This window comes from Bufo gargarizans, chromosome 3 (genome assembly GCF_014858855.1).
Source record: "Bufo gargarizans isolate SCDJY-AF-19 chromosome 3, ASM1485885v1, whole genome shotgun sequence".
Taxonomy (NCBI): domain Eukaryota; kingdom Metazoa; phylum Chordata; class Amphibia; order Anura; family Bufonidae; genus Bufo; species Bufo gargarizans.
Window position 1 is genome coordinate 594,326,714 of NC_058082.1, and position 72,089 is coordinate 594,398,802.

Consider the following 72,089-nt stretch of genomic DNA (forward strand, 5'->3'; position numbering starts at 1 on the left):
AAACAGCGTAACACAGCACACATGTCCCGCATGGAGGCCCACTCGTTGGTGGTGAAGTGGTGCTGTTCCTCAGAATGACTCACCCGTGCGTGCTGCAGCTGAAACTCCACTATCGCCTGCTGCTGCTCGCACAGTCTCTCCAGCATGTGCAAGGGGGAGTTCCACCTTGTGGGTACGTCGCATATGAGGCGGTGAGTGGGAAGTTCGAAGTTACGCTGCAGCGCAGACAGGCGAGCAGCAGCAGGGTAAGAACGCTGAAAGCGCGCACATATGGCCAACACTTTCTGCAGCAGCTCTGACATATCGGGATAATTTTTTAGGAACCTCTTTACGACCAAATTCAGCACATGCGCCGGGCAAGGGATGTGCGTCAAACCGGCTAGGCCCAGAGCTGCTATGAGATTTCGCCCGTTATCGCACCCCACCAGACCGGGCTTGAGGCTCAGTGGCACCTACCACTCATCGGTCTGTTGTTCCATGCCCACCAACAGCTCCTGCACAGTGTGGGATTTTTCCGCCAAACAGATGAGTTATATAACAGCCTGCTGTTGTTTCCCCCTGACTGTGCTGAAGTTAGTGTTGCAGGTGTTACACTGACCAAAAGAAGGCAACGAGAAGCATCCTGCAATCCTCGGTGGCGGAAGCACATGCACCAAATTGCTATCTGCTTCAGGCCCAGCCGACACTGCAGTTACCCAGTGTGCAGTTAGGGAGATATAACGTCCCTGCCCATGCTTACTGGTCCACGTATCGGTGGTTATGTAGTTCAGTGCACACCTGATTTTGTCCGCAACTTGGTTGTGAAGGGCAGGGATGGCTCGCCTGGAAAAGTAGTGGTGGCTGTGAACCACGTACTGTGGGACAGCCACCGCCATAAGGTTTTTAAAAGTCTCTGTCTCCACCAGACGGAATGACAGCATTTCAAAGGCCAAGAATTTTGAAATGCTGGCATTCAGGGCCAGGGATCGCTGGTGAGTAGGGGAGTACTTCCTCTTTCTCTTCAGTGTTGGGGGGATGGATAGCTGAACGCTTCCATGGGACAGTGTGGAGATGCTTATTGACGTGGTGGAGGTGGTGGTGTTGCTGCCACATCCTCTGCAGGGTGGCAGGTGCCACTGTCACTCCAGAGAGGGAGGAAGAAGCCGAGACTTTAGCAGAAGAGGGAGCAAGAGGAGCCTGAGATCTTTCGTGTTTTTGAGGTGTGTACTCTACTGCAGCTTGTGCTTTGCATTTAGATGCCTGGTCATGCAGGTTGTGCTCAGGTTTAGAACATTTATGCCTCGCTTCAGGCTCCGATTCCACAGCGTGCAAACCACTCGTGTCTTGTCGTCAGCACATTGTCTGAAGAACTGCCATGCCAGGGAACTCCTTTGAGTTGGCTTTGGTGGGCTCAGTCCCTGGGTGCAGTGGGCAGTAGCAGGCATACTGGGCTAGGGGACGGCCACTCTGCTTTTGCACCCTGCTCCCTCTTTTGCTGTGCGGCTGGCGCTGTGTGACCACCACCTCTTCCTCCGAACTGCACATGTCACTCGCATGACCTTGATTCCATGTGGGGTCATGCAGCAAAGGGCAAGGTTTATGTGTGCTTTGAGGGGCCGCTGGGGGCCCATTTGAAGCTTGAGTTAAAAGAGAAGATTTAGAAAGGGGAGTACGTGGATATATTCTCGTTACTTCCACGGGAAAGATTCAATTTGGATAGGGACCGGAGGGAGGATAAAAAGGAAGAGGAGGGAAAACGGCGGTACCGGCTGATTCCGCTGACGTTTTCTAACTGATTGCAGGCATTTGTGATCCTGGCTAGCCTGATTGGGGAGAAAGCACCTGAGAACTGTTCTGCGCTGTTTTGTTAACTAGATGCGGTGGGGGAGGCGTATCGGGTATACGGGGGCCAAGGATGGCAGTTTCGGCAACGGAAGGCGGTACGTATGAGCATCCGTTGGGACCACAAGCACATTGGCTTGTGGATGCGGGTAATGGCTCTGAGTAGGGCAGGGCAGTCCTTTCAGGGAGGAACGGGGGTTCCGGGCAATCGGAGCGCTCGGCGGCCTCTCAAAAGGGGTTATGTTTCCTGTTCAACGAAGGGGGATGCAAATATGGGGACAAGTGCAAGTTTAAGCACGAATGTTCCTCATGTGGGGGAATCACGGGGCACAGAGGTGCTTCAAGGGATGCAAGGGCAGGAGTTGGGGGGATGCCGCGGGAAAAGGGGCGGAGGCCAATTCGGGTGGCCGAGATGGTGCCGTTTCTAAATAGGTATCCGAATGCGGCGGCAGCTAAGTTCCTTTTGGCGGGTTTTAGGGAGGGTTTTCGTATTCCATTTGTGGAGGGCGGGGTTTGTAAAGGGGGGGGGGGGAATCTGAGGTCGGCGGCGGAGTTTCCGGAGGTGGGGTCTGAGAAGTTGCGGAAAGAAGTGGAGATGGGTCGCATGGCAGGTCCCTTTAGGAAACTGCCGATGCCGGAGTTAAGGGTGTCGCCATTGGGTGTGGTACCAAAGAGGGAGCCTAACTAATTTTGTCTTATCCATCACCTTTCTTTTCTAAAAGGGGGTTCGGTTAATGACGGGATTGCGCCAGAGTTTTGTTCAGTGGTTTACACATCATTCGACAAAGCGGTTCATTGGGTTAGGGAGTATGGGTGGGGGGCTCTTTTAGCCAAGGTAGACATTGAGGCGGCATTTCGTCTTTTGCCTGTGCACCCGGAGTGTTAGCATTTGCTGGGTTGTTTTTGGGATGGGGCGTTTTTTGTTGATAGGTGCTTACCCATGGGTTGTTTGGTTTCGTGTGCCTATTTTGAGTCGTGTAGTACGTTTTTGCAATGGGTGGCTCACGAGTGGTCGGGCTGGGGTTCCATAATCCATTATTTAGATTTTTTTGTTCATCGGGCTGCCAAAATCGTTATGTTACGCTCCTTTGAGGTTATGGCGCACAGTTTTGGGGTTCCCTTGGCATCTTTTGCGGATAGGTATTGACACAGTGGCGATAGAGTGTAGGTTGCCTTAGGATAAGGTGGAGGACTTACAGCAGGTGGTGGCGGTGGCATGAGGGCAAAAAAAAGATGCGGCTGCGGGAGGTTCAGACGTTGTTAGGAAAGCTCAATTCTGTGTGCCGTATCATGCCCATGGGGCAGATTTTTTGTAGAAGGTTGGCTAGGGCAACAGCGGGAGTCCAGGCCCCTCATCATTTCGTACAGCTACATTGGGAGCTGCGGGATGATTTGGTGGTGTGGGCGTCCTTTTTGGAGTCATATGATGGGCGCTCATTGTGGATGGCGGATGTGATATGGGGCAGCAGACCTCGACTTGTTTACGGACGTGGAGGGGGGTATGGTCTTGGGGCTTATTTACAGGGTCGTGGTGCGTGGGGGAGTGGCCAGCTCAATGGAGAGATGAGGGTTGGGTGAAGAATCTGGTGTTGTTAGAGCTCTTCCCCATTGTGATGGCGGTGGTGATTTGGGGGGATTTTTTTCCGGAATAAAAAAGTGCGCTTCCATTGCTACAATCTGGGGGTGGTGGGGACCATTAATCACCTTTCGGCCTCGTCTCCACCGGTTGTGCGCTAGCTGCAGCCTAGTTTTGGTCTGTCTTTGAATGCTTGGATAGTCGCGGCCCATTATGAGGTACATAATTCAATTGCGGATGCTTTAGGACCGGTTTCGGGTGCTGGCTCCGGAGGCGGACGTGGAAGGAACAGCCTTCCCTCAGGAATTGCGGAATCTGCCATTCTGTTGGTAGCCAAGTTGGTGAGGGGGTCGTTGGCGTTAGGTAACTGGGCGGCGTACGAGAAGGCATGGGATCTGTGGGGTACGTGGAAGCAGCGTTTTCAGGGGTGTGGGCTAGAGGATGGGGTTTTGTTGCTGATGGGGGAGGAGGGATGGTCAGTATCCAGAATGAACAAGTTTATGGCTGGGGTGGCGTTTGGTTGTAGGAGCCGGGATGTGCAGGATGTTACAAAATCATTTTCGGTGCACGATACAGGCGCTGAAGGGTTGGAGGAGGTTGTCGGCTGGCGTGGATCAGCGCTGGCCGGTCTCCTTTGAGTTGTTAGGGGAGCTGTTTGTACAGTTGGGGCAGGTTTGTGGGTCGGTAGGAGAAGAAAAGTTGTTTCGGTTGGCTTTTTCTGTAGCATTTTTGGGGGCATTGCGTATTGGGGAATTGGTTAGCCCAAGCAGGTGTCGCACTGGGGGTTTACGGAGGGAAGACGTGGTCTTGTTTCACGATAGGATTGAGTTTTGTATCAGGAGGTCGAAAACTGACCAGTTGGCTAGGGGATGTAGAGTAGTTTTGTTTCCGGTGGAGGGATCGGTTGCGTGCCCTGTAAGGTGTCTTAGGGAGTTTGGGGTGTGGGGTGTTGGGGTAGAGGGGCCGTTGTTTGTTCATGAGGATGGATCATTCTTGTTGCGTTTTCAGTTCATAGCTGTTTTAAGAGGGTGTTTAAAAAGATCGGGTAGGGACCTCTCGCTATTTGGGAGTCATTCATTCTGTATTGGGGCGGCTACTGAGGCGGCTCGTAGGGGTTTGGGGGATGACGTTATTCATCGGATTGGGCGTTGGGAGTCCATTCGGTTTCAGTCATACGTTAGGTTGGGGGGAGGGGGGGGGCCTTCTTCCTTGGGACATTATGGAGATGCTTGGTGACCGAGGTGGTGGTGTTGCTGGCAGATCCTCTGTTTGCGGGGTGGCAGGTGCCACTGTCACTCCAGAGGTGGATGAAGAGGCCGAGACTGCAGCAGAAGAGGAGGCAGGAGGAGCCAGAGACCTTTCTTGGTTTTTGAGGTGTCTACTCCACTGCAGCTCGTGCTTTGCACTTACAGTAGATGCCTGGTCATGCAGGTTGTGCTCAGGTTTAGAGTTGAGAGAACACCTGGATGTTCGGGTTCGAGAAGTTCGGCCGAACTTCCCGAAAATGTTCGGGTTCGGGATCCGAACCCGATCCGAACTTCGTCCCGAACCCGAACCCCATTGAAGTCAATGGGGACCCGAACTTTTCGGCACTAAAAAGGCTGTAAAAAAGCCCAGGAAAGGGCTAGAGGGGTTCAAAAGGCAGCAACATGTAGGTATATCCCCTGCAAACAAATGTGGATAGGGAAATGAATTAAAATAAAAATTAAATAAATAAAAATTAACCAAAATCAATTGGAGAGAGGTCCCATAGCAGAGAATCTGGCTTCATGTCAGCAGAGAATTAGTCTGCATGTCATAGCAGAGAATCAGGCTTCACGTCACCCACCACTGCAACAGTCCATTGTCATAAATTTAGGCCCAGCACCCAGGCAGAGGAGAGAGGTCCCGTAACAGACAATCTGGCTTCATGTCAGCAGAGAATTAGTCTGCATGTCATAGCAGAGAATGAGGCTTCACGTCACCCACCACTGTAAGAGTCCATTTTCATAAGTTTAGGCCCAGCACCCAGGCAGAGGAGAGAGGTCCCGTAACAGAGGATCTGGCTTCATGTCAGCAGAGAATCAGTCTTCATGTCATAGCAGAGAATCAGGCTTCACGTCAGCCACCACTGTAAGAGTCCATTTTCATAAGTTTAGGCCCAGCACCCAGGCAGAGGAGAGAGGTCCCGTAACAGAGGATCTGGCTTCATGTCAGCAGAGAATCATTCTGCATGTCATAGCAGAGAATCAGGCTTCACGTCACCCAACATTGGAACAGTCCATTGGCATATATTTAGGCCCCGGCACCCAGAAAGAGGAGAGGTATATTCAACTTTGGGTAGCCTCGCAATATAATGGTAAAATGAAAATAAAAATAGGATTGAATGAGGAAGTGCCCTGGAGTCCAATAATATATGGTTAAGGGGAGGTAGTTAATGTCTAATCTGGACAAGGGACGGACAGATCCTGTGGGATCCATGCCTGGTTCATTTTTATGAACGTCAGCTTGTCCACATTGGCTGTAGACAGGCGGCTGCGTTTGTCTGTAATGACGCCCCCTGCCGTGCTGAATACACGTTCAGACAAAACGCTGGCCGCCGGGCAGGCCAGCACCTCCAAGGCATAAAAGGCTAGCTCTGGCTACGTGGACAATTTAGAGACCCAGAAGTTGAATGGGGCCGAACCATCAGTCAGTACGTGGAAGGGTGTGCACACGTACTGTTCCACCATGTTAGTGAAATGTTGCCTCCTGCTAACACGTTGCGTATCAGGTGGTGGTGCAGTTAGCTGTGGCGTGTTGACAAAAGTTTTCCACATCTCTGCCATGCTAACCCTGCCCTCAAAGGAGCTGGCATTGACACAGCTGCCTTGGCGACCTCTTGCTCCTCCTCTGCCTTGGCCTTGGGCTTCCACTTGTTCCCCTGTGACATTTGGGAATGCTCTCAGTAGCGCGTCTACCAACGTGCGCTTGAACTCGCGCATCTTCCTATCACGCTCCAGTGCAGGAAGTAAGGGGGGCACATTGTCTTTGTAGCGTGGATCCAGCAGGGTGGCAACCCAGTAGTCCGCACAGGTTAAAATGTGGGCAACTCTGCTGTCGTTGCGCAGGCACTGCAGCATGTAGTCGCTCATGTGTGCCAGGCTGCCCAGGGGTAAGGACAAGCTGTCCTCTGTGGGAGGCGTATCGTCATCGTCCTGCCTTTCCCCCCAGCCACGCACCAGTGATGGACCCGAGCTGCGTTGGGTGCCACCCCGCTGTGACCATGCTTCATCCTCATCCTCCTCCTCCTCCTCCTCATCCTCGTCCTCCTCGTCCTCCAGTAGTGGGCCCTGGCTGGCCACATTTGTACCTGGCCTCTGCTGTTGCCAAAAACCTCCCTCTGAGTCACTTCGAAGAGACTGGCCTGAAAGGGCTAAAAATGACCCCTCTTCCTCCTCCTCCTCCTCCTCCTCCTGGGCCACCTCCTCTTCCATCATCGCCCTAAGTGTTTTCTCAAGGAGACATAGAAGTGGTATTGTAACGCTGATAACGGCGTCATTGCCACTGGCCATGTTGGTGGAGTACTCGAAACAGCGCAACAGGGCACACAGGTCTCGCATGGAGGCCCAGTCATTGGTGGTGAAGTGGTGCTGTTCTGTAGTGCGACTGACCCGTGCGTGCTGCAGCTGAAACTCCACTATGGCCTGCTGCTGCTCGCACAGTCTGTCCAGCATGTGCAAGGTGGAGTTCCACCTGGTGGGCACGTCGCATATGAGGCGGTGAGCGGGAAGGCCGAAGTTACGCTGTAGCGCAGACAGGCGAGCAGCAGCAGGATGTGAACGCCGGAAGCGCGAACAGACGGCCCGCACTTTATGCAGCAGCTCTGACATGTCGGGGTAGTTGTGTATGAACTTCTGCACCACCAAATTCAGCACATGCGCCAAGCAAGGGATGTGCGTCAAATTGGCTAGTCCCAGAGCTGCAACGAGATTTCGCCCATTATCACACACCACCAGGCCGGGCTTGAGGCTCACCGGCAGCAACCACTCGTCGGTCTGTTGTTCTATACCCCGCCACAACTCCTGTGCGGTGTGGGGCCTGTCCCCCAAACATATGAGTTTCAGAATGGCCTGCTGACGTTTACCCCGGGCTGTGCTGAAGTTGGTGGTGAAGGTGTGTGGCTGACTGGATGAGCAGGTGGAAGAAGAGGAGGAGGAAGCCGAGAAGGAGGAGGTGGCAACAGGAGGCAAAGAATGTTGCCCTGCGATCCTTGGCGGCGGAAGGACGTGCGCCAAACAGCTCTCCGCCTGGGGCCCAGCTGCCACTACATTTACCCAGTGTGCAGTTAGGGAGATATAGCGTCCCTGGCCGTGCTTACTGGTCCACGTATCTGTGGTTAGGTGGACCTTGCTACAGATGGCGTTGCGCAGTGCACACTTGATTTTATCGGATACTTGGTTGTGCAGGGAAGGCACGGCTCTCTTGGAGAAGTAGTGGTGGCTGGGAACAACATACTGTGGGACAGCAAGCGACATGAGCTGTTTGAAGCTGTCTGTGTCCACCAGCCTAAATGACAGCATTTCATAGGCCAGTAGTTTAGAAATGCTGGCATTCAGGGCCAGGGATCGAGGGTGGCTAGGTGGGAATTTACGCTTTCTCTCAAATGTTTGTGAGATGGAGAGCTGAACGCTGCCGTGTGACATGGTTGAGACGCTTGGTGACGGAGGTGGTGGTGGTGGTGTTGGTGGTACATCCCCTGTTTGCTGGGCGGCAGGTGCCAACGTTCCTCCAGAGGCGGAGGAAGAGGCCGAGGCGGCAGCAGCAGAAGAGGCCGAGGCGGCAGCAGCAGAAGAGGTAGCAGGGGGAGCCTTAGTGACTTCCTTGGTTTTAAGGTGTTTACTCCACTGCAGTTCATGCTTTGCATGCAGGTGCCTGGTCATGCAGGTTGTGCTCAGGTTCAGAACGTTAATGCCTCGCTTCAGGCTCTGATGGCACAGCGTGCAAACCACTCGGGTCTTGTCGTCAGCACATTGTTTGAAGAAGTGCCATGCCAGGGAACTCCTTGATACAGATATAAATAGATAAAATATCCCAGGGCGCAAGAATCCAGTCCAGATAGTAATAGTAAATAGACACGTATTTATTGCAGAAGTACAACGCGTTTCGGGGAGTAGTTCCCCTTCATCAGGTACATAACACTGCAGTGTTATGTACCTGATGAAGGGGAACTACTCCCCGAAACGCGTTGTACTTCTGCAATAAATACGTGTCTATTTACTATTACTATCTGGACTGGATTCTTGCGCCCTGGGATATTTTATCTATTTATATCTGTATCCTACCACTTCTTGGAGACTTCAGGGATCTCCGACAAGAAGTCATCCCTCCGCGGCTGCAGATCCACCAGTGAACCGTGACTCCATCGCAGTCATTGACAAGCTTTTACTAGAGTTGTGCCTACAAATAGCACAACCAAAAAAGGTGAGCCCTGTACTGGAACCATTTATTTTATCTGTCTACCAACGGTATTACCCTATGGTGCGCCCTGCTTTGTTTTTAACAGCATAAAAGGAACTCCTTGAAGCTGCCTTTGGGGTGCTCGGTCCCAGATGGCGGCGGTCAGTAGCAGGCGGAGTCTCTTGGCGGCGGGTGTTCTGCTTTTGCCCACTGCTCCCTCTTTTGCTACGCTGTTGGCTCGGTCTCACCACTGCCTCTTCCTCCGAACTGTGAAAGTCAGTGGCACGACCTTCATTCCATGTGGGGTCTAGGACCTCATCGTCCCCTGCATCGTCTTCCACCCAGTCTTGATCCCTGACCTCCTGTTCAGTCTGCACACTGCAGAAAGACGCAGCAGTTGGCACCTGTGTTTCGTCATCATCAGAGACATGCTGAGGTGGTATTCCCATGTCCTCATCATCAGGAAACATAAGTGGTTGTGCGTCAGTGCATTCTATGTCTTTCACCGCTGGGGAAGGGCTAGGTGGATGCCCTTGGGAAACCCTGCCAGCGGAGTCTTCAAACAGCATAAGAGACTGCTGCATAACTTGAGGCTGAGACAGTTTCCCTGGTATGCATGGGGGTGATGTGACAGACTGATGGGGTTGTGCGCTTTCTGCAGAAGACTGGGTGGGAGATAATGTAAACGTGCTGGATCCACTGTCGGCCACCCAATTGACTAATGCCTGTACCTGCTCAGGCCTTACCATCCTTAGAACGGCATTGGGCCCCACCATATATCGCTGTAAATTCTGGCGGCTACTGGGACCTGAGGTAGTTGGTACACTAGGACGTGTGGATGTGGCAGAACGGCCACGTCCTCTCCCAGCACCAGAGGGTCCACTAACATCACCACGACCATGTCCACGTCCGCGTCCCTTACTAGATGTTTTCCTCATTGTTATCGTTCACCACAACAACAAAAATATTATTTGGCCCAATGTATTGTATTCAAATTCAGCGGGATATAAATTTGAGGCCTAGTATTTAGGCGCTGGGTGACCGGTATGGATTTACTAACAGAATTGGACTTGGAAATGCACAGTAGCGTGTGTATGAAGTTATTCTGAATGACCCTATGTGCACCTTGAATATTATATACCCTTTTAGGGATAGATTTCAAATAGCTCTGATATAGCAGAAACCACTAAATTATGAAATTGCTAAATTGGGAATTGTATTTCAACCCAGAACAAAAAATGTGCTTTGACGGACACTAAATAACTTTCCCAGCCACAACAGGACAGCGGTAACGAGAGATTTAGCGGGATATAAATTTGAGGCCTAGTATTTAGGCGCTGGGTGACCGGTATGGATTTAGTGACAGAATTAGACTGGGATATGGCCAAAAAATAACCACACTATTGCTGGTTAAATGCACTTGGTGACGGGCGCAGCTTGCCCCTGATGTAGTATATGGCCAAAAAATGAACAGACTATTGCTGGTTAAATGCACTTGGTGTCACATCTTGACCAACCACACTACTGAGGGTTAAATGCACTTGGTGACGGGCGCAGCTTGCCCCTGATGTAGTATATGGTCAAAAAATGAACAGACTATTGCTGGTTAAATGCACTTGGTGACGGGCGCAGCTTGCCCCTGATTTAGTATATGGCCAAAAAATGAACAGACTATTGCTGGTTAAATGCACTTGGTGTGATAGCTTGACCAACCACACTACTGAGGGTTAAATGCACTTGGTGACGGGCGCAGCTTGCCCCTGATGTAGTATATGGCCAAAAAATGAACAGACTATTGCTGGTTAAATGCACTTGGTGTGACAGCTTCACCCTGATGTAGGCTTTAGCCAAAAAGCAACCACACCATTGAGGGTTAAATGCACTTGGTGACAGGCGCAGCTTGCCCCTGATGTAGTATATGGCCAAAAAATGAACAGACTATTGCTGGTTAAATGCACTTGGTGACGGGCGCAGCTTTCCCCTGATTTAGTATATGGCCAAAAAATGAACAGACTATTGCTGGTTAAATGCACTTGGTGTGATAGCTTGACCAACCACACTACTGAGGGTTAAATGCACTTGGTGACGGGCGCAGCTTGCCCCTGATGTAGTATATGGCCAAAAAATAAACAGACTATTGCTGGTTAAATGCACTTGGTGTGACAGCTTCACCCTGATGTAGGCTTTAGCCAAAAAGCAACCACACCATTGAGGGTTAAATGCACTTGGTGACAGGCGCAGCTTGCCCCTGATGTAGTATATGGCCAAAAAATGAACAGACTATTGCTGGTTAAATGCACTTGGTGTGACAGCTTGACCAACCACACTACTGAGGGTTAAATGCACTTGGTGACGGGCGCAGCTTGCCCCTGATGTAGTATATGGCCAAAAAATGAACAGACTATTGCTGGTTAAATGCACTTGGTGTCACAGCTTGACCAACCACACTACTGAGGGTTAAATGCACTTGGTGACGAGCGCAGCTTGCCCCTGATTTAGTATATGGCCAAAAAATGAACAGACTATTGCTGGTTAAATGCACTTGGTGACGGGCGCAGCTTGCCCCTGATGTAGTATATGGCCAAAAAATGAACAGACTATTGCTGGTTAAATGCACTTGGTGACGGGCGCAGCTTGCCCCTGATTTAGTATATGGCCAAAAAATGAACAGACTATTGCTGGTTAAATGCACTTGGTGTGATAGCTTGACCAACCACACTACTGAGGGTTAAATGCACTTGGTGACGGGCGCAGCTTGCCCCTGATGTAGTATATGGCCAAAAAATAAACAGACTATTGCTGGTTAAATGCACTTGGTGTGACAGCTTCACCCTGATGTAGGATTTAGCCAAAAAACAACCACACCATTGAGGGTTAAATGCACTTGGTGACAGGCGCAGCTTGCCCCTGATGTAGTATATGGCCAAAAAATAAACAGACTATTGCTGGTTAAATGCACTTGGTGTGACAGCTTCTCCCTGATGTAGGCTTTAGCCAAAAAACAACCACACCATTGAGGGTTAAATGCACTTGGTCGCAGCTTGTGCTGGCGCACCACAAGACACAAAATGGCCGCCGATCACCCCAGAAAAATGTGACTGACAAACGGTCTGGGCAGCCTAAAAACAGTGAGCAATTGAGTATCAGCAGCTCAATGATCCACAGCTGCAGATCGATCAATAATCAAGTCCTTTGGAGGAGTTAATCTGCCTAATCTCGCCCTACTGTCGCAGCCGCAACCTCTCCCTACGCTAATCAGAGCAGAGTGACGGGCGGCGCTATGTGACTCCAGCTTAAATAGAGGCTGGGTCACATGGTGCTCTGGCCAATCACAGCCATGCCAATAGTAGGCATGGCTGTGATGGCCTCTTGGGGCAAGTAGTATGACACTTGTTGATTGGCTGCTTTGCAGCCTTTCAAAAAGCGCCAAGAAAGCGTCACAAAAGCGCCAAGAAAGCGACGAACACCGAACCCGAACCCGGACTTTTACGAAAATGTCCGGGTTCGGGTCCGTGTCACGGACACCCCAAAATTCGGTACGAACCCGAACTATACAGTTCGAGTTCGCTCATCCCTACTCAGGTTGAGAACATTTATGCCTCGCTTAAGGCTCTGATTGCACAGCGTGCAAACCACTTGTGTCTTGCCGTCAGCACATTGTCTGAAGAACTGCCACGCCAGGGAACTCCTTGGAGCTAGCTTTGGTGTGCTCAGTCACTTTCTGTGTTGGGCAGCAGCAGGGGTACTGTCTAGGGGATGGCCGCTCCGCTTTTGCACCCTGCTCCCTCTTCTGCTGTGTTGGTGGCTCTGTGCGACCACCGCCTCTTCCTCCGAACTACACAGGTCACTCGCATGACCTTGATTCCATGTGGGGTTGTGGACCTCATCGTCCTCCACATCATCTTCCAACCAGTCTTCACCCCTGCCCTCCTTGTTGGTCTGCACACTGCAGAAAGCCACAGCAGTTGGCACCTATGTTTCGTCATCATCAGAGATGTGCTGCGGTGGTCCTCCCATGTACTCTTCTTGAAACATAAGTGGTTGGGCATCGGTGCACTCAATCTCTTCCACTTCTGGGGCAGGGCTAGGTGGATGGCCCTGGGAAACCCTGCTAGCAGAGTCATCAAAAAGCAGAAGAGACTGCTGCATCACTTGGGGCTCAGACTGCTTGGCTGATTTGCAAGGGGGTGAGCTGAAAGACTGATGAACATCAGCTGCAGGTGCTAACGCTGATCTTTCAGCAGGAGTCTGGGTAGGAGACAATGTGAAGGAACTGGAGGCACTGTCAGCTACCCAATCTACTATCGCCTGTACTTGTTCTGGCCTTACCATTCGTAGAGCAGCATTAGGCCCGACCAAATAACGCTGAAGGTTCTGTCGCCTACTCGCACCTGAGGAAGGTGTTTCATTTGTGCGTGTAGCTGGCACAGATCGACCACATCCTCTCCCTGCAACAGGAGCTCCACCAGCAGCACCACGATTATTCAACGCTGTCCTCATTCTCCGCAAATTTTGTATTTTGCCCAAAATGGGTGTTTTTTTTAAATAACAGAATATAACAGCAGTATCTAACGCGTGTATTTCACACTGACAGATGCAGCAAAGGAACAACATGGACAGGCATGGAACAACAGACTGATAAGTGGTTGGTGCCAGTGAGCCTCAAGCCCGGCCTGGTGGTGTGCGATAATGGGCGAAATCCCGTAGCAGCTCTGGGACTAGCCGGTTTGACGCACATCCCTTGCCCGGCGCAGGTGCTGAATTTGGTGGTGCAGAGGTTCCTTAAAAATTACCCCGATATGTCAGAGCTGCTGCAGAAAGTGCGGACCGTCTTTGGGCGCTTTCGGCGTTCTCACCCTGCTGCTGCTCGCCTGTCAGCTCTGCAGCGTAACTTCGGCCTTCCCTCTCACTGCCTCATATGCGACGTACCCACAAGGTGGAACTCCACCTTGCACATGCTGGCCAGACTGTGCGAGCAGCAGCAAGCGATAGTGGAGTTTCAGCTGCAGCACGCACGAGTGAGTCGCTCTGCGGAACAGCACCACTTCACCACCAATGACTGGGCCTCCATGCGAGACCTGTGTGCCTTGTTGCGCTGTTTCGAGTACTCCACCAACATGGCCAGTGCCGATAATGCCGTTCTCAGCATTACTATCTCACTTCTATGTTCCATGTTCACAGCAGGGTGGCACCCAGACCAGCTCATGGCCATCACTGGTGCGTGGCTAGAGGGATACAGAGGACAGCTTGTAGTTGCCTCTGGGCAGCCTGGCACACATGAGCGATTACATGTTGCAGTTTCTCCGCAACGACCGCGAGTTGCCCACATTCTAACTTGTGCTGATTACTGGGTGGCCATGCTGCTGGATCCCCGTTACAAAGACAACGTACCGTCCTTAATTTCGTCACGTGAGCGTGATTGTAAGATAAGCACGCTGGTAGACGCGCTGCTGGTGGCATTCCAACCTGACAGCGGGGGCACAGTGGAAGCACAAGGCGAAGGTAGAGGAGGAGGAAGAGGTTGCCAACGCAGCTGGGGCACCACAAGCACCTCAGAAGGCAGGGTTAGCATGGCTGAAATGTGGAAAAGCTTTGACAGCAAGCCACAACAACCAGCACCACCATCTGATATGGAACGTCTTAGCAGGAGGCAGCATTTCACCAATATGGTGGAGCAGTATGTGTGCACACGCCTACATGTACTGAATGACGGGTCTGCCCCTTCAACTTGTGGGTCTCCAAATTGGACACATGGCCTGAGCTTGCCCTTTACGCCTTGGAGGTGCTGGCCTGCCCTGCAGCCAGTGTATTATCTGAACGTGTGTTTAGCACGGCAGGGGGCGTTATCACAGACAAGCGCACCCGCCTGTCCACAGCCAATGTGGACAAGCTCACGTTCATTAAAATAAACCAGGCAGGGATCCCACAGGACTTGTCTGTACCTTGTGCAGAATAGACATGTATACCGGCACTAACCAGCCATTATTATACTACAGCGCAATTGCTCATTGTTGTATTTTTGATATTTCCCACTCTTTTGGGTTGTACCCTAATAAAAAAAATATATAAAAAAATTAAAACCAGTGTTGGCTACCTCGTCCTCCTCCACCGCCGCTTCCACCGCCTCCTCAAACTCCTACTCCATATGGAACTCCACCTCATACATCAAGATAGTTTTTTTAATTTGTACGTATTTTATTTTATGTAATTTCACTAATTTGTCTATTACATTTTCGGATGAAATTCACCAATTTTTGGCAGTGATATACCCTTGCTCTATCTAGTAGACAGGTAAACAAATTTCACTAATTTGTCTGTTACATTTTCGGGTGACATTCACCAATTTTTGGCTGTGATATACCCCTGCTCTACCTAGTTGACAGGTTAATAAATTTCACAAACTTTTCGGTTACATAGTTGGGTGACATTCACCAATTTTTGGCTGTGATATACCCCTGCTCTACCTAATTGACAGGTTAATAGATTTCACAAACTTTTCGGTTACATAGTTGGGTGACATTCACCAATTTTTGGCTGTGATATACCCCTGCTCTACCTAGTAGACAGGTTAATACATTTCACAAATTTTTCTGTTACATTCTTGGGTGACATTCATTAATTTTTGCCTGTGATATACCTCTGCTCTACCTAGTGGACAGGTTAATAAATTTCACACATTTTTCTGTTACATTCTTGGGTGACATTTTACCATTTTTAAAAATCATCTGTTCCATTGGTGGGTGACAGTAACCCATTTCTGGCGATGAAAAACCCCTGCTCTGCATAGGTGACAGGGACTAAAATTTCTAAAATTTGTCTTTAATTGGCCCTTTCATTCAAACCTTCTGCTTTAATAACTTGTCGCACATTTCAGCTTGATCACATTGCAGCCATTCACCTCCCTTGGATGTGGTCTCCCTTTCTCACGCTCCCTCTCTGGCGTGGAACCCTGATTCGTCGCTAACTGTGATCACCATGGTAGGCGCAGAAAAGAACATCGAAAGTCGATAGAGAAGATATCCAATTAGATCGTGGACATCACGGGGACGGTGCGACATGGTGTAGCAGTATGTGTGCACACGCCTAAACGTACTGACTGACGGGTCTGCCCCCTTCAACTTCTGGGTCTACAAATTGGGCACATGGCCTGAGCTTGCCCTTTACGCCTTGGAGGTGCTGGCCTGCCATGCAGCCAGTGTATTGTCTAATAGTTTGTTTAGCACGGCTGGAGGGGGTTATAACAGGTTATTTTCCCAATGTTTTGGGGTGTAATTTAAACAAAAAAAATTAAAATAAAACCAAAAAGCAGTGTAGGCTACTTCCTCATCCTCCACCGCCGTTTCCACCTACACCGCCACATCCACCGCCTCCTCAACCTCCTACTTCATCTGGACCTGGTCCTCCAAGATCAAGATTATTATTTTTTATTTTTACATATTTTAAGTCATTTCCCTATCCACATTTGTTTGCAGAGCACTTGCCATGCTCTTAACCACATTTTCTGCCATTTGCAGCCCTCTAGCCCTTTCCATTACTTTTTTACAGCCATTTTAGTGCTCAAAAGTTGACTTCAATGGGGTTCGGGTCAAGTTCGGGTCCCGAACTCAAACTTTTTTGTGAAGTTCGGCCGAACTCATCAATCCCGAACATCTAGGTGTCCGCTCAACTCTATTTATGACCTATCCAAAGAATAGGTCACCAATATCTATAGCCCGAAAAACCCTTTTAATCACACAAATTACAAAGTGATTAAAGGGGTTTTGTCAAAAGGCATTTATCATGTAGAGAATGTTAATACAAGGCACTTACTAATGTATTGTGATTGTCCATATTGCATCCTTTGTTGGCTGGATTCATTTTTCCATAAAATTATACGCTGCTTATTTCCATAGTTACGACCACCCTGCAAGCCACCAGCAGGCCTTCGCCCATAATGTTTTTGAGGGTCACCAAGAGGCCCTTGCCCATAATGTTTTTGAGGGTCACCAGCAGGCCCTCGCCCATAATGTTTTTGAGGGTCACCAGCAGGCCCTCGCCCATAATGTTTTAGAGGGTCACCAGCAGGCCCTCACCCATAATGTTTTTGAGGGTCACCAGCAGGCCCTCGCCCATAATGTTTTTAAGGGTCACCAGCAGGCCCTCACCCATAATGTTTTTGAGGGTCACCAGCAGGCCCTCGCCCATAATGTTTTTAAGGGTCACCAGCAGGCCCTCGCCTATAATATTTTAGAGGGTCACCAGCAGGCCATTGTTATTAATATTTTAGAGGGTCACCAGCAGACCTTTGCTCTTAATGTTTTTGAGGGTCACCAGCAGGCCCTCACCCATAATGTTTTAGAGGGTCACCAGCAGTCCCTTGTTCATAATGTTTTGAGGGTTACCAGCAGGCCCTCGCCCCTAATGTTTTTGAGGGTCACCAGCAGGCCATCAATCATAATTTTTCAAGGGTGTGTATGATGCCTTCCTTTATGTGTAATAAAGGGTGTATTGTAGTGCAGGTTCCTTGTAATTTTTTGCAGCCCTTTCACTTAGTGCATAGGCTTTATGAGTGTAGGAGTCCCACTACCTAAATAATTGTACCACAATGTGAATGAGGTATGTGATATACAGGTTGTATCGGAGTGCCTCTTCCTTGTAATTTTTGGCAGCATTTGCACTTTATATACAAGTAAATATACTGGAAAGAATGTTTCCAAACATTTTTCCTCTAAAATCGATTTTATCTTTGGTTTTGTGCGTATTATTGTCAGTCTGTAACAGTGGCGTACTACTCGGACAACATCGTTCCCAGCAGCGACCTGGGAGTCCAAGATGCATCCAAACATCCTCCCCATGCTGTTCCCGAACCATTTCAGTGGTGTTTACATCAATTTCTGACCTATTCCTGTGACCCAGACACCCTCCCCTCTTCAGAACAGCGGGTGCCTGGTTTAATGCTCGGGTTCTCCCATTGACGTCCATTGTGCTCAGGTGCTCGGTAGAGCAGCACCCGAGCATCCCAAGGTGTTCTACTTGAGCACCCGAGCACTTTGGTGCTCGACCAACACTAATAATGTCCCTTAAGTGGACATCCCTATTATCCCTTAATAAAGTTAAGGATAAAGTCAAGGTTTAGTTTATTTCCCTCTCTTCTGCTCATTATCCTTCGATAATTATGCTGTACAGAAACCCCTTTCTCCCCGTGATGTGAATCATTAAAAATGCCTTTTCTTTAATACAGAAGTGTCTGACAGCCCAGAGTTTATCGTGCACCTGCCTCCCGATTGCCAATACAGTCCATCATAGAATTTAACCTTGTATCCTAGAGACTAGGAATGAGTGAACTCGTGGAAGTTCGGGTTCGCCGGCTTCAGTCGAACTTCAGGTCAAAGTTCGGGTTTGGGACCCGAACTTTACCCCGAACCCGGACCACGTGGTGAGAGCGGTGACGTCATCGCAGGTTCTTTTGCAGGTCCTGCAGAAAGAAGAGGATACCAGCTACGCAATCAAGTGGATGAGGTGAGGTTTTTTTTATTATTATTTTTAACCCCTCAATGGCCATTTTATTTAGCATTCTGTCCTAAGAATGCTATTATTTTCCGTTATAACCATGTTATAACGGAAAATAATAAAATCTCCCGAACATCGAACCTAAACTTCAGAGAAAAAGTCTGGGTTCGGGTCCGGGTACCCGAACTCGCAAAGTTCGGTACGAACCCGAACTTTTCAGTTCAGGTTCGACGCTTAAGGAATAACATGACTGGAGGACGCTACGCTAGCAACAAGGAACACTAAAATGTATGTTAGTTTCTGAGGACATGCGAAATGTACCTTAGACGCATGGAAGGCGCGCATGCGTAATCTGACTATTGAGACGCAGCGCATTTTGCCTACAGCTTGGACCCTCCGGAATATCTCCTTCAGCATGACGTTTAGGTATGTCTAATATTGTATGTTTGTTTGGTGAAAATAAAGACGGAAACCTCCGTGCCGCAGTTTCTTCTAATCTTCCGTTCTTTTCTGTTATAACGGAAAACGGAATCCATAACGCTGATGTGAACCCACCCTAAGAGGCAAGTAACAAACACATGTAATGAGAAGAGGGAGGGGTGAGACCTGTGCATCGAAATGATGAGTCTGGAACTGGTTGTTTTTTTTTATCCTCTTTTACGCCATCCGTAATATACTCGACTTGCTTATTGGAAGCATAAGCAGAAAAGCTTCCTGACACAGTCAAACTGGAAGTCTTTTCTGCAGAGTCAGATTGAGGAGCCATATTCCGTAGCTTCAATCATCATTTAATTGGGGCGGCAGGGAACGGGTCTTGTACATCATAAAAATAATGTGTTTCTTTTACAAACAGGCATCATAGGGGCTAATGTATTCCGGCAGCCCAGCAGGCAGCCATCTTCGTTTACGAGCAGATTGAGGGGTAACTGTTATGTGCCAGCTGTGAGGATAGCAGCGCCGCTCGCCCCGGCTCTCATTTCATAAAAGCTCATGATTGCTGAACTCTTACGCAATTTTATATTCCGGCATTCATATTAAAAGACACTTTTTGATGCTTAACCGGGTATCAGGCCTCGTAAATGCAGGATTGCCTTTTCCTCGTCATTAAGAAAATGTTTTCCAAGAGACAATTCCCAAGACGAGTCACTCTTACGGTAAAGAATAATGTCACCTGCAACATTGGGCTCTTAAAGAAGATCTTCAAGCAGAATCAACCCTATTCGATCAGACATACTGCCTCGTAGGGTTGATCCTGATGATTAAAATGATACCTGTCGTGTGAAAATCGGTTGTGGCTCTCCTGAGAAAAAAAAAAAGAAGACTTTTCTTCTTTAGGCCTCATGCACACGTCCGTTCCGTTAATTGCGGTCCGCAAACCGCGGATCCGCAAGACAAATGGAAGCCGCCTGTGTGCCTTTCCACAATTTGCGGAACGGAATGGGCGGCCATTGTAGAAATGCCTATTCTTAGAATAGGACAGGTTATATTTTTTTATGCGGAGCCACGGAACGGAGCAATGGATGCGGACAGCACACAGAGTGCTGTCCGAATCTTTTGCGGCCCCATTGAGGTGAACAACGACTTTATAGCACTGAGGAGCTGAGGGGCATGAGAAGCTAGCGGTGCACTAAAGCCTTCATTTGCCTGAAGAACGTCAGTTTTTTTCTCTCAGGAACACTGCAATTAATTTTAACAAGACCGATATCTCTTTAATCAGCAGGAGCAACCCTACCAGGTGGTATGTCTGGTTTAATGCTCAAGATCCTGCTGATAGGTGCTCCTTAAAGTGCATTCCCATCTCAGGCACTGATGGCATGCTCAGCGTCCCTCTGCTCACCGCTATGGCATGGTTGCCAACTGTCCCGAATTTGGAGGGACCATCCCTGATTTTCAGAGACAGTCCAGGTAAATTTGCTCTATCCCTGGCCAAAAATATGTGGGGCAGCACAAAACCCCCGCCCTTAAGTGGGTGTTCTCAGGCAGGATCGGGATGTTCTCAGGGGGTGGGCTTATGACTTTACCAACTAAAATAGCTATCTCACTATGCTTGTCTTGCTTTCTGGATTTTTATCAAGAGCTGGCTCGGCTATTTCTGACAGTCCCATTGAGCAGAGAAGGCCGCGCGTGCGTGGTGCGCTCTTCATTCGCCTCTATAAGGCTTCCAAAAATAACTGAGTGGTTTTCCAAAGGAGCTGTCAAAAATGAAAGGTGGAATCTGATTGGTTGCTATGGGCAACTAAGCCAATTCTACTTTGCACCATCTCCCCATTGTTTCCATGTCTCATTTTGTTTCTGTTTTCCTATTGATTATCTGGTGTATGAATTCTACTCCTCCCGGTTGTCAGACCATGATGTCTGATTTGCAGAAGATGTCCTTAAAACAGTAGTTAATGGGGGGAGATTTATTAAAGTGGTGTAAAGCAGAACTGGCTTAGGTGCCCATAGCAACCAATCAGATTGATCCTTTCATTTTCCAAAGAAACTCTAAAAAATGAAAGGTGGTATCTGATTGGTTCCTATTGAGCCCCTTATATATATTTTGCACTTTATTTTGGCACTTCAGCACCATCACACACATAAACACGAAAATAAACACCTGCCCGTCTGGGCTCTACCTAATAAATGTGATGTATGTACAAACCGGATTCCCAAAAAGTTGGGACACTATACAAATCGTGAATAAAAACTGAATGCAATGATGTGGAGATGGCAAATGTCAATATTTTATTTGTAATAGAACGTAGATGACAGATCAAACGTTTAATCCGAGCAAATGTATTATTTTAAAGGAAAAATACGTTGATTCAAAATTTCACGGTGTCAACAAATCCCAAAAAGTTGGGACAAGTAGCAATAAGAGGCTGGAAAAAGTAAATTTGAGCATAACGAAGAGCTGGAAGACCAATTAACACTAATTAGGTCAATTGGCAACATGATTGGGTATAAAAAGAGCTTCTCAGAGTGGCAGTGTCTCTCAGAAGCCAAGATGGGGAGAGGATCACCAATTCCCACAATGTTGCGCAGAAAGATAGTGGAGCAATATCAGAAAGGTGTTACCCAGCAAAAAATTGCAAAGACTTTGCATCTATCATCATCAACTGTGCATAACATCATCCGAAGATTCAGAGAATCTGGAACAATCTCTGTGCGTAAGGGTCAAGGCCGTAAAACCATACTGGATGCCCGTGACCTCCGGGCCCTTAAACGACACTGCACCACAAACAGGAATGCTACTGTAAAGGAAATCACAGAATGGGCTCAGGAATATTTCCAGAAACCATTGTCAGTGAACACAATCCACCGTGCCATCCGCCATTGCCAGCTGAAACTCTACAGTGCAAAGAAGAAGCCATTTCTAAGCAAGATCCACAAGCTCAGGCGTTTTCACTGGGCCAGGGATCATTTAAAATGGAGTGTGGCAAAATGGAAGACTGTTCTGTTATCAGACGAGTCACGATTCGAAGTTCTTTTTGGAAATCTGGGACGCCATGTCATCCGGACCAAAGAGGACAAGGACAACCCAAGTTGTTATCAACGCTCAGTTCAGAAGCCTGCATCTTTGATGGTATGGGGTTGCATGAGTGCGTGTGGCATGGGCAGCTTGCATGTCTGGAAAGGCACCATCAATGCAGAAAAATATATTCAGGTTCTAGAACAACATATGCTCCCATCCAGACGTCATCTCTTTCGGGGAAGACCCTGCATTTTTCAACAAGATAATGCCAGACCACATTCTGCATCAATCACAACATCATGGCTGCGTAGGAGAAGGATCCGGGTACTGAAATGGCCAGTCTGCAGTCCAGATCTTTCACCTATAGAGAACATTTGGCGCATCATAAAGAGGAAGGTGCAACAAAGAAGGCCCAAGACGATTGAACAGTTAGAGGCCTGAATTAGACAAGAATGGGAGAGCATTCCTATTTCTAAACTTGAGAAACTGGTCTCCTCGGTCCCCAGACGTCTGTTGAGTTTTGTAAGAAGAAGGGGAGATGCCACACCGTGGTGAAAATGGCCTTGTCCCAACTTTTTGGGGATTTGTTGACACCATGAAATTCTGATTCAACATATTTTTCCCTTAAAATGGTACATTTTCTCATTTTAAACTTTTGTTCCGTGATTTATGTTCTATTCTGAATAAAATATTAGAAGTCGGCACCTCCACATCATTGCATTCAGTATTTATTCACGATTTGTATAGTGTCCCAACTTTTTTGGAATCCGGTTTGTATCTCACCTACAGAGCGCAGTTCACCAACACGGTATTAGGTCCAGCTTTCCTCAGCCTCGTGGCCCCTCAACCCTCCTGGCTGAGACCACACAGAGCCTCTGCAGGCTTCAGTTTCCAAGTCTCCACTGGACTCCTGCACTGAGGACTGTTTTTTTGCCCCCAGCGATTATAGCCAGCTGCCCTCACCTGTGGTGGAATAGGGGTGTGGACTAAAATATCCACCCCTTCTACACCTCTATCTTAAAAGAGGCCTGTCACTGCCTCACAATATATATATATATAAATGAATTTCTGTCTGTCTGTCTAGACGTCTGTCTGTCTGGACCTTCTTTATGCACGGCTGGACCGATCTTCACCAAATTTGGCACACAGGTACATCAGGTGTCCGTGAAGGTTTTAGACCGGATCTCAGCTCTCTAGGACGCACCGTTCCTGAGATGTTCCCAAAAAATGACCCACATGAGCCAATACAAGCCTGCAAGTCTTTCTCTTCAAATCCCAACTGTCATAAACAAAGTTTTACTCCAGGTTTCCATACCAACCCAGCCATTTTTCTTTACTGCTTAAAGAGACGGGCACTGTGGAGGTCACAGTTTTTAAAGGGGCGGTCACTGTGAAAGTCACTGTTAAAGGGGCGGTCACTGTTAAAGGGGCGGTCACTGTGAAAGTCACTGTTAAAGGGGCGGTCACTGTGAAAGGGGCGGTCACTGTGAAAGTCACTATTAAAGGGGCGGTCACTGTGAAAGTCACTGTTAAAGGGGCGGTCACTGTTAAATGGGCGGTCACTGTGAAAGGGGCGGTCACTGTGAAAGTCACTATTAAAGGGGCGGTCACTGTGAAAGTCACTTTTAAAGGGATGGGCACTGTGGAGGTCTCAGTTAAAGGGGTGGGCACTGTGGAAGTCACTGTTAAAGGGGTGGGCATTGTGGAAGTCACTGTTAAAGGGACGGGCACTGTGAAGGTCACTGTTAAAGGGGTGGTCAATACTAAAGGGACCGTCACTGTTAAAGGGGTGGGCACTGTGGAGGTCATTGTTGAAGGGGTGGGCACTGTGGAGGTCATTGTTAAAGGGGCGGGTATGTAGAAGTCACTGTTATGGGGGAAGCTGTCGATATCTTTTTATGACACACAGAAACATAAAATTAAATAGATGAAATATATCCGTGCAAAGCCAGGTCCTTCTGCTAGTCTCATATATATGAAAATGAGTTTCTGTTTGTCTGTGTGTTCTTTATGCGCGACCAAGCGACTGGACCAATCTTCACCAAATTTGGCACACAGGTACACAGGGAATGTTTTAGACTGGGTCTCAGCTCTTTAGGACGTACTGTTCCTGAGATATTCCCAAGAAATTACCTGCATTAGCCAATAGAAGCCTGCAACTCTCTCTCTTCATATCCCAACTTCCATACAGACTTATCAGCCAATAGAACCTCACAGGCCCTTAGTCTCCACATACACACAGTTTTACACCAGGTTTCCATAACAACCCATCCATTTTTCTTCACTGCTGTAGGTCAGCTTTAGGCTAGGACTACACGACGACAATAAGTCTCACGACACATAGGGCACATCTACACTGCGACATTGATGTCGCACAACAATTTTTATAATGATAGTTTATGGTGTTGCACTGCGACATGCGATATGCTGCGACTGTGATGCGACAGTCACAGTGCGACACCATAGCCTATCATTATAAAAATTGTTGTGCGACATTGGTGCGACAAAATGTTTTTCGTGTAGACCTAGCCTTAAAGGGGCAGGGCGCTGTGGAGGTCACTGTTAAGGGGGCAGATGCCACTATTAAAAGGGCAGCTGCTGTGGAGCTCCCTGTTAAAGGGGCAGGCACTGTGGAGGTCCCTGTTAAAGGGTCATTCACTGTGGATGTTACTGTTAAGGGGGCAGGCCGCTGAGGAGGTCACTGTTAAGGGGGCGGGCACTGTGGAAGTCATTCCTAAGGGGGCAGGGGCCACTATAAAATGGGCAGCTGCTGTGGAGGTCAAGTCAGCAGGGTACTGTTAGGTCACTGTTAAGGGAACAGGGTACTGTGGCAGTCACTGTTATAGGAACGGGTGCTGTGGAGGTCTATGTTAAGGGGACAGGGAACAGTGGAGGTCACAGATAAGGGGACGATCCCCTATAGAGTGCAGTGTTAAGGGGTGTGGTGCTGTATAGCTCACTGTTAAGGGGGCAGGCTCCTGAGTAAGTCAATGTCAAGGTAGTGGGCTGCTGTGAAGGTCAAAGTTAACGGGATGGGCTGCTGTGGAGGTCCCATTTTAAGGAGGTGGGGCACTGTAGGGGGTCAGTGTTAAGGTTGTGGGGTAGAGGTCACTGTTATGGGGGATACTTTTTTACAACACACAGAAACATTAAATGAAATATATGAAATATACCCGTGCAAAGCCGGGTCCTTCTGATAGTCCCTTATATACACTCACCTAAAGAATTATTAGGAACACCTGTTCTATTTCTCATTAATGCGATTATCTAGTCAACCAATCACATGGCAGTTGCTTCAATGCATGTAGGGTTGAGGTCCTGGTCAAGACAATCTTCTGAACTCCAAACTGAATGTCAGAATGGGAAAGAAAGGTGGGCTACAACAGCAGAAGAGCCCACCGGGTACCACTCATCTCCACTACAAATAGGAAAAAGAGGCTACAATTTGCACAAGCTCACCAAAATTGGACTGTTGAAGACTGGAAAATGTTGCCTGGTCTGATGAGTCTCGATTTCTGTTGAGACATTCAAATGGTAGAGTCCGAATTTGGCGTAAACAGAATGAGAACATGTATCCATCATACCTTGTTACCACTGTGCAGGCTGGTGGTGGTGGTGTAATGGTGTGGGGGATGTTTTCTGGGCACACTTTAGGCCCCTTAGTGCCAATTGGCCATCGTTTAAATGCCACGGGCTACCTGAGCATTGTTCCTGACCATGTCCATCCCTTCATGACCACCATGTACCCATCCTCTGATGGCTACTTCCAGCAGGATAATGCACCATGTCACAAAGCTCGAATCATTTCAAATTGGTTTCTTGAACATGACAATGAGTTCACTGTACTAAAATGGCCCCCACAGTCACCAGATCTCAACCCAATAGAGCATCTTTGGGATGTGGTTGTCACGGCTGAGGATGGGGAAAATCCTCAGCCGTGCGATGCCAGAAGATGTTAACCACTGCTTGGCCAGGACGAGAGAACTAGGGAGCAGGTCACCTCCTAACGCATCCCTAATCCGTCCCTAACTCCTAGCTGCATTGGCCGACCTTGAAGGTAGGAGGGCCCATGCTCAGGAACCTCGGATCCCTACTCACATATTCCTCCAGGGCACACCCTGGTGAAGGTCTCCTACCTGTTGGAAAATGGAGGGCCTTGTTGTTGAATGTTCTTGAGGTAAAAGGTAGGAATCAGGAGCAGATAGAACGGAGAGGCCAGTGAAATTTAACACATAAGCTTTTACTGAACAATCGTCAGTTTCCACATACTTTCATATTTTAATTTAGGGACAGCTCTTAAACAGACTTAAGAAATTGCAGGTTCAATCAGAAGGGTTGTCTCCAGGTGCCATACCAAGATGAGCTTTCTTATATATCAGGATATGCTATGCACTAGTCCAGCTTGAGGATGCAATGCTCACAAAAGTATTCTACAATGCCCACCGTGGGGTGTGGATCCTAAGACAGTCTGTCTCTCTGGTATGACTGGGGGCCTGAGGCCGTTGAAACCCAACCAAGGTTTATGGAGTCCAGTAGCCAAAACATGGGCGTTCTACATTGTCTTGGAGTATCTGATGCACAAGTAATGGGAAACTGGGTGGGGCTGGGGACCTAAGTGAGGGAACCTGTGAGATCTGTGTATATCCCTAGGCCAGGCATGTCCAAACTGCGGCCCTCCAGCTGTTGCAAAACTACAACTCCCAGCATGCTCTAATAGCTGTAAGCTATCCAGGCATGCTGGGAGTTGTAGTTTTGGAACTGGAGGGCCGCAGTTTGGACATGCCTGCCCTAGGCGTACCTCTGGACAATTTTGGTAAATCTTAGGATTTTGACTAAGAAACATCAGCCTTAGTAAATTTGCCTCAAAAAGTTTAGTCTGTGATTTTAGAAAAAAGGATAACTTGGGTTCTTCACTTTTACTGTATTTATTACTATAGGACAGAGGCATTGAGTGATGTATTGTTGTCTATCTGACCTTTTCTGCAGCATTAACAAATAACTCCTGATAAATGAGCTTTCTCCAAAAATAAATTCACATGAGGATTAGGGAGGTTTAATATAATCTGTGCAGTCAATTAAGCAGGAGACAGACAGCGAGCTGGGTGATGAAATAATCACAATGACTCTCACGCTAAATATATGTTCCTTTTACCTGTAATAATGGCCTCCCACTGTAATTTACTGCATTCAGCCCGTCCACAGACGGTCGCAGGGGTCTGGATGTCTACTAATGAAGCTGGAGCGCTGATGATAATGACCCTGAGATTTGTGTAACAAGAAACATGGAAGCCGAAGAAAAAGTTAGCAATTAAGAATCAATCAAAGTGACAATATGAAAATCGGTCTGGACTTTAACCCGTAGAGGACCCGCGCCGGCCTCTGGGTGAAAATCGCGAGGGGACCGGAGCGCGATGGCTGCTCTTACCGATAGGCAGCCATGCCAGGTAAGGGCAGCATCGGGCTCCATGCGCTGCCATTGGCCGATCAGTGAAGACCGGAACATCACAGCGCAGAAAGCACATGTAAGCTGCGGGGCAGGGCGGGGTGGGGTCAGGGGGAAGTGGCCGGTTCTGAACTGGTTAGCATCGGTCACCTCCGAGGTGAGGCAGGGGACACCAGTGTTTTGGGTCCCCTGCCAGCGTTGCGATTAGCTGGAACAACGCTCCAGCCAATGGCAGCGCTATAGCTGCACAGGAAAGGGCAGACCCTCCCTGTATGCAGCCATTCTAGCTGGTGACTGCATGCTGAGAGGTTCTGTGCTTCTCTGTGCTCGATCTGCTGGGATTTGTGGTTCTACCACAGCTTTCACTGCCTTTACTTCTCCTGTATAGAAGAAGAAGAAGAAGAAGATCTGGCACATCTGCTGCAGTGATTCATTTATTTTTTCTGAAGCAGAAGTTCCAGATCCCTAATCCACCCCCCTTCTCAAGCCCCAATCCCTCTCCCTCCCCCCGTCCGATTTAGCGTGCGGCAAAGAAATTTTGACTTGTTTTTTTACTTTTATCTTTTTTTTTTTCCTGCTCTGCACCACTTTTTCTGTGTGCGAGCTGTGAACGCCAATCTGTACTTCACTGCTCAGCACCTCTTTTTTTTGGCGCAGATATATATTTTCTTCATCTGTCCCTTTTTTTTTTTTTTTTAAAGAAGTAATAGAATCATATATGTTTAAGTTAATTTTTAGCTAGTGTTCTTTTTTGTATCTGCAGTAAGTTGTTATACTGCAGTGTCTGCACGAACACACCAAACACCAGCTTGCGTGCGTTCTGCAGCTCTGAGCACCAAAAAGTACAGTTATTTTTACTGGTCGCTTTTGTGCTCAGTTTTTTTTTTTGGTGTAAAAAGTACTTTTAGTATTAGATAGAAATCAATTTTAGTTAGGTAGTGTAGATTTTTGCACGCACATAATATCTTTGTGCGTGCGTCGTGCACCTGCTGAGCGCTGATCAGAAACATCAATTTTTCTTATCGGTCTGCTCAGTTTACCGTGCACATTTTTTTCCCCTGTGTAGTTTGTTTTATATATATATATATATATATAGAATAAATGAACTCCGCGGCACATCCAAGTCGTGAAGAAGTAAAAGAAACTTTAATCACCAAGCATGGTTAAAAAATTATGACAGCAGCAATGTTATCATTGTAAAGTAACATTTCATGAAACTACATTCAGTTTTACAGTGCAAACAATATCCATATCAAATTCAACGTACAGTGTGCTGACAAAATATAGCAATGACAATCATAATTCAATCAGGTGTGTACCATTATAATAACTAAACAGTGCAGGTGTACCTCAGTGGAATGATGAGTTAGATTGCAGGAGTGAGCGATGGGATCAGAACACATGGGTCCGGGCCTTCCTGGGGAATCCAATCACATGATCACCTGTTCTGGTCATTCGATATAGTGCGCATGACGCAGGACCTGTGAGTGTGTGGTCACAGCATGTGATCACTCCTCTGGTCATGTGTTCAAGTAAATCATCCGGTCATGTGCTTCCATTTGTCACATGATCAGATTAGACGAACTTACAGATTCAAGTGCTCAATGGAATTCAAAGCACATGAAGAGGCATGATTAGACATATTTATTTCCAAGGATCATTGTACGGGATATATATATATACCACCTAAAATAAGTTATAAATATCCAAAGTATAAAAAGATAAATCATCTTAAAGGCGTAAGATAATAAGATTGTGTAGGCAAGCATGAGCAGTAGCGAAGTACATATGGCAGTGTGGGCACCCGTTACAGGATCATTGTCAACCCTAGCGCATCGAATCACATGGGCAGTACCATTCATGAGTCAATCATCAATCCGGGGGCAAAAATAAATCAAACGAGTATATACAACTGGAAGTACCATTGTTGTGTAAGGAGAGCTAAATGTATTGGGCGGAAGTATCGCCGCTGTCCTCACTATGTGCGAACTTAATTTATTAGTTATTAAATAGCCCCCTAGTCTAATCGAGGATTTCAGTAGATGTGACTTATGTGGTTATCACAAAGTTCCAACCTGATTTATCCCCCCTGTCAGTTGGATACCATCCCTGGAAATCCAACATGGCAGACCCGGGATCATCCTCTAGATTACGGGGGCACATTGATATATAAACATGTCCTTATTCTACCTGAGACTGGTGGCTCAAGAGGCTTGTCCATGTGTAAATCGGAGCGCTTGGGTATGGCAACTAAACCATCCCAGGTTTTCCAACATCACCTGTATATAGTTGAATGCTTGCATACCAATCAAAGAAAAGAAATAAATGTCAAGGGAATCTATGTGTCCGTGCACCTATATGGAGAACGATCACATGTCATGCTATACATAAGATATGACCATATAACCCACTGTGCACTTTGACATGATCCAACCAATCTTGTTATAAAAACATCTTATTCAAGAGAAAAAACAAATGAAGCTGTAAAAAACAGTAAGGTAAGTGGTGTATATACATAGGTCCCATCATGATCCAGTGGATGAATCTTCCAGCGCTCACATTTTGTTGTGGGTACACACAACGTTCACCATCATCCTGAGGGTAATAAAAACAGTGTATAAGAACACCTTGTTAGATAAACAAGGGGCACAACCACTTAAAACTCAACATACGAGCAGACAAGCAGAATCAAGAGTGCAATCACCTAGGACAATAACCAGGGTCTATAATCAACATTTAATCCCTGTGGTCTTATAGTATTTAGTTTAGCAATTCATCGCATCTCACATTTTTTGAGAAGGGCAAGTCTGTTCCCACCCCTCCGTGGTGTAGGGATATGGTCGACTAGCATACATTTCAGGTCACGTTCCTTGTGGTCCATGTCAGTAAAATGTTTCGGGACTGGAAGATCCATTCGTTTTTTACGGATGGTGTATCGATGTTGATTGATTCTACTTTTAAAATCCAGTGAAGTTTCCCCAATGTATAATAACTGACATGGACACCACAGGATGTATATAACAAAAGAGGAATCGCATGTCAGAAAATGCTTGATATAATACTTCTTCTGTGTGTGTGGATGCAGAAAGAAACTGCCTTTGTGCATGTATCGACAATTGATACAATTTAAGCATGGAAAGCTACCCAATTTGGGACTGCGCAGAAAGGTTTGGCCCAACTCTTTTTGTGTACCTATGTCGGTGCGGATCAATCTATCTTTAAGGTTCCTAGTTCTCTTGTATGACATGAGGGGAGGAAGATGAAATTCCTCCATCCCCTCATGACCGCTTTTTAAAACTGGCCAGTGTTTCAGGATAATTTGCCGAATATGTGTACTATCTTCTGTGTAGGTAGTTACCAGAGGAATTCTCTTGCTTTGTTTATCACTATTTTTATTTGTCTTGATAAGAAGCTCTGTACGTGTTTTGTCTTGTATAGAGTTAAGATGTTGTTTGAGTAAAGTTACAGGATAATCCCTATCTATGAAGGACTGTGTCATGCATTTAAGGGTGTCCAATAATTCATTATTGTTGCTGACTATACGTTTGGCGCGGTAAAACTGACTCAAGGGAAGGGATTTGACCATGGCCCTGGGATGTGCACTGTTGTACCTCAGTAGTGTGTTGCGATCGGTGGGCTTAGAGTATAAGCCCGTCGATAGCACACAATCATGTAAGGTCACAACAGTGTCCAAAAAATGTAATTGTTCACGTGAGTGTTCCAACGTAAATTTAATATCAGAATCAATAGTATTCAAAAATTGAAAAAACTCCATAAGAGCCTCCTCTGAACCGGTCCAAATCAAAAAAATGTCATCTATGTATCGCCACCACTTCAGAACATGTCGGAAGTGGGGCGATACATAGATGTAAGTCTCCTCGAGGAAGGAGACCGCCATGTTGGCATAGGTCGGGGCCACATTGGATCCCATGGCGGTCCCCTTCCTCTGGAGATAAAAATGATCCCCAAATAAAAAGTAGTTGCAAGTCAGCACCAAATGTAGAAGTTGTATTAGAAAGTCTTGGCATTCAGTTGAAAAAGTGGACTGAGATAAAGCCTTGGTAACTACCTCAATCCCAAAGGTGTGTCTGATTGAGGTGTATAGGCTAGTGATATCTAGCGATGATAGAATCACATCAGATGTCAAAGAAACCTCAGCCAACTTATTCAAAAAATCTGAAGTGTCTTGAATATAGGATTGGGCTGACAGTGTATATTGTCTCAATATTCTATCCAAAAAAATAGAAATATTGGACAACAGGGAACCGCGACCAGACACGATTGGTCTATAAGACATTTATGTATCTTGGGCAATAGGTACAGAAGGGGTGTGACGGGATGTGTGACAGAAAGGAAGGTTTTGAGCTTATCATCAATGATGCCCGCAGTACTGGCCTCCTGTAGCAAGCTCTGAATCCTCCTTTCAATGTCCCATTTGGGATCAGTATGTAGTTTTTGGTACACCTCGCAATCCTCCAACTGTCGGTTGGCCTCTGCGATGTATTGATGAGTGTCCATGACCACAATCGCACCGCCCTTGTCGGCAGGCTTGATGGTGAGACTGTGGTCATGGACTAACTCATCAACAGCATGCCACTCGGTTTGTGTGATATTGGGGTGCAAAAAACATTTCTTTTCATTCAACTTAAGTATATTTACATCTTTCATTACCGCATCAATAAATAGATCAATTGCAGGAGAAGACGCCGGTGGGATGAAATCACTTTTGTTAAATAAATTATAATCACTCAGTTTCAATTCAGTATTAGTACATGTATTAGTCATAGTTGAACGTGTTGAGAACCAGGTTCTAAGCTTCAGCCTACGGAAAAACTGATGAAGGTCAGCTTCTAATTGTAGCCAATCCGTATTACTGTTGGGGCAGAAGCTTAGTCCCTTGGCCAAGACATTCAACTGTACATCTGACAGGACATGGGAAGAAATATTTACCACAATGTTGGTATCATTTAGTTGCGTTTTTTGACCAATGGTTTTTTGCTCCTTGTCTTTATGTCGGAAGCGGTGACGTTTACGTTCTCCACGCCGCGTTCGTTTCTTCTTGCTGAATTCATCGTAAATTCTAAAAAAGGCTCCACAGTAGTGTTATTTTGTTGTGTTTGAACCACATCCCTTGTGGGGTTTTTTTTACCAATTTTTTGAGAGCGTTGTTGAGATAGATGGTTAATTGTCCAGTTGTACACGTTGCCTGAATTATAATCAAGCGCATCGCGTTGCCATTTACTGCGTTTTGTGTCCTGAATTTCAGATCTTAATTTATCCAGGTGCGGCTGCAACCTGGTCAAGTAGTCCTGGTATTCGTCTGTAGATAATAAAGCACATAATGTAGCTTGCAGAGATTCATGTTTCTCTGTAGTGTCTGCCAAATCTTTCTGCAAAAATTCCATGTTTAATAGTATGAGATCCAGTGCAAATTTGTTTGCAATGGATTCATATTTGATACGGAATTCATTTTCATGCATATACATAGTTGGTTGAGAATGTGTCCTCAATCCCCGGGGTACCCTGCTGGTTTTAAAATATTTGCCCAATGTTGTAAGATGCAAATCAAGACTCACCAATTTTTTGGCAATGCGTTCAAAGTCCCGCTTAGTATCTGTGATGTTGGGAATCGACAAAAACTCTGCATCACCTCTGTGTGCGCCCAAGATTCTGCTCGCCTGCTCCTGGGAGTATGAAAAAATGCCTGGTGTAGACAGGTCCTCCGTGGGAAGATTGGTGTCTGAAGTCATCTGGTGTATCACGGTGTGCTTAAGCTCCACTAGATGCAGTATCAATAAACCAAGGAATGTGGGCAGCACCACTATCTGAATGGTACGGACGGAGTGCCAGCGGCTGAGTCGGCGATCCACCTCCAAACAATATAGAATAAATGAACTCCGCGGCACATCCAAGTAGTGAAGAAGTAAAATAAATTTTAATCACCAAGCATGCGACGTTTCAATCCTCTCAATGGGATTTTCTCAAGCAGTGACATAGTGCGCAGTGCACAGTACATATTTAAACACATTGACATAATCACACAATTAATGAATAAATTACAATCAATTAAAGTAATATGGTTAAAAAAGTATGACAGCAGCAATGTTATCATTGTAAAGTAACATTTCATGAAACTTGTAAAGGGGGAATATTAATCACCAATATTATGCGAATATCGATAATTAATATTCCTAAATAGGAGGAGCCACCTGGTGATGACTCCGCCTATTTATACCTTTATATAATAACAATTACACAATATCTTCGCTATGCTTTACACTAATCACTAATGCTAACTGCATGCGCCTTACTAACTCGCTACCGCTAACAAGTACACGCTACACAAAGGGTACAAATATAACGGTATTTATTTAACCTAATACACTAAGCACGCAATACAGTAATTACACAACACTAAATACAATACTCAACTACACTACACGTTCCCAAATTCCACCCACAAACTAACTATACAATACACACATACAAGTAATTAACCCACCCGCCTAGCTCTATACTGTCCCTACGGGGAATGACGAAGGGTTAAAAGGATTTGTTTGCAGAGCAGAGGCATGCTCTACAGTGCAGATACAGTTTGTTTGCAGAGCAGAAGCATGCTCTACAGCGCAGCGGTGCAGGGGTTAACCAGGGGAATCAGGGCCACCAGGGTGTCCAGGAGGGGGGGGGGAGACCAGGGCAGAGAATGCCTGGCAGGGAAAGGGTTAATCAGGGGAGAGCAGGCACACAGGGAACCAGGGGATGCAGGGGTAACCCAGGGTTTAAATATGGCATAAGGGTTACCAGGGGTAGGTGGTACAGGGATCGTTAGGGTTACCAGGGGTAGGTGGTACAGGGATCGTTAGTGGGATAGGGGAATATGGGTTAATAGGGGGTGATACTTATGCTCGCGTCCAGGGGGGGGTCGCTCCTGAGCGCCGATTGCGCTCCTCTTCAGAGGGGCCGGTCGGGGTCCTTCAGGAGGTGGGGGTTCGGACACGGCCTGAGCGCAGGATGCGCTCTCCACTCCAGGTCAGCGGGGGTAGGTGCGGCTGGGTCAGGTCAGTGGCGTTTGTCCTGAGCGCCGATGCGCTCACCAGGTGGGGGGGGGGGGCCCCGATCCTAACTATTCGGAGGGCGAGATGCGCTCCTCCACGTGGGGGCCCAGACCCTAACTAACCTTAGCGCAGGACGCGCTCTCCTCATGTGGGGGCCCAGACCCAACTAACCTCCGGAGTGCCGGGCCGCCGGATATTTAAACCCGGCCGCCCGCACTCCCGCGCTGCGCCGCCCACCAGGGGGCGCGCGCGCGCGCCCCCATCATCCACGTGGGCCGGCGCAGTGATATGATGTCACTGCGCCGGCCCGCACATCGGGGACGCGCTGCAGACAGGCGGGAGATGCCTTTGATCTCTCACCTGCTGCACCTAGCATTCCGGACAGTGCGATTGTAATCGCACTGTCGGAATGCGCATAATAGGAGGAGGGGAGGCTTCTCCCCTTCTTCTATCATGCGTAATTATCTCCAGCGGCGCTGGAGATAATTACAACAAAGGGCTCAGATTCTGTTGAATCTGAGCTCTTTGTATCCATCAGGATGACCGGACCCTTGTCCAGTCATTCTGATGCAATTAGCCAGATTGCATCGGTTTGAATGCTTGGGGCACATTCAAACCGATGCACCTGGTTTCAGGTGTAGGAGGGGGGATACGTATAATATACATGAGTATGGATGCTTGGGGCACATCCATACACATGTATATACATTAATATTAGGGACATAAGGGGGCACATATATTATAAGGGGGCACAGATATCACAAGCCCCTACATATAAGGGGGCACAAGCCCCTGTAGGGCACAGATATACTATAAGGGGGCACAAGCCCCTACATATCATAAGGGGGCAGAAGCCCCTACATACATTATCAGGGGGCACGGCTCCCAGGGGACACATATTTCCCACAGGGGCCAACATGAGCCCCTGGGGATCACCATGGGCAGACGTGCGCAGATGCTGGGCACATCTGCGCACATCGTCCCATGATGCTATGTCTAATGTATGCACATATATACCCTACATGCCCGCACGTGTTTGCAGGCATGCATGGATATATATGCATACGTCTCAACCGTTCCTCAACAAAACTACATTCAGTTTTACAGTGCAAACAATATCCATATCAAATTCAACGTACAGTGTGCTGACAAAATATAGCAATGACAATCATAATTGGTACTTCCGCCCAATACATTTAGCTCTCCTTACACAACAATGGTACTTCCAGTTGTATATACTCGTTTGATTTATTTTTGCCCCCGGATTGATGATTGACTCATGAATGGTACTGCCCATGTGATTCGATGCGCTAGGGTTGACAATGATCCTGTAACGGGTGCCCACACTGCCATATGTACTTCGCTACTGCTCATGCTTGCCTACACAATCTTATTATCTTACGCCTTTAAGATGATTTATCTTTTTATACTTTGGATATTTCTAACTTATTTTAGGTGGTATATATATATATCCCGTACAATGATCCTTGGAAATAAATATGTCTAATCATGCCTCTTCATGTGCTTTGAATTCCATTGAGCACTTGAATCTGTAAGTTCGTCTAATCTGATCATGTGACAAATGGAAGCACATGACCGGATGATTTACTTGAACACATGACCAGAGGAGTGATCACATGCTGTGACCACACACTCACAGGTCCTGCGTCATGCGCACTATATCGAATGACCAGAACAGGTGATCATGTGATTGGATTCCCCAGGAAGGTCCTGTGACATGCGCATTGATTTGCTTGAGACGCCCGGACCCATGTGTTCTGATCCCATCGCTCACTCCTGCAATCTAACTCATCATTCCACTGAGGTACACCTGCACTGTTTAGTTATTATAATGGTACACACCTGATTGAATTATGATTGTCATTGCTATATTTTGTCAGCACACTGTACGTTGAATTTGATATGGATATTGTTTGCACTGTAAAACTGAATGTAGTTTCATGAAATGTTACTTTACAATGATAACATTGCTGCTGTCATAATTTTTTAACCATATTACTTTAATTGATTGTAATTTATTCATTAATTGTGTGATTATGTCAATGTGTTTAAATATGTACTGTGCACTGCCCACTATGTCACTGCTTGAGAAAAATCCCATTGAGAGGATTGAAACGTCGCATGCTTGGTGATTAAAGTTTCTTTTACTTCTTCACGACTTGGATGTGCCGCGGAGTTCATTTATTCTATATTGTTTGGAGGTGGATCGCCGACTCAGCCGCTGGCACTCCGTCCGTACCATTCAGATAGTGGTGCTGCCCACATTCCTTGGTTTATATATATATAAAACTATCTCCATATACATATATAGAGAAATCAATTTTAGTTAGGTAATGTTAGTGTAGGTTTGTGCGTGCATCCAGCTATTTTTATTTTTTTTCTACTCCTTTCTCTATATTTCTAATTTATAACAAGCCCCTTCACGTGTGAGAACACTACATACACACCCCATACTAAATAAAGTTTTACACATTTCACACAAAACACCCCAATAAAATAAAAATGGCCGGTCGGTCCCAACGAGTTTACTCTGATACTGAGTCTTCCAGTGAGGGAAAAGAGGATGCCACTTTCCTCTACTCCTCTACCCCCTTATCATCATCATCATCATCCGCTGATGAGGGACCCTCTAGGGACCTAGGGTAGCAGCGGAGGCAGCCCTCCTGAGTGATCCCATATGGACCCCACCCTCTGACGGTTATCATAAATTCCAGATTTAGTGGGCAACTCCAGAATACAGATAGACAGTGTGGGCTTCACAGAACAAGATTTTTTTTAAATCATCTTCTCTGAAGAGTTTGTAAATTTAATGTTGGCCCAAATAAATTTGTACGCCCAACAACAATTTATAGCTCAGAACCCTACCTCGCCATATGCTAGACCTTAGGTTGGACCCCAGTAAGTGCAGCAGAAATGATGACATTTTGGGGACTCGTGCTGCATTTTGGCATAGTAAAGAAGCCAAACGTCAGACAATATTGGAGTTCGGATTTTTTTTTACCAGACTCCAATTTACAGTAACACCATGACCCAGAAGTGTTTTGAGTCAATTCGGAAATTCCTACACTACAACGACAATACACAGTGCCCACCACAAAATGACCCGACATTTGACCGTCTGTTCAAGGTTAGGCCCGTCCTTGACCACTTTAACACCAAGTTTGCTGAGGTGTACACCCCTGATAAAAATATATGTGTAGATGAGACCCTGTTACTTTTCAAAGGGAGGGTTAGATTCCGCCAGTACCTGCCTAGCAAACGGGCAAGGTATGCTATAAAAATGTACAAACTTTGTGAGAGTAGCTCCGGGTACACCCACAAGTTCCGTGTTTATGAAGGGAAAGATTCCCGCATAGAACCCCCAGATTTCCCCCCCCCCCCCCCCCCCATCCTAGGAGTTAGTGGAAATATTGTGTGGGACTTGCTGCACCCACTGCTGGATAAGGGTTACCACCTCTATGTGGATAACTATTATACCAGCATACCCCTATTCATGTCCCTAACTGCCAGAAGTACTGTGGCTTGTAGCACAGTGCGCAAAAATCAGAGAAGGGCAACCACTGTGAATGGGTCAAAGCAGGGGTCTCCTCCATGAGAACATGCTGGCAGTTAAGTACAAGAGGGATGTCCTTTTACTGACCACCGTTCACACAAATACCAGCTCCCCTGCTCATGTGCGAGATACCACTACCACTGTCCCCAAACCAGTTTGCATCCTGGACTACAATAAGCACATGGGAGGGATTGATCTTTCAGATCAAGTTCTGAAGCCCACAGTGCCACACGAAAAAACAAAAGTGTGGAACAAAAAGCTGGCCATACACATTGTACAGATGGCAATGTGCAATGCGTACGTGCTATTTCAATCTGCAGGCCACACAGGAACTTTCCTCCAGTTCCAAGAGGTTGTTATCTAGGCCCTAATTTTTCAAAGCCAGGCCGGGAGGGTCCCACTACTTCAGAGAGTCATGGTGTCGTGTTGTACCAGGGCAACATTTCCCAGGTCAAGTCCCCCAGACAGCAAGGAAGGGAAGGACCCAAAAAAGATGCAGGGTGTGTTCCAAAAGGGGGATAAGGAAAGACACCATTTCCCCCTTGTGAAAGTAAAAACATTTGGGCCTAAAGTCAATTTTTTTGGGGGAAAAGTTGTAATTTTTCATTTTCACAGCCAACTCCATGAATCACTTTTGAGGACAAAGTTCTCACTACATATCTTGAAATATTCCTTGAGGGGTGTATTTTCCAGAATGGGGTCACTTTTGAGGGGTTTCTACTCTAGGGGTACCTCAGGGTGTCTTTATATGCAACATAGCTCCCAAAAGCCAATCCTGCAAAATCTGTCCTCCAAAAGCCCTGTGGCGCTACTTGCCTTTTGAACCCTGCCATGAATCCATACATCATTTTTTGAGCACATACAGAATGGGGTGTTGGTGTATTCAGGAGGAAATGGGGAACAAAATGTGGGGTGCATTTTGTCCTGTTTCCCCTTGTGAAAGTGAAAAATGTGGGTGTAAAGATACTTTTTCTCGAAAAAAAAATGAAATTTTTCATTTTCACAGCCAAGCGTTTCCTAATTCTGTGAAATGCCTGATGGGTCAAAGTGCTCACTACACACTTTGAAATATTCCTTGAGGGGTTTAGTTTCCAGAATGGGGTCACTTTTTGGAGGTTTCCACTATAGGGCCACCTCAGGGTGTCTTCCTATGCGACATAGCTCCCAATTTCCATTCCAGCTAAATTCTCCCTCCAAAAGCTATATGGTGCTCCTTCCACTCTGAAGAATGCTGTGCGCCCATACATCAGTTTTTGAGCACACAAGGGGTGTTTCTGTAAACTCCTGATTCAGGGTAATATATTTTGAGTTTTGTTTGGCTGTTAACCCTTGATGTGTTGCAGAAAAAAAATAGAGTAAAATTTTAAATCTGTTAAAAAAAAAGTGAAATTTATAATTTTCATTTAATACTCGTGGGGCACCAAAGGGTTAACCAAGTTTTTAAAATCAGTTTTGAATACCTTGAGGGGTGTAGTTTCTAAAATGGGGTGATTTATGGGTGGTTTTATGTTAGCCCCAGAAAGTGACTTTATAACTGAACTGGTCCTGAAAAAAATTGGGGTTTGGAAATGTTCTTCAAAATTTTAAGATTTGCTTTTAAACTTCTAAGCCTTCTAACGTCCCAAAAAAATTAAGTGTAATTTTCAAAATGATCCAAACATGAAGTAGACATATGGGGAATGTAAAGTAATAACTATTTTTGAAGTTATTACTATCTATAATAAAAGTAGAGAAATTGAAATTTGCTAATTTGCAAAATTTTCCAAATTCTGGCTAAATTTGGTAAATTTTTACTCAATTTTACCACTGTCATGAAGAACAATATGTGACGAGAGAACAATATCAGAATGGCCTGGATAAGTAAAGGTGTTTTAAAGTTATTACCACATAAAGTAATACATGTCAGATTTGCTAAAAATGGCCTGGTCCTTAAGGTGAAAAATGGCATGGGGTTAAGTAAGTGGCAGAAGATGCTGACAGCATGAAGAAGCCTTGCTGTCAAGCCTGAGTCTGTCAAGACCGATGTAATTATGACATGCCGTTATTTCCCACACAATAGAAAAAGTTACCAAGTTAGAAGCTTTAGGGGAGGGATCATGGACATCTTGTTACATTGTAATCTATGAGCCCAGGGTCAACACCAGGCAGGTGCCAGGAAACAATGGGATTGGGAGGCACATGGATGACCATGTTATACCAAACTGGTGTGGACAATACTTGGGAGGTCTCGGTAAAAACAATGGGACTTTAATGGGAGCATCGCAGCTAAGTCCACTTCAAACAGTGTGCTTCCGGAACAGGAGCCATTACCAAACAGCTGATTGGCGGGGTGCAGGGTGGTGGGGCCCTGCCGATCAGTTAGTGAAAGCCTATCCTGAGGACATACATGATGTTTGATATCTGCATCGATCCCCTATGGTAGCCAGTGTAGAGGATAGGAGTGGTAGTGGTCCTCATGTAGTGTTGTAAAGTCATGGTGTGCACCCTCAGGCCATTACTCCCTGGAGATCAGTGCATTGGAAACATCTTACTGAAGAATGAGGCCATAGTTAAATGTAACAAAGTCCTTTTTACTAAGTGCAACATAGAACAGGAAATACATAGAGTAGCAGCAGGCATTAGTAAAATTATTTTCTGGCACCAGCAAGGATATGGAGGCAGGTTGGTTGGTGGCGATTCAGCACTTAGGTGATATTGGCCTAGTGGTTGTTTGCTGGCGGGTGGCTTAGCTGTATTCCCTCACTTGACAGCAATGTCAGTAGAAGCTGAGTATATCAGTTCACTCTGTAGTCTTTATCCTCTCAAGGCTTCACTTTAAGCAATTTAGTGATGGTTCTCTCTACAGATTCCTCCGAAGGAGCATGGGGAATTAAACTCTGCATCCTCTCCACACTGTCTCTAGACAGGATCTCCCTTTACCTGGCAGGAAGCAGGACCAGAGAGAGGAGAAACTCTGTTCCTGCCAACGTTTGTCATACCTTCCTTGCTGTTATTAACAGCCAGAAAACAAACAGTGAAATACAATGCATAACAATAAACAATTTGTAGAACCCCCAGGTCTGGGGTACTACATATGTAATGTGATCATTTTTATAGCTGTGGCACCACAAAATACGGTACTGCACGAGGAGGGTAAAACACCCAGTGTGCACAGACCATGGACATAGTTGTACTCGTATATTGGTGGGAAATGTCACAGGCAGCTTATGACAGCATATTACCTTGCTGGGGAAATCATATACTTTGGGCAGGATGTGATGGACATTAATGGCAACCTACACTGGCACTATTGATATTATATGTAGAGTTGAGCGAACACCTGGATGTTCGGGTTCGAGAAGTTCGGCCGAACATCCCGGAAATGTTCGGGTTCGGGATCCGAACCCGATCCGAACTTCGTCCCGAACCCGAACCCCATTGAAGTCAATGGGGACCCGAACTTTTCGGCACTAAAAAGGCTGTAAAACAGCCCAGGAAAGAGCTAGAGGGCTGCAAAAGGCAGCAACATGTAGGTAAATCCCCTGCAAACAAATGTGGATAGGGAAATGAATTAAATTAAAAATTAAATAAATAAAAATTAACCAAAAGCAATTGGAGAGAGGTTCCATAGCAGAGAATCTGGCTTCCCGTCACCCACCACTGGAACAGTCCATTCTCAGATATTTAGGCCCCGGCACCCAGGCAGAGGAGAGAGGTCCCGTAACAGAGAATCTGTCTTCATGTCAGCAGAGAATTAGTCTGCATGTCATAGCAGAGAATGAGGCTTCACGTCAGCCACCACTGCAACAGTCCATTGGCATATATTTAGGCCCAGCACCCAGGCAGAGGAGGGAGGTCCCGTAACAGAGAATCTGTCTTCATGTCAGCAGAGAATTAGTCTGCATGTCATAGCAGAGAATGAGGCTTCACGTCAGCCACCACTGCAACAGTCCATTGGCATATATTTAGGCCCAGCACACACACAGGCAGAGGAGAGAGGTCCCGTAACAGAGAATCTGGCTTCATGTCAGCAGAGAATCAGTCTGCATGTCAGAGCAGAGAATGAGGCTTCACGTCAGCCACCACTGCAACAGTCCATTGGCATATATTTAGGCCCAGCACACACACAGGCAGAGGAGAGAGGTCCCGTAACAGAGGATCTGGCTTCATGTCAGCAGAGAATCAGTCTGCATGTCATAGCAGAGAATCAGGCTTCACGTCAGCCACCACTGCAACAGTCCATTGTCATAAATTTAGGCCCAGCACCCAGGCAGAGGAGAGAGGTCCCGTAACAGACAATCTGGCTTCATGTCAGCAGAGAATTAGTCTGCATGTCATAGCAGAGAATGAGGCTTCACGTCAGCCACCACTGCAACAGTCCATTGGCATATATTTAGGCCTAGCACACAGGCAGAGGAGAGAGGTCCCGTAACAGACAATCTGGCTTCATGTCAGCAGAGAATCAGTCTGCATGTCATAGCAGAGAATGAGGCTTCACGTCACCCACCACTGCAACAGTCCATTGGCATATATTTAGGCCTAGCACACAGGCAGAGCAGAGAGGTCCCGTAACAGACAATCTGGCTTCATGACAGCAGAGAATCAGTCTGCATGTCATAGCAGAGAATGAGGCTTCACGTCACCCACCACTGCAACAGTCCATTGGCATATATTTAGGCCTAGCACACAGGCAGAGCAGAGAGGTCCCGTAACAGACAATCTGGCTTCATGACAGCAGAGAATCAGTCTGCATGTCATAGCAGAGAATGAGGCTTCACGTCACCCACCACTGCAACAGTCCATTGGCATATATTTAGGCCTAGCACACAGGCAGAGCAGAGAGGTCCCGTAACAGACGATCTGGCTTCATGTCAGCAGAGAATCAGTCTGCATGTCATAGCAGAGAATGAGGCTTCACGTCAGCCACCACTGCAACAGTCCATTGGCATATATTTAGGCCCAGCACCCAGGCAGAGGAGGGAGGTCCCGTAACAGAGAATCTGTCTTCATGTCAGCAGAGAATTAGTCTGCATGTCATAGCAGAGAATGAGGCTTCACGTCAGCCACCACTGCAACAGTCCATTGGCATATATTTAGGCCCAGCACACACACAGGCAGAGGAGAGAGGTCCCGTAACAGAGAATCTGTCTTCATGTCAGCAGAGAATTAGTCTGCATGTCATAGCAGAGAATGAGGCTTCACGTCACCCACCACTGCAACAGTCCATTGGCATATATTTAGGCCCAGCACCCAGGCAGAGGAGGGAGGTCCCGTAACAGAGAATCTGTCTTCATGTCAGCAGAGAATTAGTCTGCATGTCATAGCAGAGAATGAGGCTTCACGTCAGCCACCACTGCAACAGTCCATTGGCATATATTTAGGCCCAGCACACACACAGGCAGAGGAGAGAGGTCCCGTAACAGACAATCTGGCTTCATGTCAGCAGAGAATTAGTCTGCATGTCATAGCAGAGAATGAGGCTTCACGTCACCCACCACTGCAACAGTCCATTGGCATATATTTAGGCCCAGCACCCAGGCAGAGGAGGGAGGTCCCGTAACAGAGAATCTGTCTTCATGTCAGCAGAGAATTAGTCTGCATGTCATAGCAGAGAATGAGGCTTCACGTCACCCACCACTGCAACAGTCCATTGGCATATATTTAGGCCTAGCACACAGGCAGAGCAGAGAGGTCCCGTAACAGACAATCTGGCTTCATGACAGCAGAGAATCAGTCTGCATGTCATAGCAGAGAATGAGGCTTCACGTCACCCACCACTGCAACAGTCCATTGGCATATATTTAGGCCTAGCACACAGGCAGAGCAGAGAGGTCCCGTAACAGACGATCTGGCTTCATGTCAGCAGAGAATCAGTCTGCATGTCATAGCAGAGAATGAGGCTTCACGTCAGCCACCACTGCAACAGTCCATTGGCATATATTTAGGCCCAGCACCCAGGCAGAGGAGGGAGGTCCCGTAACAGAGAATCTGTCTTCATGTCAGCAGAGAATTAGTCTGCATGTCATAGCAGAGAATGAGGCTTCACGTCAGCCACCACTGCAACAGTCCATTGGCATATATTTAGGCCCAGCACACACACAGGCAGAGGAGAGAGGTCCCGTAACAGACAATCTGGCTTCATGTCAGCAGAGAATTAGTCTGCATGTCATAGCAGAGAATCAGGCTTCACGTCACCCACCACTGCAACAGTCCATTGGCATATATTTAGGCCCAGCACCCAGGCAGAGGAGGGAGGTCCCGTAACAGAGAATCTGTCTTCATGTCAGCAGAGAATTAGTCTGCATGTCATAGCAGAGAATGAGGCTTCACGTCAGCCACCACTGCAACAGTCCATTGGCATATATTTAGGCCCAGCACACACACAGGCAGAGGAGAGAGGTCCCGTAACAGAGAATCTGTCTTCATGTCAGCAGAGAATTAGTCTGCATGTCATAGCAGAGAATGAGGCTTCACGTCAGCCACCACTGCAACAGTCCATTGGCATATATTTAGGCCCAGCACACACACAGGCAGAGGAGAGAGGTCCCGTAACAGACAATCTGGCTTCATGTCAGCAGAGAATTAGTCTGCATGTCATAGCAGAGAATGAGGCTTCACGTCACCCACCACTGCAACAGTCCATTGGCATATATTTAGGCCCAGCACCCAGGCAGAGGAGGGAGGTCCCGTAACAGAGAATCTGTCTTCATGTCAGCAGAGAATTAGTCTGCATGTCATAGCAGAGAATGAGGCTTCACGTCAGCCACCACTGCAACAGTCCATTGGCATATATTTAGGCCCAGCACACACACAGGCAGAGGAGAGAGGTCCCGTAACAGAGGATCTGGCTTCATGTCAGCAGAGAATCAGTCTGCATGTCATAGCAGAGAATCAGGCTTCACGTCAGCCACCACTGCAACAGTCCATTGGCATATATTTAGGCCTAGCACACAGGCAGAGGAGAGAGGTCCCGTAACAGACAATCTGGCTTCATGTCAGCAGAGAATCAGTCTGCATGTCATAGCAGAGAATGAGGCTTCACGTCAGCCACCACTGCAACAGTCCATTGTCATAAATTTAGGCCCAGCACCCAGGCAGAGGAGGGAGGTCCCGTAACAGACAATCTGGCTTCATGTCAGCAGAGAATTAGTCTGCATGTCATAGCAGAGAATCAGGCTTCATGTCAGCCACCACTGCAACAGTCCATTGGCATATATTTAGGCCTAGCACACAGGCAGAGGAGAGGTTCATTCAACTTTGGGTAGCATCGCAATATAATGGTAAAATGAAAATAAAAATAGGATTGAATGAGGAAGTGCCCTGGAGTCCAATAATATATGGTTATGGGGAGGTAGTTAATGTCTAATCTGGACAAGGGACGGACAGGTCCTGTGGGATCCATGCCTGGTTCATTTTTATGAACGTCAGCTTGTCCACATTGGCTGTAGACAGGCGGCTGCGTTTGTCTGTAATGACGCCCCCTGCCGTGCTGAATACACGTTCAGACAAAACGCTGGCTGCCGGGCAGGCCAGCACCTTCAAGGCATAAAAGGCTAGCTCTGGCCACGTGGACAATTTAGAGACCCAGAAGTTGAATGGGGCCGAACCATCAGTCAGTACGTGGAGGGGTGTGCACACGTACTGTTCCACCATGTTAGTGAAATGTTGCCTCCTGCTAACACGTTGCGTATCAGGTGGTGGTGCAGTTAGCTGTGGCGTGTTGACAAAAGTTTTCCACATCTCTGCCATGCTAACCCTGCCCTCAGAGGAGCTGGCCGTGACACAGCTGCCTTGGCGACCTCTTGCTCCTCCTCTGCCTTGGCCTTGGGCTTCCACTTGTTCCCCTGTGACATTTGGGAATGCTCTCAGTAGCGCGTCTACCAACGTGCGCTTGTACTCGCGCATCTTCCTATCACGCTCCAGTGCAGGAAGTAAGGTGGGCACATTGTCTTTGTAGCGTGGATCCAGCAGGGTGGCAACCCAGTAGTCCGCACAGGTTAAAATGTGGGCAACTCTGCTGTCGTTGCGCAGGCACTGCAGCATGTAGTCGCTCATGTGTGCCAGGCTGCCCAGGGGTAAGGACAAGCTGTCCTCTGTGGGAGGCGTATCGTCATCGTCCTGCCTTTCCCCCCAGCCACGCACCAGTGATGGACCCGAGCTGCGTTGGGTGCCACCCCGCTGTGACCATGCTTCATCCTCATCCTCCTCCACCTCCTCCTCATCCTCGTCCTCCTCGTCCTCCAGTAGTGGGCCCTGGCTGGCCACATTTGTACCTGGCCTCTGCTGTTGCCAAAAACCTCCCTCTGAGTCACTTCGAAGAGACTGGCCTGAAAGTGCTAAAAATGACCCCTCTTCCTCCTCCTCCTCCTCCTCCTCCTGGGCCACCTCCTCTTCCATCATCGCCCTAAGTGTTTTCTCAAGGAGACATAGAAGTGGTATTGTAACGCTGATAACGGTGTCATCGCCACTGGCCATGTTGGTGGAGTACTCGAAACAGCGCAACAGGGCACACAGGTCTCGCATGGAGGCCCAGTCATTGGTGGTGAAGTGGTGCTGTTCTGTAGTGCGACTGACCCGTGCGTGCTGCAGCTGAAACTCCACTATGGCCTGCTGCTGCTCGCACAGTCTGTCCAGCATGTGCAAGGTGGAGTTCCACCTGGTGGGCACGTCGCATATGAGGCGGTGAGCGGGAAGGCCGAAGTTACGCTGTAGCGCAGACAGGCGAGCAGCAGCAGGATGTGAACGCCGGAAGCGCGAACAGACGGCCCGCACTTTATGCAGCAGCTCTGACATGTCGGGGTAGTTGTGAATGAACTTCTGCACCACCAAATTCAGCACATGCGCCAAGCAAGGGATGTGCGTCAAATTGGCTAGTCCCAGAGCTGCAACGAGATTTCGCCCATTATCACACACCACCAGGCCGGGCTTGAGGCTCACCGGCAGCAACCACTCGTCGGTCTGTTGTTCTATACCCCGCCACAACTCCTGTGCGGTGTGGGGCCTGTCCCCCAAACATATGAGTTTCAGAATGGCCTGCTGACGTTTACCCCGGGCTGTGCTGAAGTTGGTGGTGAAGGTGTGTGGCTGACTGGATGAGCAGGTGGAAGAAGAGGAGGAGGAAGCCGAGAAGGAGGAGGTGGCAACAGGAGGCAAAGAATGTTGCCCTGCGATCCTTGGCGGCGGAAGGACGTGCGCCAAACAGCTCTCCGCCTGGGGCCCAGCTGCCACTACATTTACCCAGTGTGCAGTTAGGGAGATATAGCGTCCCTGGCCGTGCTTACTGGTCCACGTATCTGTGGTTAGGTGGACCTTGCCACAGATGGCGTTGCGCAGTGCACACTTGATTTTATCGGATACTTGGTTGTGCAGGGAAGGCACGGCTCTCTTGGAGAAGTAGTGCCGGCTGGGAACAACATACTGTGGGACAGCAAGCGACATGAGCTGTTTGAAGCTGTCTGTGTCCACCAGCCTAAATGACAGCATTTCATAGGCCAGTAGTTTAGAAATGCTGGCATTCAGGGCCAGGGATCGAGGGTGGCTAGGTGGGAATTTACGCTTTCTATCAAATGTTTGTGAGATGGAGAGCTGAACGCTGGCGTGTGACATGGTTGAGACGCTTGGTGACGGAGGTGGTGGTGGTGGTGTTGGTGGTACATCCCCTGTTTGCTGGGCGGCAGGTGCCAACGTTCCTCCAGAGGCGGAGGAAGAGGCCGAGGCGGCAGCAGCAGAAGAGGCCGAGGCGGCAGCAGCAGAAGAGGTAGCAGGGGGAGCCTGAGTTACTTCCTTGGTTTTAAGGTGTTTACTCCATTGCAGTTCATGCTTTGCATGCAGGTGCCTGGTCATGCAGGTTGTGCTCAGGTTCAGAACGTTAATGCCTCGCTTCAGGCTCTGATGGCACAGCGTGCAAACCACTCGGGTCTTGTCGTCAGCACATTGTTTGAAGAAGTGCCATGCCAGGGAACTCCTTGAAGCTGCCTTTGGGGTGCTCGGTCCCAGATGGCGGCGGTCAGTAGCAGGCGGAGTCTCTTGGCGGCGGGTGTTCTGCTTTTGCCCACTGCTCCCTCTTTTGCTACGCTGTTGGCTCGGTCTCACCACTGCCTCTTCCTCCGAACTGTGAAAGTCAGTGGCACGACCTTCATTCCATGTGGGGTCTAGGACCTCATCGTCCCCTGCATCGTCTTCCACCCAGTCTTGATCCCTGACCTCCTGTTCAGTCTGCACACTGCAGAAAGACGCAGCAGTTGGCACCTGTGTTTCGTCATCATCAGAGACATGCTGAGGTGGTATTCCCATGTCCTCATCATCAGGAAACATAAGTGGTTGTGCGTCAGTGCATTCTATGTCTTTCACCGCTGGGGAAGGGCTAGGTGGATGCCCTTGGGAAACCCTGCCAGCGGAGTCTTCAAACAGCATAAGAGACTGCTGCATAACTTGAGGCTGAGACAGTTTCCCTGGTATGCATGGGGGTGATGCGACAGACTGATGGGGTTGGTTTTCAGGCGCCATCTGTGCGCTTTCTGCAGAAGACTGGGTGGGAGATAATGTGAACGTGCTGGATCCACTGTCGGCCACCCAATTGACTAATGCCTGTACCTGCTCAGGCCTTACCATCCTTAGAACGGCATTGGGCCCCACCATATATCGCTGTAAATTCTGGCGGCTACTGGGACCTGAGGTAGTTGGTACACTAGGACGTGTGGATGTGGCAGAACGGCCACGTCCTCTCCCAGCACCAGAGGGTCCACTAACACCACCACGACCATGTCCACGTCCGCGTCCCTTACTAGATGTTTTTCTCATTGTTATGGTTCACCACAACAACAAATATATTATTTGGCCCAATGTATTGTATTCAAATTCAGCGGGATATAAATTTGAGGCCTAGTATTTAGGCGCTGGGTGACCGGTATGGATTTAGTGACAGAATTAGACTTGGAAATGCACAGAAGCGTGTGTGTGAAGTTATTCTGAATGACCCTATGTGCACCTTGAATATTATATACCCTTTTAGGGATAGATTTCAAATAGCTCTGATATAGCAGAAACCACTAAATTATGAAATTGCTAAATTGGGAATTGTATTTCAACCCAGAACAAGAAATGTGCTTGAACGGACACTAAATAACTCGCCCAGCTACAGCACTAGGGACAGATTTAGCTGGATATAAATTTGAGGCCTAGTATTTAGGCGCTGGGTGACCGGTATGGATTTAGTGACAGAATTAGACTTGGAAATGCACAGAAGCGTGTGTGTGAAGTTATTCTGAATGACCCTATGTGCACCTTGAATATTATATACCCTTTTAGGGATAGATTTCAAATAGCTCTGATATAGCAGAAACCACTAAATTATGAAATTGCTAAATTGGGAATTGTATTTCAACCCAGAACAAAAAATGTGCTTTGACGGACACTAAATAACTTTCCCAGCCACAACAGGACAGCGTTAACGAGAGATTTAGCAGGATATAAATTTGAGGCCTAGTATTTAGGCGCTGGGTGACAGGTATGGGTTTAGTGACAGAATTAGACTTGGAAATACACAGTAGCGGGTGTGTGTGAAGTTATTCTGAATGACCCAATGTGCACCTTGAATATTATATACCCTTTTAGGGATAGATTTCAAATAGCTCTGATATAGCAGAAACCACTAAATTATGAAATTGTTAAATTGGGAATTGTATTTAAACCCAGAACAAAAAATGTGCTTTGACGGACACTAAATAACTTTCCCAGCCACAACAGGACAGCGTTAACGAGAGATTTAGCAGGATATAAATTTGAGGCCTAGTATTTAGGCGCTGGGTGACAGGTATGGGTTTAGTGACAGAATTAGACTTAGAAATACACAGTAGCGGGTGTGTGTGAAGTTATTCTGAATGACCCAATGTGCACCTTGAATATTATATACCCTTTTAGGGATAGATTTCAAATAGCTCTGATATAGCAGAAACCACTAAATTATGAAATTGCTAAATTGGGAATTGTATTTCAACCCAGAACAAGAAATGTGCTTGAACGGACACTAAATAACTCGCCCAGCTACAGCACTAGGGACAGATTTAGCTGGATATAAATTTGAGGCCTAGTATTTAGGCGCTGGGTGACCGGTATGGATTTAGTGACAGAATTAGACTTGGAAATGCACAGAAGCGTGTGTGTGAAGTTATTCTGAATGACCCTATGTGCACCTTGAATATTATATACCCTTTTAGGGATAGATTTCAAATAGCTCTGATATAGCAGAAACCACTAAATTATGAAATTGCTAAATTGGGAATTGTATTTCAACCCAGAACAAGAAATGTGCTTGAACGGACACTAAATAACTCGCCCAGCTACAGCACTAGGGACAGATTTAGCTGGATATAAATTTGAGGCCTAGTATTTAGGCGCTGGGTGACCGGTATGGATTTAGTGACAGAATTAGACTTGGAAATGCACAGAAGCGTGTGTGTGAAGTTATTCTGAATGACCCTATGTGCACCTTGAATATTATATACCCTTTTAGGGATAGATTTCAAATAGCTCTGATATAGCAGAAACCACTAAATTATGAAATTGCTAAATTGGGAATTGTATTTCAACCCAGAACAAAAAATGTGCTTTGACGGACACTAAATAACTTTCCCAGCCACAACAGGACAGCGTTAACGAGAGATTTAGCAGGATATAAATTTGAGGCCTAGTATTTAGGCGCTGGGTGACAGGTATGGGTTTAGTGACAGAATTAGACTTGGAAATACACAGTAGCGGGTGTGTGTGAAGTTATTCTGAATGACCCAATGTGCACCTTGAATATTATATACCCTTTTAGGGATAGATTTCAAATAGCTCTGATATAGCAGAAACCACTAAATTATGAAATTGCTAAATTGGGAATTGTATTTCAACCCAGAACAAGAAATGTGCTTGAACGGACACTAAATAACTCGCCCAGCTACAGCACTAAGGACAGATTTAGCGGGATATAAATTTGAGACCTAGTATTTAGGCGCTGGGTGACAGGTATGGGTTTAGTGCCAGAATTAGACTTGGAAATACACAGTAGCGGGTGTGTGTGAAGTTATTCTGAATGACCCAATGTGCACCTTGAATATTATATACCCTTTTAGGGATAGATTTCAAATAGCTCTGATATAGCAGAAACCACTAAATTATGAAATTGCTAAATTGGGAATTGTATTTCAACCCAGAACAAGAAATGTGCTTGAACGGACACTAAATAACTCGCCCAGCTACAGCACTAAGGACAGATTTAGCGGGATATAAATTTGAGGCCTAGTATTTAGGCGCTGGGTGACAGGTATGGGTTTAGTGCCAGATTTAGACTTGGAAATACACAGTAGCGGGTGTGTGTGAAGTTATTCTGAATGACCCAATGTGCACCTTGAATATTATATACCCTTTTAGGGATAGATTTCAAATAGCTCTGATATAGCAGAAACCACTAAATTATGAAATTGCTAAATTGGGAATTGTATTTCAACCCAGAACAAGAAATGTGCTTGAACGGACACTAAATAACTCGCCCAGCTACAGCACTAAGGACAGATTTAGCGGGATATAAATTTGAGGCCTAGTATTTAGGCGCTGGGTGACAGGTATGGGTTTAGTGCCAGAATTAGACTTGGAAATACACAGTAGCGGGTGTGTGTGAAGTTATTCTGAATGACCCAATGTGCACCTTGAATATTATATACCCTTTTAGGGATAGATTTCAAATAGCTCTGATATAGCAGAAACCACTAAATTATGAAATTGCTAAATTGGGAATTGTATTTCAACCCAGAACAAGAAATGTGCTTGAACGGACACTAAATAACTCGCCCAGCTACAGCACTAAGGACAGATTTAGCGGGATATAAATTTGAGGCCTAGTATTTAGGCGCTGGGTGACAGGTATGGGTTTAGTGCCAGAATTAGACTTGGAAATACACAGTAGCGGGTGTGTGTGAAGTTATTCTGAATGACCCAATGTGCACCTTGAATATTATATACCCTTTTAGGGATAGATTTCAAATAGCTCTGATATAGCAGAAACCACTAAATTATGAAATTGCTAAATTGGGAATTGTATTTCAACCCAGAACAAGAAATGTGCTTGAACGGACACTAAATAACTCGCCCAGCTACAGCACTAAGGACAGATTTAGCGGGATATAAATTTGAGGCCTAGTATTTAGGCGCTGGGTGACAGGTATGGGTTTAGTGCCAGAATTAGACTTGGAAATACACAGTAGCGGGTGTGTGTGAAGTTATTCTGAATGACCCAATGTGCACCTTGAATATTATATACCCTTTTAGGGATAGATTTCAAATAGCTCTGATATAGCAGAAACCACTAAATTATGAAATTGCTAAATTGGGAATTGTATTTCAACCCAGAACAAGAAATGTGCTTGAACGGACACTAAATAACTCGCCCAGCTACAGCACTAAGGACAGATTTAGCGGGATATAAATTTGAGGCCTAGTATTTAGGCGCTGGGTGACAGGTATGGGTTTAGTGCCAGAATTAGACTTGGAAATACACAGTAGCGGGTGTGTGTGAAGTTATTCTGAATGACCCAATGTGCACCTTGAATATTATATACCCTTTTAGGGATAGATTTCAAATAGCTCTGATATAGCAGAAACCACTAAATTATGAAATTGCTAAATTGGGAATTGTATTTCAACCCAGAACAAGAAATGTGCTTGAACGGACACTAAATAACTCGCCCAGCTACAGCACTAGGGACAGATTTAGCTGGATATAAATTTGAGGCCTAGTATTTAGGCGCTGGGTGACCGGTATGGATTTAGTGACAGAATTAGACTGGGATATGGCCAAAAAATAAACAGACTATTGCTGGTTAAATGCACTTGGTGTGACAGCTTCACCCTGATGTAGGCTTTAGCCAAAAAACAACCACACCATTGAGGGTTAAATGCACTTGGTGACAGGCGCAGCTTGCCCCTGATTTAGTATATGGCCAAAAAATGAACAGACTATTGCTGGTTAAATGCACTTGGTGTGACAGCTTCACCCTGATGTAGGCTTTAGCCAAAAAACAACCACACCATTGAGGGTTAAATGCACTTGGTGACAGGCGCAGCTTGCCCCTGATTTTGTATATGGCCAAAAAATGAACAGACTATTGCTGGTTAAATGCACTTGGTGTGACAGCTTCACCCTGATGTAGGCTTTAGCCAAAAAACAACCACACCATTGAGGGTTAAATGCACTTGGTCGCAGCTTGTGCTGGCGCACCACAAGACACAAAATGGCCGCCGATCACCCCAGAAAAATGTGACTGACAAACGGTCTGTGCAGCCTAAAAACAGTGAGCAATTGAGGATCAGCAGCTCAATGATCCACAGCTGCAGATCGATCAGTTAATCAAGTCCTTTGGAGGAGTTAATCTGCCTAATCTCGCCCTACTGTCGCAGCCGCAACCTCTCCCTACGCTAATCAGAGCAGAGTGACGGGCGGCGCTATGTGACTCCAGCTTAAATAGAGGCTGGGTCACATGGTGCTCTGGCCAATCACAGCCATGCCAATAGTAGGCATGGCTGTGATGGCCTCTTGGGGCAAGTAGTATGACGCTTGTTGATTGGCTGCTTTGCAGCCTTTCAAAAAGCGCCAAGAAAGCGTCACAAAAGCGCGAAGAAAGCGACGAACACCGAACCCGAACCCGGACTTTTACGAAAATGTCCGGGTTCGGGTCCGTGTCACGGACACCCCAAAATTCGGTACGAACCCGAACTATACAGTTCGAGTTCGCTCATCCCTAATTATATGCCATCCTATATACAGTATATATATATTGCACTGTATGATATGAAAGTGCACTGTAAATATGCATGTTGTCAACAACACTGAGGTTATACTGCCTTCTGTATTATCACTGTGGATGCAAAAGGATCTATTAGGCACCTCATTTAATTCAGGTTCTTAATCTGTAGTGATAGCATGCTGCTGAAAGAGGATAAACAGAAGTACAGACAAGTAGAGAGTGAGACAAAGTAGTGACTGAGCCTAAAGAATTCCGGTGTGTAGCTAGCTAGAAGTGGAGGTGTGTGACATATGTAAGCCATAGAGGTGCACCTTCACAGGGCATGGGTTGGTCAAATACACAACTTCACATCACAAATGTGATGAGGCTGGAGAAGACAGAAGCTACCGAGTTTGTGCATTCTGATAGAAGCCCAAGCCTGTGTAATAGTCAGGACTATGACCAAGATCAGGCAGCCTGTTAGCAATCCTGTCTGAGAGACTGTGTGCAAAACTATTGTGATGAAGATCACACCTTGACTGATTGGGACTATGTAGATTGTGTGGTACTGCACCACATAGAGAGGAGATAGTTGTGATGATAACTGCAAATACATTGCTGCCACTCTGGGGAAACAGGAACCAAAGTGCCAACACTCAAGGAGCTGTGTGTAACGTAAGCCAGAGGGAGAGTGAGTCTTGAACTGGGCCACAGCTCATGACTGAGCATTGTGCCATCGTCAACTGACCGGTGCGGGTACCCAGTGTCACACTACACCTATCTGATATTGATTACCTATCCTGAGGATAGGTCATCATTATTTAAAATCCCCAAAACACCTTTAAAACCCAAAGTGGCCATTGGGTTCCTGAAAAGATGTGACATGTATAATAATAACACAGAGTTACTTTAAGATGCTGGTTCCCAATAAAAAAAATCTGTAACACCCACCAGGTGTCATACTACTGGTGTCTTTTTGACTTCTCGGTTTCTTAGGGAGACTGCTTCCTTCTGCATCCAAGATCAAGGGTTCTGTCACGAATCAGCGGATGTGAACCCACTGTGCCACTGACCGGCTATAGAGCCTCTGGTGGTGAGGATAGGCTTGAGCCATTAGGGTAGTTGCCAGAGGCTACTCCAGAGCATAAACCAAGTCAATGGCAGCTGGTCCAGGCCAGAGGATACCTGGGTAGGTACCGCAAGTACAAGCGTAGTAAGGTGGCAGAGGCGTTACCAGGAGCGACGATGCAGGACCTAAGGATAAGGCAGAGACGAAGTCAGACAGGTAGAGTATCAGGGCAGGCGGCACAGGAACAGGTCAGGCAATCCGGGTCGGCAACAGGAGAGACTAATCAAACAGGCAGGGATCAGACAATAAGCAAAGTCCAGAAACAAAGTACCATTCAGGAGCATCAATGGTTGTCAGGGTCTTTAGCAAAAGACAAGGACCTTAACACTGAGGCATCTGGGAAAAGGGCTGAACCACTTAAATACCTGCAGGAGAGCCAGGGTTGGTCAGCGAAGTCACCTGACCTAACCCAGCCCACCCAGGGAGTGATGCGTGCTGCCCCTAGAGCAGGGTAACATGACACCAGCCGAACTCAGGCTCTGTCCAGGGCTGAGTAGAAGCTGTGGAGCGGAATCCTCAGAAGCAATATCACTTATACAAACAGAGTGTCCCGGACTGCAGCGGTAATTGGGGGAACAGCAGTGCACGGCAGCCGCTGTTACAGGTTCTCCAGAAGACAGCAATAATGAAACCAGTCAATTTTGCAATCGAGAAGGGAAACTGATTTCAGCCTTCCTGAAGATACTGTGCAATGCGTTGAACATGGTGAAGCCCAATTATAACACTGGATCAGAATTATGAAACACTTTACCCACCCTGGAGGAAATATGGTTGGATATCACTGCCCTATTGGTATGCCCCTGTTCAGCACTTCTCAGCCAATCAGAATTGATAAGATGGATTGTTTCATATGATTCTTCATGCAACATGTATGTTCAAGTGGTCATTTTTACCCACGTGAATCATTGGAGCACTGCAATATAAAAAGCAGGAGATTTAGGCCATAACTTCCATGTTGTCCTCTGAGCTATATGTGATTGTACAAAGCATAACTGTTCCTTTAGTAGGATATCACAAATGAATGGGTTAACAGTGTAACTCCAAGTAAAATAGGACATGTTCCTAAGTGAATGGTTGCAGTTGCAGAAACTTCAAAAACTGCTCCAATCCTAAAAATTGATCTGAAATGAAAGGTCGTAGAGAGTTTAATGATGATATGTATTCTGCTGTATGTGCCTTCGATTAGCGCGTTCAGGGAAATTGGGCCGAGTTTAACTGTAAAAAGTAGATTTAGATGGGTCAGAGAGGGGATGCATCTAAAGTGCTCTGTACCCAGGGAGTTTTATTAAAAGTTCTTCGTCTCTGACAACTTCTAAAAAGCCACATTTTGCAGTGTTAAAGTTTTAATCATAAAGTTAAGTCAATTCTTCAGGAAAAAAAAATTGCGACTATCAAAAAGAGAATGTGAACCCAGAAAGGTTCTCGCTAGTACTAAAAAGTACAAAAAGTGCATAAAAGTAGAAATGAGTGACTGGATTCTAAAGGAATACGAAGTTTTGTCTATTAGCTTTGGATAAATCGCTCAAAACAGCACCCACCATTTTACATTTATGGTTCAGCACACTAGTGAGGGAAACAGAGCAGGGGAGATAGGAAGATGAGAATTGAGGATCACGTGATCCCAGATGGGATGCCGGCTGGCGGGCTTGCCCACAATGCTTTGATTTGAGCTCAGCCACTAATGTGATAGGATGTGTCTGCCATGTCTCTGACAGACACCAATTAGACACAAGAGCCAGCCATCTTAAGGTCTTTCAGGGACAGTGTGTAATACCCCCAGAGTGGTATTACCATTCCTACAGCCTGCTACCATCTTTAATTGCTACCATAATGTCATCTGTGTATTTATTCTAGGTCCTCCTACATTGTGCTTTCCTTTTATTGCTATGTAACTGTTATGTTCATGTACTGTGCCTGGTTTGCCAGCAGGTGGCAGTGTGCATGGCAGAGAGATCTTTAGATAGAATGGAACTTACTATTCGATTCTCCCCCTTTTGGGCAGAAGTAGGCCAGTCCCATTTCCTACCAAGGGAGGGGCAGCAGGAAGTGTTTGGGGAGTCTAAGCCAGGGCAGCGTCAGAGGCAGACGTACCATTAGGGGTCTTTTTCACATTGGGGGTCTGATCTGAGGTCTGATTGGGGGTCTTTTTCACATTGGGGGTCTGATCTGAGGTCTGATTGGTTTTTTTTTCACATTGGGGGTTTTATCAACATTGGGGGTCTGATCTGAGGTCTGATTTTGGATCTATTTAACACTGGGGTCTGATCTGAGGTCTGACTGGGGGTCTTATCAACATTGGGGTCTGATTGGGGGTCTTATTAGCATTAGGGGTGGGATCTGAGGTCTAATTGGGGGTCTAATTAACATTGGGGTCTAAACTGAGGTCTGATTGTGGGTCTAATTAATATTGGGGTTCTGAGCTGAGGTCTGATTAACATTGGGGGTCTTATAAGGTGTCTGAGCTGAGGTATAATGATTTTTTTTTCTTATTTTCCTCCTCTAAAACCTATGTGCATCTTATAGGGTGAAAAGTATGGTATATAAATTTGTTATTGACATCAACTCGCAGAATAAAGTTTGCATGTCAGTTATACTGCATGGTAAACACTGTAAAAAATGACACTCCTCAGCATTGAAATTGCATCAACAAGAAGGACAAGCTATAAGGTTAGGCAAATTGAGGAGGTAGCAGGTATTGCTAAGCAGGGGCGTAGCTAGAAATGCATGGGCCCCATAGCAAAAAAAATTTATGGGCCCCCCCAGCCCCCACATATCTATCGGGCCTCCCACCACCCCTTCCAGAGCTCCCACGCAAACACGCAATGCACCTACCACCGCACCCACCTCCTGTGCATACGGTAGATGTTTTTTTACCTTATTTTTCTTTTCATGGGAATGGGGCCAGGCCGCCAGGAAGGGTCGGCCGGCGGGGGGGGGGGGGGGGGCTGGGGAAATGTGACACACAACCCTTCCTGGCGGCCTGGCCCCATTCCCATGTCACATACAGAGTACAGACATTTACATTGTCCCCCCCGGCCCTCCCTCCAGGCTCCATCATGTCAGTGTCACGGTCACACAAACTAGTGCCAGAGCAGAGGCGCTCAGGATTAGCACGGCATCACCCCCCCCATAAAAAAAATTAACACATCATTGATGCTGTGCTAATCCTGAGCGCCTCTGCTCTGCCCGCCAGTAATAGGAATGCCCCTAATTAGTGCCCGCCAGTAATAGGAATGCCCCCAATCTTCGGGAACTCACCTCATTTGGTCACGCTTAGGTGAACACTCACCTGCTCACTGGATTCTCCTAGGGGACTATTATGGGGGAACTGGAGAGTCATCAGTAGTGGACAGTGCGGGATTCTCTTAGGGGACTATTATGGGGGCACTGGAGAGTCATCAGTAGTGGACAGTGTGAGATGCTCTTAGGGGACTATTATGGGGGCACTGGAGAGTCATCAGTAGTGGACAGTGCGGGATTCTCTTAGGGGACTATTATGGGGGCACTGGAGAGTCATCAGTAGTGGACAGTGGTTCAGGCTGCCTGAAGGAGAATGCTGCTACCAAAGTACAGTTCACAGTCAAGTCACGCCCACTTGTATGAAGCCACACCCAGCTGCTCAGTACAGCTACAACCTCAGATGAGTAGCATGTTGTAGACGCGTGTGCGGTACCGCAATCGGTTCCCCAGCATTGTTTACCCCATGGCACAGGCTGCAGTACGACACCGCCTTCTACTTCCTGGATGGGCGGGCACCGTATGCCAGAGCTTGCCTCTAGCCCCTTAATACCACACAGCGCCTACCAGTAGCACCACCGCAAAAATGCTCCAGCCGATCACCAAGTCACCCGCCATTTCGTCGCTTCCTGCTTCAGGCCTGCCGCCAAATCCCGTGACAGCTGCTCCCGCCAGTAGCGGTGCGGCCGAATATGTGCTGCCTGCAGCGTCCAATCCGTTTACATCAGACGGCTACGTCCTGCGCACGGGTTCAAGGAGGCGGAGCCGGGACTGCACTGCAGAAGTGTCCCCGTCACCATAGCAACAAGGAAAAAACCTCCTCCCTCCTCTGGCTGAGCCTCCGCCCCTCTGTGAACTTAGCCGCCGGCGCCGCCTGCGGCGCGGAAGTGTTGTAAACTACCCGGGCCAGGGATTTAATGCTTATCTCCTGGGGGGCCCCATGGGCCCCCCTGACTTAGGGGCCCGGTCGCAATTGCGACCGCTGCGACCCCTATAGCTACGCCACTGTTGCTAAGATCTGCAGATGATTACATTTTCAAACACCTAGCTTCAATATCTGGTATGTGGGAGGGGCATAAAAGACAGACTGAAAGAAATGATTTTTTAGCCACATGAAACATAAAAAATCTGTTCAAGTCAAGTGGTATGATTGTGTGGTGCATCATATATATGCTAGTTATCACCACTTATACATACTTATACAGTATCCAGCATTCTGTAAGTGAAATTGGATGTGACATGCCTAGGGTGGCAAACAGTGTCTACCCAAAATTTTGGAAGGTGTTTGCACAAAACTGGACTACAAGCCCAACATCCAGCTAAAGGTATCCTTTTCACCTCATGCCACGGCTCCCTAAGTCTATCATGGTGCACAGCAAGATGGCAATGGAGGCTGTAATGGAGGTTTGTCCTCTTCAGCAATGAGTCCCAATTTTTCTTGGATGCAATGATAGCCGGAGAAAGTTTGGGGGACCAAATGCCATGACTGCGACTGCTACCTCTGCACCCCCTATAGCTAAGCTCCTGGGTGCAGCCATTTCTCCAAAGACTCCCAGGAGCCATTATTCAACATGACAACGCTAGGCCGCATATTGCTTGTCCTACTGTGAGCAGCCTGCATGGACTAAATGTGCTACCATGGCCTGCAGTGTCTCTGGGCTTGTCTCCCATTGAGCACATCTGGGACGTCATTGGTCGGCAATTGTAATGGGAGCTGCCAGCAGCGGATCTTGATGATTTACGTGCCCAAGTGCATTCAGAGTGGCAGAACATTCTGACAACCATTGTTAACCTCACTGAGAGCATGCAAGGTGTGTTAGGGCGTATATATATTTCTGCGTGTGGTGCTCATACTCGGTACTGAATAAATCAAGATGTCACATCATTAACATCGATCCTATAATTTCCATAATTTCACGACTTTTCCTTTTTGGTGTTGCAATTTCAATGTTGAGGAGTGCAATAGCAATCCAGAGGTTAACTCTTTAAAATAGAATAAAATCCATCAAAATAGCATAGGTAGCCTAGTAAAACAATTTTTTTTTTTTTATATTGTGCAAAAGTAGTAAATCATAAAACAAATGTAATTTTGGAATCAGTATAATGGTACTGATCTGCAGAATGAGGTTAGAAAAATATATACTCTGTACAGTGAACCGCCATAATTTAACAAATGAAAACAATTTGGAGAAGAAAAAGTTCAGTCTCCAGAAGCGTCAAAGCATCTTTAGGCCTCATGCACACGGATGTTTTTTTTTTGCAGTCCGCAAAAACGGGTTCCGTAGTTCCGTGATCCGTGTCTGTTTTTTCTTCCGTGGGTCTTCCTTGATTTTTGGAGGATCCACGGACATGAAGGAAAAAGTCATTTTGGTGTCCGCCTGGCCGTGCGGAGCCAAACGGATCCGTCCTGAATTACAATGCAAGTCAATGGGGACGGATCCGTTTGACGTTGACACAATATGGTGCAATTGCAAACGGATCCGTCCCCCATTGACTTTCAATGTAAAGTCAGGAGTCCCTATTATACCATCGGATTGGAGTTTTCTCCAATCCGATGGTATATTTTAACTTGAAGCGTCCACATCACCATGGGAACGCCTCTATGTTAGAATATACCATCGGATTTGAGTTAAATCGTGAAAACTCAGATCCAACAGTATATTCTAACAGAGGCGTTCCCATAGTGATGGGGACGCTTCAAGTTAGAATATACTACGAACTGTGTACATGACTGCCCCCTGCTGCCTGGCAGCACCCGATCTCTTACAGGGGGCTGTGATCTGCACAATTAACCCCTCCCTCCCCAGTTTTAATTTCATTGGTGGCCAGTGTGCGGCCCCCCTCTCTCTATTGTATTAATTTCTTTGGTGGCCAGTGTGTGGCCTCCCCTCTCCCCCCCCCCTGATCATTGGTGGCAGCGGAAAGTTCTGATCGGAGTCCCAGTTTAATCGCTGGGGCTCCGATCGGTAACCATGGCAACCAGGACGCTACTACAGTCCTGGTTGCCATGGTTACTTAGCAATATTAGAAGCATCATACTTACCTGCTGCGCTGTCTGTGACCGGCCGGGAGCTCCTCCTACTGGTAAGTGACAGGTCTGTGCGGCGCATTGCTTAATGACCTGTCACTTACCAGTATGAGGAGCGCCCGGCCAGTCACAGACAGCGCAGCAGGTAAGTATGATGCTTCTAATATTGCTGAGTAACCATGGCAACCAGGACTGCAGTAGCATCCTGGTTGCCATGGTTACCGATCGGAGCCCCAGTGATTAAACTGGGACTCCGATCGGAACTCTCCGCTGCCACCAATGATGGGGGGGGGGAGAGGGGAGGCCGCACACTGGCCACCAATGAAATTAATACAATAGAGGGAGGGAGGGCGGCCGGGGGGGGGGGCGCACACTGGCCACCAAAGAAATGAATACAATAAAGGGAGAGAGGGGGCCGCACACTGGCCACCAATGAAATTAATACAATAAAGGGAGGGAGGGGAGGCCGGTGGGGGGCCGCACTGGCCACCAATGAAATTAATACAATAGAGGGAGGGAGGGGCCGCACACTGGCCACCAATGAAATGAATACAATAGAGGGAGGGGGGGCCGGGGGGGCCGCACTGGCCACCAATTAAATTAATACAATAGAGGGAGGGGGGCCGCACTGGCCACCAATGAAATTAATACAGTAGAGGGAGGCAGGGGGGCTGGGCCGCACTGGCCACCAATGAAATTAAAACTGGGGAGGGAGGGGGGTCTGCCCCCTGCTGCCTGGCAGCCCCTGATCTCTTACAGGGGGCTATGATACGCACAATTAAACACTCAGGTGCAGCAGGGGGCAGTCATGTACACAGTTTGTAGTATATTCTAACTTGAAGCATCCCCATCACTATGGGAACGCCTCTGTGTTAGAATATACTGTCGGAACTGAGTTTTCACGAAGTGAAAAATCAGCTCTGAAAAAGCTTTTATGCAGACGGATCTTCGGATCCGTCTGTATGAAAGTAGCCTACGGCCACGGATCACGGACACGGATGTCAATCTTGTGTGCATCCGTGTTTTTTCACGGACCCATTGACTTGAATGGGTCCGTGAACCGCTGTCCGGCAAAAAAATAGGACAGGTCAAATTTTTTTGACGGACAGGATACACGGATCACGGACGCGGATGAACAACGGTGCATTTTCCACCCATTAAAAGTCAATGGGTCCGCAGAAAATCACGGAAAACGGCACAACGGACACGGATGCACACAACGGTCGTGTGCATGAGGCCTTACTGTAAGAACTGTGAATCTGTGGAATAGACTTCCTCAGGACGTGGTCACAGCAGGAACAGTGGACAGTTTTAAAAATGGTTTAGATGAATTCTTAAAAGTAAACAACATTAATGCTTATGAAAATGTGTAGAAATCTGAGTCTCACTTCCTTCTGGGATTCGCGTCCCCACCTATCCCTTGGTTGAACTTGATGGACTTATGTCTTTTTTCAACTGTATTAACTGTGTAACTATGGAATTGTAGGATTCTTTTTCCTAACCCCTCCCATAAAAGTTAATCAATCAGTTATATGTACCCCAAAGTTCCACCATTGAAAAATTCAACTTATTACGTAAAAACGAAGCTCTCATGTGGCTACCTTGATGGGAAAAACTTGTAACCATGTGCCAGTGAAAAAAACTAATACAAATTGTTTGTCATTCGCACACTGCCATCACCAGTCTCCATAGTCTCTGCAACATGGGGTTATTTCTTGGAGAGCTTGACTACAAGAATTATGACCTCTAGTCAACACGGCAGAACAAATTTTGAATAATTAACCTATTGTTGCATACTTCAATTTTTTTTATATATTTTTTTAAATATGGGGAGGGGTGTACGGCTTCTTAGTACACAGCCAACATTTTACTTGGCATTGCTTCCATATGAACTTGGCGTCCATTGGAACGTGCCACAGTAATTTTCCGTCACGTTCATACAGGATCCAGCATGAGGCATAGGGAATGGAAATGACTTAAATCAATTCAGAAATTTCGAAATTCAAGCCAAATTTTTCACAAAATTCTGATTCCAACAAATCCGAAATTTGTGTGACTTGATTTGGGAGACTGAAGGAAGGCGGAAAAGAGGGACGGGAAAAGAAGGAGAGAGGCAATCAGAGGACACGATGTTCAAGTCAACTTTAGGCTAGTTTCACATTTGCGGTAAAGGTATGTGGCAGGATGTTCTGGCACAGGAACAGTTCGCCGGAGTTCACCGGATCCAGTCTAGCCGGACACTGCTGTTCACTCCTGACTCCACTGACTATATTGGGATCCAGCAGGATCTGGTACATGCATGGGTTTTGATCTGACCAAAACCCGGTGCTCATAGCGGAAACCAGCGAAATCCTACTACAGACGTGGACAAAATTGTTGGTACCCTTTGGTCAATGAAAGAAAAAGTCACAATGGTCACAGAAATAACTTTAATCTGACAAAAGTAATAATAAATTAAAATTCTATAAATGTTAACCAATGAAAGTCAGACATTGTTTTTCAACCATGCTTCAACAGAATTATGTAAAAAAATAAACTCATGAAACAGGCATGGACAAAAATGATGGTACCCCTAACTTAATATTTTGTTGCGCAACCTTTTGAGGCAATCACTGCAATCAAACGCTTCCTGTAACTGTCAATGAGACATCTGCACCTCTCAGCAGGTATTTTGGCCCACTCCTCATGAGCAAACTGCTCCAGTTGTGTCCGGTTTGAAGGGTGCCTTTTCCAGACTGCATGTTTCAGCTCCTTCCAAAGATGCTCAATAGGATTGAGGTCAGGGCTCATAGAAGGCCACTTTAGAATAGTCCAATTTTTTCCTCTTAGCCATTCTTGGGTGTTTTTAGCGGTGTGTTTTGGGTCATTGTCCTGTTGCAAGACCCATGACCTGCGACTGAGACCAAGCTTTCTGACACTGGCTAGTACATTTCTCTCTAGAATTCCTTGATAGTCTTGAGATTTCATTGTACCCTGCACAGATTCAAGACACCCTGTGCCAGACGCAGCAAAGCAGCCCCAGAACATAACAGAGCCTCCTCCATGTTTCACAGTAGGGACAGTGTTCTTTTCTTGATATGCTTCATTTTTTCGTCTGTGAACATACAGCTGATGTGCCTTGGCAAAAACTTCGATTTTTGTCTCATCTGTCCACAGGACATTCTCCCAGAAGCTTTGTGGCTTGTCAACATGTAGTTTGGCATATTCCAGTCTTGCTTTTTTATGATTCGTTTTCAACAATGGTGTCCTCCTTGGTCGTCTCCCATGTAGTCCACTTTGGCTCAAACAACGACGGATGGTGCGATCTGACACTGATGTTCCTTGAGCATGAAGTTCACCTTGAATCTCTTTAGAAGTCTTTCTAGGCTCTTTTGTTACCATTCGGATTATCCGTCTCTTAGATTTGTCATCAATTTTCCTCCTGCGGCCACGTCCAGGGAGGTTGGCTACAGTCCCATGGATCTTAAACTTATGAATAATATGTGCAACTGTACTCACAGGAACATCTAGTTGCTTGGAGATGGTCTTATAGCCTTTACCTTTAACATGCTTGTCTATAATTTTCTTTCTGATCTCTTGAGACAGCTCTTTCCTTTGCTTCCTCTGGTCCATGTCGAGTGTGGTACACACCATATCACCAAACAACACAGTGATTACCTGGAGCCATATATATAGGCCCAATGGCTGATTACAAGGTTGTAGACACCTGTGATGCTAATTAGTGGACACACCTTGAATTAACATGTCCCTTTGGTCACATTATGTTCTGTGTTTTCTAGGGGTACCATCATTTTTGTCCATGCCTGTTTCATGAGTTTATTTTTTTACATAATTCTGTTGAAGCATGGTTGAAAAACAATGTCTGACTTTCATTGGTTAACATTTATAGAATTTTAATTTATTATTACTTTTGTCAGATTAAAGTTATTTCTGTGACCATTGTGACTTTTTCTTTCATTGACCAAAGGGTACCAACAATTTTGTCCACGTCTGTATGTCCCATTGTCGGATATGGTGAACACCGCAGGCTGTTCCGGGAGGGGATACCAGACGTGAATCGAATCCGATGAGCGTTTCAGCCAAATCGTCTCTCTATCAGGTAGGCACAATCGAGATCCCTCTATGAAAAGCCCTGTTACAGCTCTGTATAAGTGGTGCATTCACACGACTGTGCCGTGTCTTGAAGTCCGCAAATTGTAGATCTACTAAACACAGATACCGGCCGCATGAGTTCCGCATTTTGCATAGGGCACATGGCTGGCGCTATATAGAAAATGCCTATTCTTGTCCGCGATTGTGGACAAGAATAGGACATGCTCTAAATTTTTTGTGGTGCCGCGGAAAGGAACGACGGATGCGGACAGCATGTCTGCATCTTTTGCTGCCTCGTTAAAATGAATGGGTCCACACGGAACGGATGCGGACCTATTCAGGTGGTCGTGTGAATGTAAGCTAAATCTAAGTCTAATACATGCATGCCATCACCAGAAGCAGATAATCGGAAAGGACACCTTATGGATGTCTCTGGATTTATCCGTCTGCCCCTGGAGCAGATATTCCTCATTACAGCAGGCACACGGCGCTGAGCACAGGAATGCTATAGAAAAGCACAATACCTCTCCCAGAGCTGCCATATAATCTACGTACAAGCAGATTTACCAGTCCTGCGGCCGCCTCCAGCACCGCAACTGCTGGGTCAGGATATTGCTTTTCAGTAACTTTCGGAGACATCTAGACAAGCCCTGGAGGAAGTGAATTAAAACACTGCCACAAATCAGTAATTTTGGAGACTTATATTTTAAATTAGTCATAGTCATTCACAGATTTTTTTCTTTACACCGTGGGCTCGGCATTATTCTACAGATTGCTTGGCCACTGCTGCAACTCAGTTTCAATTCATTTGTGCCTTAAGCCAAGATTAACTTTGTGCTGTGTCTCCGGCAGCCCACAGGACGTGCTATTACATTACCCTTCATAAGAACAGAGGTCTCGGGGTTTATCCTGACCTAGAAGCTATCCAATCAAGTCTAAGGTCTACACGGCAATGGAAGAAGTCAGACGGAGCAGATTCTCTTACTAGAAGTATAATTACAGAGGACGACTGCGCTCCCCTCCCATGTCTGCTTTTAGTAAAAATTTGTATTCTCTATGAAATAGCAATTCTGGAAGATCTTTGTCCCTCTGTTGTGCCTCCTGGAAATGTACAAATAAAACTGGGAGTTACTGCAGTTCCCTGGACCTGGGGTGTATCTGCAAATGCTATATGTAATGTATTTTGTTATGTTATGTACACCAGCATGTGGAGGTATGGTTGTCAGGGACAGGGTTAACCACTGTGTTCCTCCACTCCTGGTAGGAGTGGGCTGGCCCTTTTTCCTTCCAGAAGGAGGAATTCTACCTAGGACAGCGTAGAGTGTGGAAGAACGTCCAAATGCTCCTACTCTTAGGGTACGACCACGTGGCACGGTAGTGATCCATTCAGGTTTGCGTCCGGCAGTGGTTAAGAACTGCACAGCCACTTAGCCTGCAGCTGCCTTTTACTTAACTAATGAAGACCACACCGTATAGACCACTGAAAGTGTACACCACAGTGAGGGCACAACCTGCACTATTGGGTGTCAGATATAACATACAGTTGGCATTCTGTAGCAATTGCTATTTAACCCTTAAGATGTTGCAGTCTATTGGGAAAGGATCCCTCTGTAAGCCCATCGGCACACCTTCTAGACGTTCATTGGGTTGCCATGGCAGCAGGGGCCTAACAAAAGGCAGAGGCAGGACCAGTATAATACTGATGGCATAATACACTGCACTGCATAAGTAGATGAGTATATTATGTAAAGGTCCCTTCACACGGGACAATGTACAAGCAGATTGTCAGGAAAGAAGCGTTCCTAATGATATCGCTAATGCCATCGCTCTTCCCCATACAGACTTGTTTCCTGGCAGCAGATCGTGTTTACGCAACAAAATCTGGCACCGGGAAATGACAATTTTGTTTGTGTGCATTTCGCTCATTCATCGGGTAATCAGGGGTGCATTTACACCGCCAGATCATTGTTAACGAGGGATTCTATGAACGCTCGTTAGAGATGATCTGTCCAATTCTCTGCCCGTGCAAAGTGCCCTTAAACGATCAAACCCCTTGTGGTACTAATACATTTGCTAAAAAAAATTTTTTAATAAAGTTGTTTGAAAAATAAATAAAGAATCCCAAGTAAAAGAAAAACAATTAAAAAAGGAATAAAAAGTAATTTAAAGGCCATATGTAACCCCATAACCCAAAAGAGTGCCAATGAAAACTACAACCTGTCCTGCCCCAATTTTTTTATTTTATTTGTTATATGTTATTTGTACTTTAGAGTGCCTAGTTGCCAACAGTTCTGCATCTGCAGGGATTGTCCTTAAATTTCAAAGACAGTCCCTGCAAATTTGGGGTGTTGCGGGGCGAAAAATGTGTGGCACTTATGTAAGCCCCATTCTTAAATGGGTGGTCCTGGCGAGTTTTGGCATTCTAGGGGCAGAGCTTACATGCCCCGAATTTAGCTACTAAAATGTCGGCAAGCATGAAAGTGGTGAAATAAAATAAAAAAAATCATCCTGCAAAATACATGCCATGTGTAAACAGAAAAATGCAAAAAGCTACAACTTTTGAAATCCGAGGATTAAAAATAAAGAAAAATAAAAAAATCTGTGATCCAAACTGGGCTGCATCCTTAAAGGGTTAAAGAAGCCGGTGAGCGTATCTAACAGCAGCAGTTATCTGGTGCAACCATGAAGTTAATGATGTGCGGCATCATTATTTTTTCACAGGCAGTCCATGAAACACACGATTATTCATGACCTGAATATGATGTACAATGTGTGCGGCTGTGTGATGTCTAGAAATGGATGAATTCAAATATCTGGTGGCCTTTGCAGAACGTCTACCTACTTAATACCGCTCTTTCCTTTTTAGGGGAGGGGGACCAAATCTGGACCAAATACTGTAGGACCATGAGCAACATTGGCCTTGGGGCTTATATCATCTCCCCCAAAGACCTGTCACCTCTCCTGATATGTCTGTTTTAGTAACTAGACCAGGGGTCAGCAACCTTCGGCACTCCAGGTGTGCACTCCCAGCATGCACACTTGCTTGGCTGTTCTCAGAACTCCCATGGAAGTGAGTGGAGAATGATGGGAGATGTAGTTTCACAACAGCTGTAGTGCCGGAGGTTGCTGATCCCCAAACTAGACAATCAAGTTCCAGTATTCTGACCACCAGCTAACATCCACAGTAAATAGCACAGACAGTAGGTAGACGGGCTAGGGGGAACTCGATTAGATCCTGGTAGGTTGTTACAGGTATCTCAAGCAATGTTGACTGCAGTGCATCACACAGCTGGGAGGGTGTGTGGGGGGATCCATAGAACATACACAACCATCAATTCTAACTTATCGCCTCTATTTGCTCGCGACAGGCCGCCAGCCTCCATCTTGCTTGAAGATCTCGGCCGAAATCCTGAGCGGCATGAGATTCCACATCACGCCGGCTGACTTGATGACGTAATCTCGCACTGCTCAGGATTTCAGCCGAGATCTTCAAGTAAAATGAATGCTGGTGGCCCATCGTGAGCAAGTGGAGGCGGTAAGTTTGAATTAATGTTTTTTGTATTCTTAATTTTACACTCAGATGCCACAATCATGTATGAACGCAGCATCTGAGGGGTACAATGACGGTGGCGGCGCTATCGTAGCTCCCTGTCATTGCACCCGCTACTCACAAAAAAATGCGCTTTGTGACGAAGTAATTCGTCACAAAGCAAAGAATTTTTGTAAAGTTTGGCGAAGCAGCCGAATCGATTTTCAAGAAATTCGCTCATCTATAGTCACATTGTCTTGCTGGAAGATCCCATCCTCCCCAGGGGAGACAATCAGCACGTATAGGTGTAACATGAACCTCAAGATGGATTCATACCTAAATCGGTTGAGAGTTACTTCCACATGGATGAGTGGCCAAGAGAATGCAACGAAAACATTCCCCAGACCATAACGCTGCCACCACCAGCTTGTGTTCTTCCAGTAATGGTTGCAGGGTGTTTGTTCTCTGATGTTCCTCGTCTGACACGCCAACATTCATCCGTTCCATGAAGCAGAAAATGTGAAGGCACCCCTTTACCAACCAGCAGAGGTCCCATTCTGATACTGCTGTAAAAAAAATTCGGCCAATGTAACTTCGTAAGTTGTGCAGTGACCATCCATCTACTCTGGAGCCCCATATGCAGTAGTGTTCATTCACTGAACTGTTGTTTTAGACACACATCTGGTAGCCCCTAGTTAATTTTGGTGGTGATTTGCTCCACTGTAGCAGATCGGTCTGCCCTCGCGCACCTTCATAGCCAACATTCAACTCTAACATCAACGGCACGTGGTGCTCTTCAGTTTTCATGTCGCTTATTAACAATGGTGTCATTTCACTTACACGACACTGCCACCTCAGCAGCATGTGGAACCTCATGGCACCCGAGACTCCGGTCATCTTCACTGCTGGCCGTGCACCTCACACCTGCCCCTGAAGTCTTGCAGGAAAGCCTTTGGCGTACACACTTTACAGGGGCTCTACAGGCCAGGCATGAGTTTATCTTCACTTCATGGCCCTGCCAGTCAATGTGGTGGGAGCATAGCCAGCAATGAAGATAAGCGGAGCCTCTGTTGTAATGAGGTGCAATGGCACCACCCTCGTTGCACCCAGGGGCTAATTAGAATAAAATAAAAAGCCTGTTTTCTCCACATTGGGGTCACTGATGGATATAGAACTTTAGAATCTTCTGACCAGCGTGCATTTGGCATGTTAGAAGGATTCATCATCAGGTATGTGGTAACAGATTCCATTTAAGAGCTTTTTACTTTGTCCATTACAGTTACAAAAAAAAGTATGTGAACCCTTTGGAATGATATGGATTTCTGCACAAATTGGTCATAAAATGTGATCTGATCTTCATCTAAGTCACAACAATAGACAATCACAGTCTGCTTAAACTAATACCACACAAATAATTAAATGTTACCATGTTTTTATTGAACACACCATGTAAACATTCACAGTGCAGGTGGAAAAAGTATGTGAACCCTTGGATTTAATAACTGGTTGAACCTCTTTTGGCAGCAATAACTTCAACCAAACATCTCCTGTAGTTGCAGATCAGACGTGCACAACGGTCAGGAGTAATTCTTGACCATTCCTCTTTACAGAACTGTTTCAGTTCAGCAATATTCTTGGGATGTCTGGTGTGAATCGCTTTCTTGAGGTCATGCCACAGCATCTCAATCGGGTTGAGGTCAGGACTCTGACTGGGCCACTCCAGAAAGTGTATTTTCTTCTGTTTAAGCCATTCTGTTGTTGATTTACTTCTATGCTTTGGGTTGTTGTCCTGTTGCAACACCCATCTTCTGTTGAGCTTCAGCTGGTGGACAGATGGCCTTAAGTTCTCCTGCAAAATGTCTTGATAAACTTGGGAATTCATTTTTCCTTCGATGATGGCAATCTGTCCAGGCCCTGACACAGCAAAGCAGCCCCAAACCATGATGCCCCCACCACCGTACTTCACAGTTGGGATGAGGTTTTGATGTTGGTGGGCTGTGCCTCTTTTTCTCCACACATAGTGTTGTGTGTTTCTTCCAAACAACTCAACTTTGGTTTCATCTGTCCACAGAATATTTTGCCAGTACTGCTGTGGAACATCCAGGTGCTCTTGTGCAAACTGTAAACGTGCAGCAATGTTTTTTTTGGACAGCAGTGGCTTCCTCTGTGGTATCCTCCCATGAAATCCATTCTTGTTTAGTGTATCGTAGATTCGCTAACAGGGATGTAAGCCTATGCCAGAGACTTTTGTAAGTCTTTAGCTGACACTCTAGGATAATTCTTCACCTCATTGAGCAGTCTGCGCTGTGCTCTTGCAGTAATCTTTACAGGATGGCCACTCCTAGGTAGAGTAGCAGCAGTGCTGAGCTTTCTCCATTTATAGACAATTTGTCCTACCGTGGACTGATGAACATCAAGGCTTTTGGAGATACTTTTATAACCCTTTCCAGCTTTATGCAAGTCAACAATTCTTAATTGTAGGTCTTCTGAGAGCTCTATTGTGCGAGGCATCATTCACATCAGGCAATGCTTCTTGTGAAAAGCAAACCTAGAACTTGGGTGGGTTTTTTATAGGGCAGAGCAGCTGTAACCAACACCTCCAATCTCATCTAATTGATTGAACTCCAGTTGGCTGACACCTCACTCCAATTAGCTCTTGGAGATGTCATTAGTCTAGGGGTTCACATACTTTTTCCACCTGCACTGTGAATGTTTACATGGTGTGTTCAATAAAAAATATGGTAACATTTAATTATTTGTGTGTTATTAGTTTAAGCAGACTGTGATTGTCTATTGTTGTGACTTAGATGAAGATCAGATCACATTTTATGACCAATTTGTGCAGAAATCCATATCATTCCAAAGAGTTCACATACTTTTTCTTGAAACTGTATATAGCACTGCTATAAAGCTCTTCCCTTTGAGACATCTGTAAACCATAAGTCAATAGTATTTAAAGAGCGTCTTTCATCAGGATCATCCCTATTAAACCAGGTATACTCTCAGGTAGGGTTGATCCTGCTGTTGCTGATTCTTGTTTTTTTTGTTCTCTATGCAAATTAAGTGATGCCCACTACTGCTGGCCAAGCCCCTTGAACAAAAAAGCCCTTATTTGCATAGAGAATAAGTCATTTTTTTTCTCGGGAACACCACAACCAATTTTCATAAGACAAGTATCATTTTAAGCAGCCGGATCAACTCTGCTAGGCAGTATGTCTCATTTAACAGGGTTGATCCTGATTTTGTTGGGATAAAAAACACTCTCAGTCTCAGTGCAGTTAAGCACTTTCTGTGATTAACAGGCACAGTTTCTTCCTTCTGCATCTTCACAACGAGATCTCCCATTCTGATTGTGTCCACTGGTGACAAATATCACGCAAAAGATTGCAGTACCACGCCTGACCACACGGTGTGCTATTAGGGCAACACATGCTCATTAGTGCCTTCTTTCAGCAATGTCTTGCGTAGCATAAGAAACTATAGTGCCAGCTAGTGGTGGAGAGA